The 72,089-nt window shown below is 38.7% G+C and overlaps 1 protein-coding gene across 1 annotated transcript; it reads left to right on the forward strand.

Moving 5' to 3' along the window:
* Nucleotides 1–21,179: 21,179 nt before the first annotated feature.
* LOC121519361 (glutaredoxin domain-containing cysteine-rich protein 2) lies at nucleotides 21,180–39,692 on the forward strand. The gene is made up of 5 exons (XM_041802272.1): nucleotides 21,180–21,239; nucleotides 21,693–21,876; nucleotides 25,503–25,612; nucleotides 33,204–33,431; nucleotides 39,519–39,692. Exons 1-5 carry the CDS (start codon nucleotides 21,183–21,185, stop codon nucleotides 39,690–39,692), a joined length of 753 nt encoding a protein of 250 aa, XP_041658206.1. The 5' UTR covers nucleotides 21,180–21,182.
* The last annotated feature ends 32,397 nt before the right edge of the window (nucleotides 39,693–72,089 follow it).

Below are 72,089 nucleotides of genomic sequence, written 5' to 3' on the forward strand. Positions count from 1 at the left end.
ACCTGGAGACATCAAAGATCCCCTCACACGACAGACCGCACACTCACTCACAAACACACGGGACGAACAGAGGTCTCACTCTCACATGAAACAAGACAAAGATCCACACGACAACAGAGCACTCACTCCCACACAAAAGAACAATATAAAGTACATAACACAGTAATACAATAACTCAACACAATACGGCCACAGCCGTAACAATTGTCTAAACAGGGTGTATGGCACAAAAAACAAAATCATTCTTTCCATATTCTTGCCATTTTTCTTCACCTAATGCTGTACATTCACACTATCAAGAAATAAAAAAAAAATGTCCCCCAGGCAGTCAGGCAGTGGTTCTAGGCAGATAGCCATTGCTGAAGCTTTAGTATTACAATATCCTTTAGTTTGACTTTTCTTAAATAAGTAGGAGAGGTCTATATAACAGAGAGAACAAACACAAGAATTTAGACACCTATTTATATAAAATTGGACATATCAAAATGACAGTTTTATCAACATACAGGTTGTACAAATCTGGACTTCTTTCCCTGGTATTTTAATCTCTGTGTAAGCCTGTTTGGGCTGACATTGTGTTTATACTGGATCGAAGGTCTGTTTACTTGATTTCACTCTACTAAAGTCCCTTACTCGAGTGACATCTGCCACTGCTGTTTCTCTCTTTACAAAGCAGCCAGACCCTCTCAAAAATAAGCCTTCCTCTGAAGCCAAGAAAGCATTAGATAGAGGCTCTGTCTGCCAAATGCTGCCGCTATTTCCTATGCTCTTTTAGTTATTTTTGGAAGCACACAACACTACATAGAACTCTGGTATCTGGCACGTAGAAAGCAAACATGAACACACTAACATTCAAATGGAAAATCTAAAGCAGATATCTTGATTTTATGAGCAGTTCATTGATTTCAGGGGATTAAAATTGCCAGTAAGCAAACAGTTACTGAATAAAACATGCAGAATTGCCCTCAATTATAAGTATTTTGGAAAACTTTCTTGTAGAAGTCTGTTTTCACTTTGAAATTAAAGTTTGTTTGTTTTCAAAAGAGGCTTATTATGGGCCATGACTCATTTATAAAATCAATAAAAGGGTGAAACACTGTATGAAAAGGAAGTTGTTAAATGCTCACTGCTGGCTCCATCAGAACTACAGTGAAATGAGTCTCTGTTTCCAAAGGCTTCTATCATCAGTGTGACAATGAGAGGCAGTGATTGCTGGGTTCTGAGACTGCTGAAAATGTCAGATCATTGCCATTATAGCACACTGTATCCTGAGGTTCTCCATCAGTGCCATGTAATTAACTCTTAGTAGAGACAGCATGTTCCTTACAGAAAAATGATATACCTGAAATAAAGATGATTAAATTCCATCAAAGCTGTGACTAATTAGTCTGGAAAGTTGTTAAAGTAAACTTCAACTTTAATAGTGGTTGGCTTAGGTGAAGGATGGATTTTTTTCTTTAAACTATTAAACAGAATCTGCAGGACAAAGGATCATTCAAAGGACGACCTCTGCACTGATCCTTTATTTAAACAGTTATTAAAATCTTAAATATTTTTTGACTCTGGATAAAATGTACTGCCTGATTGAATTTGAACTAAGTGGTTTAGAGTTCCTGCCAACTCACAGATACTCCACTGCCCATTTACATAGCCTCATAAAAAATTACACAATCCAAGTTATCAGCCTTGAGAAAAGTGACACTTTAATACCTATGCTCTGAAATGATGAATTATGCATTTGTCTGACATCCTTTAAAATGCAGATAAGACTTTTCCCTGTCTCAAGTTTGCACAAGATATTTCTACATGACAACTGAACAGTGGTTTGGAATAAAAGATTAAATTTGATCCATTAATACCGTAAAAATATCTGTCTATCAAGTTCACTTTTTTGTATGGAAATTGAGAGCAAAAATGGATGAATTTTCTCAGTTGTCGTTGAGATGGTCTAGTCATTGTAACTTCACATCAGTCAGATATCATTTCTTGTATAAGGCTCTACAAGAATCACCTGTGTAGTCTGCAAAGTCTGGATGCAGACATCAGGTGAATGTTTTGCAACTTATCCAGAAAGCTGGAGACTTTAGCGCTGTAGCTGGGTGTTCTGACAGCCTGATCATGTAATGGAGATCCACCAGCAGGCTTTCGTTGGGCTTGGATTCTCATGATCTTTTTTGTAACCGCTTCTGCTGAGTCTGTCCCTTTTTGTCTCCGTTCTTCTCGTTGCTAGTCATAGCTGCTTCATCTTCACCCCAGTGCTTTACAGATGTGATTTAGTGGTCAGGATTGAAACAAATTTCCTGCTCCATGCCAGTGGGGATTTTGTTCAGTCATTTTCATCTTGACATGAACACAAAGCATTTCTGACTGCTAGCTGGCATATTCCAGGACATATTCTTAGCCTTTGTTTTAAATTACATATGTGAACGATGTCTATATTTATGATTCCTTCTAGTGTCCAACACAAGGAAGGACACTTCTTCATGGAACCTGATAGAAACTACCTGTAGCCATAGAGAAAGGATGTTTTTTTTTTCAGAATTTTTGCCATTGGATAATCTTGAATATGTGTTTGGATAAATACTAGGCAAAAAACAGGACTAATATTGCATGTCAAGAAATAAGTAAAGAAACTGTCCAGCATGGGTCCTTCTACAGTTGTAAGTAGGTGTCTGCTCCAGGAATCAGCATGCTGTGTGTGACTGATCTGGATAGGGCCTGTGTGATAGGGCAACATAAAGCTGGTGTTCAGCAACAGCGTTATTTGAAGTGAGACGTAGTACCATCTCCAAACTGAAGACCAAGTATATATAACTTGTATATGTAACTTTGACATCCCCCGTATAATGGGGGATGTCAAAGACAGGACGCGCAGTAGGCATCCCAAAAAGACGACACCCCAATAAGAGCGTTTCTTCCCATATCTGCACAGACTGGGACCAAACTCTATCCTCCAAGATGACAATGCTCGCTCCCACAGAGCGGGGTTTATCAGAGACTACCTCCAGAATTTGGGAGTGGAGAGGATGAAATGGACTGCCAGCAGTCCTGACCTCAACTCCATTAAACACTTGTGGGATCAGCTTGGGCGTGCTGCTCATGCCAGAGTGACGAATACAACCAAACTGACTGGCTTGTGACAAATGCTGGTTGAAGAATGGGATGACATCCCACAGCAGTGTGTGATCAGGCTGGTGACCAGCATGAGGAGGTGATGCCAGGCTGTTGTGGTTGTGTATTTTTCTTCCACACACTACTGAGGCTCCTGTTTGTTAAATGAATGAATTGTCAAAATGTCTTATTTCTTCAGATTTTAATCATCCAATCCACCAAACAAGAGTCAATAGCAAAATAAGCTGTTTGGCATTGGCAGAGAAGATCTGGCAAATTTTTAATGAGCATAACCCACATACTCAGCTCTGCTGCTCATCCCACAAATGCATGTTCCTTACAAATGTGGCACCATTTAAAGGGGAAGTTAACATGCTTCCTAGCGGTATAAGACTGATGGCCAAGAAGCATTGTTACTCAAAGAAATAGTCAACCAAACATACATTTCCTCACTTTTTGCGCTAAGTGGTAATTCCCTTGTAATAAGTTGGAATTTTACTAAGTAATAACCCGGAAATATGGTAATATTAAGGAAGTATTTACCTAGTAATAATGTATTAATTATAAAGTAATTCTGGGGTATATAAAGAAAGTGAACGTGGCAAACATGATACCTGCCCCACATTAGGATGTTTACATTTGTCAAACAGTGGCAAAACTGTCATTCAGTTGAGTATTTTTCTATTTTTATTTATTTTATATGTTACTGCATTTGAATTTAAGGCTATGTTTGTTGTAGAGTTTGGTTCCTTAATGAAAAATTAATAATGATGTTTCACATAAAAATATTCTTTACAAAGCTTTTATTGTGTCTTTGACTTTACTCAGTCTTGTAACTTTTTTAACAATGCATATGCACAGTTTCCTCATCCCTTCCTAAGAAATGATAATGCAAAAATCTAAAATCTACATACTTTGACAATGCATCTTAAAAGTATCTGCTGACTCCTGCCTGTTCCCTGATTCCTCTGCTGCTGCCCTGAATCTCATTATGTCTGAGGATCCAGTTGGTAGACACAGTCATGCATGAATTTTTGAAAAGCGTTCTTTCTATAAAGAAATCAGAATGGGGTGGAGAGAAGGTCACATGTTGAGTCTTCTGAAACATCCCATCAGAGAGTTTCTGCCTGGCTTTAAGATTTCATGGGAGCCACCATCATCACATGGCTAATTAAAGTGAGATAGAAAATCGGTCCGTGCAAAGTATTAAATATTAACTTGACTGTGACTTACAACATCAGTCATTTGATCGACATTGTAATTAAGATAATGAAGCATAAATGCATTAGAAGTTCTATTTAAAACATTGCTGCTGTGAAACAGACTTTTTAAATGACAGTCTAATCTAGTTCAGTGAAGGTTTCTGCTTTGTCATCATTTCATTCCCTTTGTAAACTTGGAAAACTTGCAGTCTGCAGGATCTGAGTTTGTTTTTTAGTCTATCTTTAATGCATATTTAAATGAAGTCATTAGTTTAAAATGCAATTCAGCTAAATTATTTTTAAAGGTGCAATGAGATGATATGGACACCTGAGCATGTCATAATATAAGATTTAATGGGGTTACCTAGCCACACCTTGAAAGACAAAGTATTTTTTGCATATAGCATACTAATAGTGAAAGAAAAATTTGCAAATTGGTAGTTTTTTGGGCCAGTAGTACTGCAGGAGTTAAAAAAAAACAAACAATTAAAGCCATTTTTAAATGAAACATTATATGACTGTTTTTTTTACATGTATATGCTTTTGACATAGGGGAGAAAAAATTTTTTAAAAGTGGTGCTGCAAGTGTGTTCCACTCAGTGAGTACATGCTGAAATAATTGAGCATAATTGAGCATATAGTGTTAGTTCAGGCAGGCCACATAGTCAACACTGCTATATCACTGAGATCAGCTGATCTAATGCAAGCCTTGATCAGTTAAACAGCCAGCTTTGCTGCTCTAAGCTTTGCTGCTACTGGTGCATGAAAGTCATGCTGCCTTGTTTAAGGCTAAGTTTAGCCTTGCTACATTTTGCTGCTCCCTCTGCAAGCCACTTTTTGCAACCATCCTCCACCCCAGCTCCTCCTTTATTATTCCTCCGACTTTATCAGTGTCATTCTGTTGTCACTGATGCCTGCTCTGGGTTTTTCCTGCATCTTTCCCTGCCTATGCTTTCCTTGTAGGCACAGGAAAAGCAGGAAATGTGTGGCATTCCTGCTTGTTGCTTTCCACATAGGCTCATGGCAGGGCAGGAGAATCCCAGAACAGCCACACAGCCAAATAAAGATAGAAGCAATAAGTGCAATTCATAACTGCTTAAAATAAAAACATTTATATCCACAAATCCTTTTTAAAGTGGTCCTGACTATGAGTGAGAGAGAGAGTGCAGTGCACAATTATGCACAGGTGGAAGTAAAGATGTATATACTTCAATTGAGTATGTGTTCTAATGCAACTCAGTTTACAATTAAGTTGTGAGGAGCATTGTAGAGTGTAGCAATCTGCATGATTTCCAAAAAGGTCTGTATGCTGAGCGTAGAGTGATGTCTGTGCGTCTGCTCCTCATCCTCACTGCTCTGTTTATCATGAACAATAAAAAGGCCATGTTTTCAAGACATTCTTTTGTCTTATGTAATTAAAACCATTTAAAATTAGAGTTTAACCTTGAATACAAAAGTGAACTTAGCCAGTAATGTAGGTTTTAAATTGTGCTTTGGCTCATATATACAGTCAATGGGCCAGGACAGACTTGGAGAGAATATGCGTAGGCTTGGGTTGGGTTGGGCTAGAATTTTTCAGCTGATCCAAGCTCTAACTGGAAAACACACAAACATTAATTTTAAAAATTGTTAGAATGCTTTAAAAAATGAATTTTGTCCAAATTGTCCATTTCTTTGATGACTAACACAGTGTGGGGAGCTGATTTCTGCATAATCAGAGGTTGTCAGGAGGCTTAAGGCCTACCTCAGCTCCACCTCTTTGTCTGTTACCCTCAAATTCCACATACTCCGACCTCACATGAAGTTACTCAGGAGCAAATCATCCCCCTTAAGCAATTCCCCAGAATGAGTGTGATAAGTGCTAGAAGTGCCACATCACTATACTCTTCCCGAGATAAGTGCTGGGTCTATTTTCCAGCTGAGGCTGCTGCTAAAATGTACCAATCGAGAGCAGATCAACTCTTGATTGAAGATCTCATGACTTTATCAACATTGATTCACAAGTGTCCCAAGCCACAGGTCAACAGTGGGTCAAAGGGATGCAGAGGAAAAATGGCACCATGGACAACAGGAGTTAATTTTTGAGGTTGTTAATCAAAGGATTTTCTTTTTTACCACTCATTCTTTCAAGAAAACATAAACCTCTCTGATGATTGTGTTATTCATTCTTCTGATATTGTGTCAGTCAGGAGAAAGGTCTTCTGGCTTCAGCTGAACATTTATTTAAATTGTTTCTAAGTTATTTATTATGGTGCATAGTCTATTCAGACTATAATCATTAGTATTTTCTGACCAGCGATGACCAGCTTAGTAACCATTGCATGATTAACATATGAACAAAGTTATGTATTTTGAGCTGTTAAAGAGGTGACAAGAATGACAAAGTTTCTGATCCATAGACTTATATCTGAAGTTCATGTATTTTTTTATCTGTAGCCTTCATATAGGAAATGACTTTAAGTTTTTCAGACAGGATTTGAGACAACTATTGTCTTTCACATTCATCTGTAGCTTCGTCGCTCCTCCCTTATCTCTCCTTGGTTTCCTCTTATAGGCTCATCCGTCTCTAATTCCAACCTATCACTTTCCCCCTCATCTCATCTCCATCTCTCCCCTCTCACTCCACTCCTCCCCCCTCTTGCCTGACAACCTCCTGAGGGCAGAGGAAGAGAGTCAAGTAGTGTCATCTAAGTTTGGCGCTGAAATGGGCAGAAAGTAAGCGAGAGAGCAGAAAAGTGGTGATTGTCGTTTAAAATGGTAGAACTATTGTCTCTAATTTTGGCACACAAGTGATCATTACCTCTTAGCTCTAGGGAAAGATCATCATTACACACCTCCTGTATGACATCCTGAGTAATTCCACCTCTTCCTAAAATTTTGCCTCCTTATGCCCTCAGGCAAATGACCGCTGTGGAGAAATTTAAGTCAGAGTCTCTGACTCATCACTGTTCTGTTGTTGCCTTAAAATAGGCGTTGCTGATGTGAGATTCAGTCAATACTATTCCCCTTGAGAGCGCGTCAGAAATAGTACAGGCAATATAATGAGAACATGTCTTTTAAAACTGGCAGTTTCACCTTGCTGTTTGTGGTATACCAGGGCAAACATTCAGAGAGAAAGAAAGAAAGGAGGGGTTATATCAGGGAGAGCATCACAGATATGGATGTATGCAGCCCTCAGGCTTTCATGGTGAGACTTACAGAGTGTGATACACCCCCTAAAGGTTACCCTTGATCCCTGGAGGATGTAACATCAAGTTAACAAATACCTGCTCTCATAAGAAAGCAAAATAGCTGCTATAATAAACTTCTTTCAGGATGTAGACCTGATTTTGGAAACAGCTTTAAGGTGTACCAGCTATGAGGAAATTCAAATGTATTCTTATTAAGAAAAGTGCTTTGTGCAGTTTCAACATAGGAAGTCAATCTGTAGATTCTACAACAACTTTTTTAGTTAAGTTTGATTTGTTCCAACACTTGACCATGCATCTACATGGTGCAAGAAAAATACAGTACCTTTAATATATGATTATAGACTCTGTCTGCCTATCATAGTTAATGTGCTAAATTTGTACCTTTAACGGCCCATCAGCTCATCACACAGGGCAGTGCCCTCAAAGGTATTGCACCCTTTAACAAAAGTACAATTTGGGGTCTGAAAATGTTTCATAGGGTTTGGCTTGCCTTCAAACAGCCTTTTGTTGTGCTGATATAGGCTTGGAATCACAAGGTGAGGCAGACAAAGCCACTCCATCCGTGTAAATTCAAGCCTCATCAATATTCAACTTTTTACATTACCAAGAGTTTTGATCTCTAATTCCAAGATTACGTTAATTTCTATTACAGCTTCTTGCTATGTACCTCACACTGCTACCACAATAAAATCAGCAGCAGAGTTTACTGGTCTTTGGCAGACATCCAGCAGATGAAAGTATTAATGGGCAAAATGTACGGAGGAAAAATGTGCCAGTTACTAAAGCACTAAAGTAAGTAAATTGTGAATAATTACATATTAACATGAATTCAAAGTCATTCTACTACAACCCCCGTGTGCTTAGGAGAGAGGGATTGGAAAGGGTCAGCTGCTTGATATAGCCGAGATTTTAAGGGGCACCTGGTGCACTGTCCCAGGCCTGATCCAGCTCACTGGGTGCCCAGGACCAGGTGGACTGGTCTAGACACCAGGGGCAACCATGTACATCATGGAGGGGGCAGCTGGTGGGATACCTGGAGAGATGAGGCATGGGCCTGGTGTAGGAGGCCAGAGCAGTTGAGAGCAAGGTTGATGAGGCAAGTGCAAAACCAGCATGTACTCCGACACCTGACCTGACTCAAAGATGACTTGGAAACATCTTGGAGGTTCAAAGTCAAAAATCAACCCAGCCTTTCTCTTTACTTTCATTGTCTAGCAGTAGTCTACCTTGCAGAAGCATATAACTAGAAGCTAGTTTAATTTTTTCTAATTATCAGTAACGCTATCGTTGATCTATAATTATCCTGAGCTTTACATTTGTCATTCTTGTTGGAGTAATGTAGTATCTCAGTTTCTCTGTTTTTATTTCTCCCTCTGTGCTTTCTTTATAGCTCCAACTCTACTAAACTTTTCCTTGGCACTGATCCTAAGTACTTGCGTACTATTGATGGATCACTGTGAGGTCCATCTGGAGCAGCTTGACTAATAAAGTGTCATAAGATAAATTTTGTGGTTATGAAAAACAATAAAGAATCAGCTATATTCAATATGCTCACACTTGCCTCATAGATCTGCATAAGATAGCGTTTCAATACTAATTTACACACACTTCGCACCCAGATGCCGCATCATGAGGGAATATTGCATTTGGGCTTAAATTTGTGGCTCAATGAGGCTTGTATTGCACACTCAGGTCCACATGTATCATCACTAGCACAGTGAAACCAAAACTATTACTTCTCTGGGAAAATACATTAGATGAAGATTTATACAGCCAGTGGAGAGCATGTTCATGCACCTGAGCGATGGAGCTCATATTGCACACTGTATTTATGGAGGATAATGGGGATAATAGGATTTACATCAAGTGTTAATGTGGAAACACAGGGAGACGGAATTACAGTGGCAATCATTTAAACTGAAAGCAGCAAATCCTGGCACGTTAAATGATTCCTTAACAGTGATGTACCCAAAACAATTTCCCGCCTGGGTGACCATACTTGCTTGTTCTGCAATCTGATTATGCTGGCCAGGGAGGAGACAAGAGAGAGTCCTCTGGCAGCACCCTCTCTCTCTAAATCGTTCATTCACTCTCTGTTTAATACCAGTCATGTGTAACTATAATTGTAAGATTGATTTTCACATGCATGGGGTTAATGGCAGTCATTTGTTGGATTAAAACTCCCTGTTGAAAATGAAGGAAAAGTTTCTTAGGGCATTCTTAATGCCGACAATAACACTTGTAAAAGGTTGCAAGAATAAATCCAATAATATGTGCTTACATTTATGGAGTGACTACATTCCCATACAATATTTACACATACTGTACTCACCACAAAAAAACTAGTTCACACATGCACACAAAACCATGGAAATGTGAAACGTGACTTTACACTGACACAGGAGAAAGTGATTCAGACTTTATCTTTAGTACAGGCACTCATGTGGTTAAAATCTTAAATTAGACTCTAAACTAGTGATAAAATGTCTCTCAAAAGGATGCTGAAAACTCAAATCATACCTTATTAGCCTTAATGAGAGTTGGACGGGCCAATTCTGGAAATGACAGAGACAAAAATTGAAGATATAAGAGACACTTTTATTCAGTGGGATGATTAAAAGGGAAAAAACCTTGAGTACCATAATTAAAATATGCTCCGTTTGGAGTAAAGATAACAAATTGGCCCACTTCTTGGCACTTGGCCATTTTGTTAAACTCTTTCTTTATTAGCCTTGTCCCAATCACACTGTACAGCACACTTACAAATCTGAGATCTACACAGTCAAATTTGAAGGTCATAAAGAGATAATAGTTGCCAGATTCTACACCCTGTTAGGCAAATAAAGGTTAAGGATAAAGAGCAGTAAATTTTAAATAGATATGAGGACTTTAAAATGTAATTCTACTTAAATGTAGCTCATTAGAAACAGGACAGTAAACAGTCTGGTAGTTGGTTTACACTTGGGGCTTTATTTAACATGTTCAGGGCTCATGATGGGCCTCTTTGAGTGCATGCCCTGGACAACCACCCATACCTAATGGTACACTTGTAAATCTTGCAGATATTTAAGGTCTTTATGTGATATATATTCTGCCAGTATGTACAACCAATGCATCAGCTGTAAACACCTGCTCCAATATTTTTCTTTTTGAGTTGTTATCTGTCAATACCAATATCATACTGCCATAAATACCGTTCCATGGACTTGTCACCATAGTATTATTGTGCCCTGAGATTGTGATAACGTTACATCCCTATCATATGATTGTATTATCATATACTGTATATTATATGATGATATGATGGCATTTTAGATGTCTGACAACAATGTTATCAGTCCTCTCTGGTCATGACGTACTGACACACACTCGCTAGACTGTTCCAAATGTATGTTTAACAGTTGCCAGGGAGGACTCTTGCCCCGCCTCTGTTGGACCCAACTTGAAAGGATCCTTCCTACAGAGGAAGGATCCTGGACTTTGAGAAACAGTATAAATTCATAGGGATGACTTACTTTTTGTTAACCCCCTTCCTAGAACTGCCACTGTCCAATCCTTAATTAACCCTTTCAATCTACAGGATTGCTGGTGCTCCCATTTGCATATCTATTTTCACCAGGGGTAGAATTGTAACCAAATAGAGCAATAATTCTTTTTGCATATAAAACCAAAGGAGTAACACTAACATATCATACAGTCAATGTGTTCCAGAGTACTGTTTCCTTCTAGAAATATCCTTCCTTCTTTGGCAGAGTTCTAGGGGTTGTATTGATGTGTAGCCAATTCAAATACTCCAAAAAATGGCACTACAGCATGTAAAAATGTAAAGATATGCTCTGGCGGACTTGAATAGCAGGTCAAAAAGGGTTAACAACCAGACCAATTCATCTGTAGCCTGTCAAGCAGATTAGACATAGCTTGAACTAACTGCACAATCACAGTGGAGGGAGACACAAGGAAGTAAAAGTAGACATGAGACACAAGGGGCAAGGACTACAAAATAAAACAGGATACGCAGGAAATTAACAAGAGAAACATTTTAGAGACAGCAAGAAAAAGGGTGGACAAAGTAACAGATTAAAGTTAGAATAATTATAAGGACATACAAGGAGGGTTAAATTGGCAAAATAAGACAGGAATCACAAATTAGACTAAGCACTAACAGAAACACAGCTAAACAAAATCAGGACCATCACAATACCCAGTGGTTTGGTACATTTTTGGTACGGTGATTGAAGCGAAAAGATAAATTATAATTTTAATTCTTTAATTAAATTGTATTAAAATAAATAGGCTGAATAAATTACATTTAATTTATAAATAATGCTGCGACCTCCCTCCAAAAGCTCTTCAATGATTAAAAGTATTAATAAATAAATACATTTTTGAATAACTAGGTTATTTTCATTGATATGTTGACATATTTATACCCATTCTCTAAACATTAAAATTTCCCAGCTAACTTGAACGTATCATCACACAACTACAAGTTAGCTTGTTAAGTATGGAAATTACCGTCTTTTTTGCCGATTTCAACACAGACTTCAGCACTGGACTACTTTTTTAACCAGTGGGACCTACTACAAAGTTTGGAAGAACTTTTCACAGCCCATCTTGGAGGATAAAAAGTTAAAAGCTGTGTGAAATCTAAGGATAACTTTACCTATGACACAGCTGCAGAGTCCCTCTCTCACTCCTCCGAGGCTGAGGGTAAAGTTAGTCTGATTCATAGAGCCAGAGCACCATTGCTATACTGGTGATATAAATGAAGCCGGTGGCTCTTCTAACTCCACATGCGGCATCACTCTTCCTCATATGTTTTTGTAACTGCTCCTTCTTCTGTAATGACGGTTGCTGGCAGCTTTTAGGCTCATTGCTGTCACCTGGATTGAAGTGAGAACTCGACTTTTTTTAATACTCACTCAGACGTATTCGTCCTATTACTGTGTGCACCGAACTGTGACAGCCGTACTGTAACGGTACGGGACGAATCCAAATATCGTTACACCCCTATGAACAACAAATTCTCACATTATCTAGATAATCTAAGCTATTATTTTCTTGTCCATAGAGAGTTAAGCTTCATATGATTTAGCTAAAAAAAAAAAAAAAATATAAACTTAAAACAAAAAGTAAGGCAATTTGTGTTTGGTACATTATTTCTTTGTTGTAACAATGCTTCTTGGTAATAAATCTTATACCGTTTGAAAGCCTGTTTATTACCCTTTTAAATGATGCCACATTTCCAAAACCAAGCTGCAGAATTGTTTGGAGTGAGCCCTAACACCACCTCCAAACTGAAGGCCAAGTTCCATATAACAGGGAATGTCAGAGCCAGGCCGCGCAGTGGGCATCCCAAAAAGACCACACCCCAATAAGAACGTTTCTTCCCATATCTCCAAAGACTGGGACCAAACTCTATCCTCCAAGATGACAATGCTCGCTCCCACAGAGCGGGGTTTATCAGAGACTACCTCAGAGTGAGGTGACCAACAAAACCTCATTGGCTGACTTGCGACAAATGCTGGTTGAAGAATGGGATGCCATCCCACAGCAGTGTGTGACCAGGCTGGTGACCAGCATGAGGAGGAGGAGCCAGGCTGTTGTGGCTGTGTATGGTTCTTCCACGCACTACTGAGGCTCCTAACCTGACATACCAGATGGATGTGTTTCACACATCCATCTGGTAAAGCTTCAATAGAAAACGTTTGAGAAAAGGCAGAGACTTTGAAAAAAACTCGGAGTGTGATTAGATGAATGTTCTGGCTGTCACACTCTACGGGCAAATCAGAGCAACAAAACACGTGATGTAGCCACTATCGAGCTGCACATGCGCAGCTACTGAGGAATAACGCGAAACATGGCGACTATAGACATGTAAGGCCTCTACTTTTGTTGTTTTTTAAAAGAAAACAATTCACTGCTGTTCTTTGTTCTTCTTTTAACGAAGAAATGTTGTCAAGTTATGATGAAACTGGCGCTTTAGCAGCATCCACGCTAATTTCTTCCTCCATAACTGCACCAGTTCTTGCTGCTGCTTGTTTAAGTGATGACTCTGCTGCGTCTGAAAGTACTGGCCCTTGTCGCTGATTGGTACTGTCACTTTCTAACCAGGCCCAAACAGTTCAGATGGGAGGTTTGCAAGATGGATTCACCAGTGAGAAACAAGGAAACAGACGTATCCATCTGCTTTGCAAGGTTATGAGGCTCCTGTTTGTCAAATGAATAAATTGTTAAATTGTCAATATGTCTTGTTTCTTCAGATTTCAATAATCCAATCCACCAAACACCAAACAAGAGTCAATGGCAGAATCAGCTGTTTGCCATTGGCAGAGCAGATTTGGCACATTTTCATGGGTGCAACCTACATACTCAGCTTTGCTGAGCATCCCACAAATGCATGATCCTTACAAATGTGGCATCATTTAAAAGGGTTATAAACAGGCTTTCCAACGGTATAAGATTTATTACCAAGAAGCATTGTTACAACAAAGAAATAATGTACCAAACACAAAATGCCTTACTTTTTGTTTTAAGGTTATATAAACGACCCCTTTCATATGCAGCCACTCTTAAAGGAAAAAACCTCCTTTACTTCTTATGCCTCTGTGCCAAATCTAAGAGTCTTTTCTGCGTGTCTAATGAATGGTAACCTCTCCTATTGGTCACACTAAGCAGCAGGTAATTTGGTATTAAATACTGAATTAGAATACGTAATTTACCAAATAATTAGAGCAATTACATGAGATAGAAAACACTTAGCATATGGTAATTTAGTTAAAACACTAATTGTGTGACTCATTACCTCAAGTTAATGCAGTGTGAGATCATGATAGGAATTAAGTTAATTGTGCATTTTCCCTAATTTACTTTGATTCAATAAATAGGCTTTTCCATAAAAATTAATGGAATTTTTACTTAGTAGAACAAAAACATCCTCTTATTGACTCCATATGTCTTCCTGATTTTCTCTTGGCATATCTAACGGATGGATCTGGTCTTGGTATCAGCCTTATGTCTGGAGTGAACTTTATGTTAAGTCAGTGTTATTTAGAGGACGTGGAATATTTTGCACAAATCATTTTTTTTTTTTTTACATAGTTCTTCGATCCATGATGAAGTTCCTGAGTGTTTTTCTGCATGAGAAAACTTTCCAGTCATTCTCAGGTGTCTGTGAAAATCTCAATTTTTATATTTCACACATTTCAGATCTATTCTAACAAATACTCAGTGGAATAAACTTTAAAGGAGAATGACTCATGCTGAACTGAATTATGAACACAAAAACAGTGAAGACGTGCCAAACTAAGAGCTGGATTTCTCACCTTCACTGACGCATACATTAACCATATTCAGACGGCAGCCAGTTTCCTCTGATTTCATCCTTAGGGTGGGAGGCTCAAACGCTCTCACCTCAGCAGTGTTGTTCGCTTATTTGAGAGTCTTTTTCTTTTCATTCCACCTTTTCTGGATTGATTAGCATCTAAAAAGACATTCAAAATAAAAAAGAAAGGGGAAAAACGACAATAAATCAGGTTACAGAATGAACATAAACTTAAATGAGCTACCAAAAAATAGACGTATTAATAATTGATTTCAGCTACTTGGTAGCAAGGACCAATTTGGTTACAAGACATTATCATATGTAATCATGAGCCATATATTGCAGTAGGGTTGCCAGCTGTTTCATTAGCAAACGTTTGTTTGTTTGTTTGTTTTTTTGCTTGAATTGCTGATTGCTTTTTCTGTTTGTTTTTAATCTTCTGTAAAGCACATTGAGTTTACAACTGTATGAAATGTGCTATACAAATAAAGTTGAATTGAAATTGAACTGAATTTTAATCTGGGACCTAATATGGGGCTCAGTGCCACAGGGCTGTGGGCAAAATGTGTAATATTTGTGCTTTAATTTTATTTAAGCAGTATTATCATAAATTATATGATATTGTAAATTCAACTGACAAACGCCACACATATGTTGCTACTTTATTAAAGGCTTTTGATAATTTAAACATTTATTTCTATTAAGCAGACTTTCTAAAGTTGGTGCTGATAAGACTGCAGGGTTTCCGCTACATGTAATTGATCGTTGCGCACCGCCACAGCAAAATATAAGCCGACATGCCTCAGAATTATGATCTTTTTTTTCAGATGTTAAAAATGTAAATTATATTGTATGAATAGATCCATATAAACAAATAGTCTATATTTGTGCACATTTACGTACCATAATAACAGTTTGAAATTGTAATCATGAAATCTGACACTGCTCTCCAAGTAACTTCATTTCTGACATGGTGGATCATGGTATTTTAGTTAATGGGCTAAAGCAGTGGGTGGGTATTTCTGGCTCAGCCATTGACTGGTTTTCCTCATACCTGTCAGACAGAACATTCTCAGTCACTGTTAACAACCACATCTCTTCTAATTCCTCCCTTGTTTGTGGAGTTCCCCAAGGTTTGGTCCTTGGCCCAATATTATTTTCTTTGTACATGCTCCCACTCCGCCACATAATCATCAGCTTTAAAGATATATCCTATCACTGTTATGTGGATGAAATTCAGTTAAATATATCGTTTACACCTCAAAATCACTCTAAAGTGTCAATACTATTCCATTGTTTGAGTGCCAGAGAAGTTTGGATGGCAGAAAATTTTCTTCAGCTCAACACTAACAAACAGAAGTCCTTGTGTCTGCCCCAGATGGCTTAGTGCCAGGTATACTGGAGAAACTTGGTACCCTGTTCACATGTGTAAAACCTGTTCTTCGTGTTTCATTTAGTCACTCCTTGTCTCTAGATCAACATGTCAATAATCTGGTTCGTTCTTGCTTTTTCCGACTCAGAAATATCGCTCAACTAAGACATATTGTTTCTACAGCTCAGATGGAGATGATTATTCACACATTCATTTCCTTCCTTTTACTGTAACTCACTTTTCACCTGTCTCAGTAAAAAAATCTATAAATCATCTACAGTTAGTTCAAAACGCTGCAGCCAGACTACTTACCAAGTCTTCAAAAAGGTCACACCTTACACCAATTCTGTATTCTTTCCACTGGCTTCCAATACATTTCAGAATAAGATTCTTATGTTTACTTTTTAAGCCCTATATGGTCAAGCACCAGCCTACCTTTCAAAACTTTTACAGCCTTACAACCCCAGTGGGACTCTTTGGTCCTCTGATCAGAGTCTGTTAGTTGTTCCACACTCCAGATTTAAAATCAAAGGAGTCTGTGCATTCAAGGTCGTTGCTCCAAATCTTTGGAACTCACTTCCATTGGCTTTATGATCAGTAGAAACAGCTGATTCCCTTAAAAAGCAACTGAAGACCTACTTGTTTGGTCTGGCCTTTACTTAATCTATTTCTGTTTACTGTGTAGTCTTTCATTGTACCTTTTCATCATTGCCTGTGCTTCTTTTATCTCTTTGTAAAGCACTTTGTGACTTTGCTGTTCTTGAAAGGTGCTATATAAATAAACTTGTTGCTATTATTATTATTATTATTATTATTATTATTATTATTTTGAAAAACTAACACTGGTGTCTCAACTTCCTGTCTGGCTCTGCTGCAGCTCGCTCAAGAGTGGTGACAGAGATAACCAAGAGGAGTAAAGGGAGAGAAAAGGGTGAGAGAAAGGTGCCTAAGCAAGGATGAGTTTAATGAATATTTTGTTTGAGCCTGTGAAAATGACCCTAATGCAGGGCTATACAGTGTGACATATATGTCGCAAATGCAACAAGAAAATTGATTGTGCTAAAAGGTTGTCACACTTCATCGCACAGGTGCGATATTAAGGTGAGAGAGGTGTGTGCATGCCGACTTTTTTACTTGTTGCCCCAAAAACTTTACTCCACTTTGATTTGAGATTTGAAATTCATGCCCAGACCCTCTATTTTATATTATTTGCACATTTTAATTTCAAGTGGAATGTTATATCCTCTCATGTGTAATTCTCTGCATCTGGAGAGCAAGCGGCCACGCTCCAGAGCTGATACGATGTGAGAAGGTGACCCGCAGCAGCTCATACAGACGGGGCAGGCTTTGGGCATACGCAGGTGGTCGTTATGTTTAAGAGGAGCGCTGCTTTAATCCCATGTTTTTTCTATTAAAGACAAATCCTTCCCCCACAGTTTCAAAAAAACCTGGAGGAAACCCTGGACTGCATGTCATTGGTTACACAATTATTTGACAAAGAGGACTCAAGCAATCATTGCTGACAATGTGACACCTACCTTTAAAATGAAAAGTAACAGACTACCTCAAGGATCCATTTTTGGCCCACTTGTATTTACATTACATGTCAGTGAAATTGCAGAAAAAATACAGTGCTGAAATTTCATCTTTCATCTTTATGCAGATGATGCAATAAAGAAATTGAATATGTTCACTAACCCTACAATTGAAATATTTGGGATATGCAGGAGCAGGCCAGTCTGCAACATTGGCTTGGATCCTGAAAAAGCAGTGAATGGGCCCTACCCAGTTGTGATTTATTGATGATATCAGTACATGTGTGTTGGATCAGTCGCATTGGGGCTAGCATTGTAGCTAACAGTTACTTAATTTCAAAGCTGAAAGTGTGGCGAGCTACTATTGGGTTCTGATCATAGACTGTAGAAAGAACTGGACAAACCCCGTGTGACGTCAGTTGTCTGCTTACAATAGGCGGACTCAAATGGCTCTTGAAGCCAATCTGTGGTGGCTTCCATATTGAAATTGTGGTCTCAACTGAACTTTGGATCAACCTAACGGCTCGCCCACTGTCAGCTAGCTAGCTAGCATTCTGGTTGACAAAAACGGAGCCCCTGCCTGCTGAGCTATCTGTCAATCAAATGAGATGCGCCAATCACCGTGAAGTGAGGTTTATCCTGAATATAATCCAAACGATCATGGTACAAAGAAATTCACCCCCCCTACAGTGAGAGCACAATAAGACACTAGCTAATGAGACACGTTTAGTTTTTTGAACGTGGCGGTAAAACCAGTTTATTTCTGGTGTAAAAACCAGCTGTATAACATGTGTTCAAATGGGACTTCCGGTGTTCCTGCAGCCAGCCTCAAGTGGACACTTGCAGTATTGCAATTTTTTGCACTTCCGCATTGGCTTTATTATAGTGGTAAAATTTTGTATTCCATTTTTATCTTAGGACAACCTTTAACCCTAATTGACCTCTGATAGTCCCTGGGCTCCACAATGCAGCCCCCTAAAATAAATGCTGTATTAAACAGGACCAACCACAGGTTAAAAATACAAAATGGATATAAAATAAAAGAGAGGCATGACTCACCGAGTCTGCTTTTATGGATATTTCTCACTGGTCTTGACAGCTTCAGCCTTTTGTCACAAAAAAGGAACCAATAGTGCCTGAAGCTTTTGTTCGTGTGGCCTTCCTATGTAGCTCTGTAACAGCATTCTGTGTTAGGTCATGCTCACCTCCACAGTTCATTGTAAATGGTCAAGAGGATAAAGTGCAGAAGGCTTTCCACACCGACTGGCGATTAATCAAATTGACTCACATCTTTTTGATTTTAGCTGGTTCTTGGAGCCATAAAGTCTTTTCTTCATGGCATGGGGGCTTGAGGCTTTGTCTGCTCAAGGTTGTCAAAATTAGACAAGGGCATATTAACTAAAATGAAGGTAAAACACAGATTGGGTGCTGGTTTAGCTCAGTAGGTGGAACAAGTGCCCACATACAGTGGCTATAGTCCTCAATACTCTGGTCACCGGATTGATTCCTGATGTCAGTGCTGTTTGGTGCGTGTCTTCCCCCACTTTCTCTTCCTGGATTTCCAGTCTCTCTTCAGCTATTCTATCTAGATAAAGTCAAAAAAGCCCCAAAAATAATCTTAAAAACCCTCTTATCAAATAATTTAGACCTGGGATTTCTCAAATGGTTTCATCATGGCCAACCTTCACCTCTTTAATGACAAGTCTCAGCTCAAATGTCAAAAAATGTTCGATCATGTCATGATTTTAATGAAAAATGTGGTAGTTTGGACCTGAGATGGAACACAAGATGTAATGGAACAAAGAGATGGAGTTATTTTCTTCACAGTAAAAGCATATACTTACTAGATTGAAGAAACATGGACTTAACCATGGAAAAGGAACTTGTTTTGGATTGAAAATGAAACGAGAGATAATTAAAAATAGCGCAGATGACTTCTGACTTGTCTACAGAGCTGTCTTTGAGTTTTTTTTAAGTGAAATGTGACATCAAGGAGCAGTAGTGGACTTATTTTACATCACTGTGGCTGCAGAAAGGTGCTGCCAAGGCCTTAACCAAACTTTATCGAACGGGACAGTAACACTTTCTATGCCCCCCTCTCTATAAGTATTCTTATAACAGTTGCTGTTCAACTAAGAAGCAGTGAAACCAATGCTTTTTGTTTCCATGTAAATATATTTGTTAACCTGATGGAGCAATGAAGCATAGCGTTAGTTCAGTTGCAGGACACAGTAGTCATATGCCCAGCCATGATCTGCAGACAGCCAGCTGATCCTAATTACTGTCTCCCAGCTCCCACAGCCAATCACAGCTCTTTCTCTTGACACAGTGGTGTGTTAAGATGTGGCATGCCTCTCACTAATCCCTGCTTAAAGTATTGATGCACCATGCGGCTGCTGTTTGCAAAGCTTAATCTCCTCCACCCCAGCCTCCTCTTTTATAGCATAAGACTTGTTGACATAAGATTTGCATCCACATATTCAGATTAATGCTCCAAGGATTCATTGCTTTTGAGCTTATTTTATTGTATTCAACCTGCATGATCATAAAAGTATCTATACATAGAGGGGTTTCTGGCCATGCCCTCTCTGGAAAGTGAAAGCATGCTGCTTGACAAACTCAGGGAGCTTCTTTTGAGCAGAGGCTTCTCTGCCAAGTCAAAAAATGTATACCCATTTTTGCAATAAAATGGTAAAATGTGCGACAAGAGTGGAGGTTCCTGACTGAAGTAGAATATTTTTATGCAGCCCTCATAAATGAATGTCACATAACCCGAAAATGACCGCCAAGTGCACAATACACAGCTATAACCATAATCATGCAAAGAGTCACATCCAAAACACAAGTGATATTTAAGTGCCATGACAATATTTTGATCAGTGCAAAGGTATTCAGCACGAGTAACAGACATAGAATATCATGTTTACTTTTAAACACCAATGCACTGGGCTCCATCCCAACAGCAGGCACATCTACAACTATCTAACAACTCCCACACTCACACAGACTCACTGTTTCTTTCTTTCCCTTACGCACACAAACACACAAAGGACTGCGACCATCTTCTATTCTGGTGATCATAATTATTTGATGACAGAGCCTCTGGTTTCTCAACCACACTTTTGTACACTCGATCTAGCTGTGAATTATTTAGCATGTAGAGCTAAAAAGGTGGTCCCTTAAACAGCAGGTGCAGTCAAACTCAGGAGGCTGGACACACAGAGAGAGCTTCATCTCAACTACTCATCCTCCCACTCCTTACACACAGCTCTTCAATCGTGCTCTCACCCTGTGCTTCCATCTAGCTGTATATCAATATTTTTCTCTGCATCGATCCATCAGAGCTTCCTTTCATCCCGGTGTCCAGCTGATGTTATTTCGCCCCAGGTAAGGACTTTCTCAGATGGACTGACCCTCTTTCTGTGCCCCTGTCCTCCATCAGCCACTATGGAGGAACTCCAGAGAAAACTGAATCAGCGCTATGAAGGCACCAAGCCCAGGAAGGTGAGTTGTTTACACGATCATTTTCTTTCAAATTCATGGGTTTGAAGTATTTTTATAACCGTGGTGTGCTGAGAAAAAGACATATTGAGGTCATAGCCAAGTTCTCCATTAAAAGAGTTGTCTTTATATCAGTGTCAAACTTCTTTACATTACAGCACACAATTACCAGTAGCTGGAAAAAGTAATCACCTTTTTTATACTATGTCTGATGTCCTCTTTCTGCCAGAGGCACTGACACAAAATGTTAGCTTGCCTTTTAAATGCTTGAAGTGTTTGAATTTTCCTGTCTCGTCTGATCTAACAGCGCCTTTTCCACTCATTATTCTTATTTTCACTGCAAGGAAACTGTACTTATTAGTTGCTATACTGAAGTCGACATCAAGTGCATGCTTGGAGAAAGTCAGACCTTGAGTGTGGAGTAAGAACACGCCTCCTTTGACTTAAAACCCCCAGGTGAGGTTCAAGCTGGCGTCATCCTACAGCGGTCGGGTACTGAAACATGTGTATGAGGACGGTCAGGAGCTGGACAGTCCAGAGGAGAAATATCCTCACAGCTTTGTTCATCGCAAGATCCCACCCAGTCACCTGGAGATGGAGCAGCTCTGTGGGTTTGAGGATACTCGTGGAGATCAACAAGGTGAGAGGCTAAATGGTTCTTATATGATGAGACAGATTCCATGAGACAATCTGGACATGTCCCACTCCTCATGTTCATTCTTTTATGGAGTGTATTGACTTTGCAACAGCCCCTGTTTGCCTTGCTCATGTGTTTATTTTGGTACTCTCTTACTGTATGTCTTCTTCATTGAAACATATAAAAAAAAAAGTAATTTCCTCCAAAGTGGTGCCACACATTAAAATGTATCTTACATTAAATATGGCTGTTTCTGTGCAAAATGTCTTTATTGTCAGCTTTTTTGGACAGATATTCAAGAGACTATAGCAGCATGCACCATAGAAGCAGAATCACAACATAAACTTTTCTCCTAGAATAAAGAGAAAACAGAACGTCTAGACTTGCTCTCTCTGTAAAGAGTCTGAAGGCATTGTTGTGAATTGGCATTATCAAAAAAAGATTGATCGCATGATTGATTGAGTTTTAAATCTGTAAGTTAAAAATTATGTATCACAAACAGCCTAAGCTTACCTTGGCATCATGGGGAATTACTACTGTTATGACTAAAACCAACATCATCTACTAGAAACTACTGCAGAATGAACATGGAAGTTTTAAAACCATAATTAGCCATTATAGAGCATAGCCACAAGCTGAAGTCAATCTACAATCAGCAAGTATAGCAACAACAGAAGTGCTATTTGATGCTAGCTTTGTCTTTTTTTTTTGATGGGAATAGAACAAAGCAAACATTTAACAATTCTGGATTGGATAATAGATTATGGATAACATTAATGGACTTGTCCTGATGTATATAGATGAGGATAATATTGACCGGACATCCTTCAGACAGAACTTGATGTATGGGTGTGATAATGTAAAGAAAATTAGCCCAATAAGCCTACCTAATACATACAGTTCCACTGTATGTATTAGTTAGGCATAGGATTCCTGAAGGGAGACAAAGTAGGGACTGGCTCTGGTAAATGATGATGCAAAGTTAAGGATCCAGTGCACTCCTGTTGGTAAATGGTGTCAACATCAAGTCAGGGTGTCAAACTAGGCAGAAGGTTCTGACATGCTAGTCTTGTTGAATCATGGTTGTGGGGCACCTTTGACAGAACATCAGTTATTACATACTACAGGTGTATTTGTTGTTCCCGACGCCCATATTCATGTTATATACTTGACGTTTGACGATGAGCTACGATGATGCAGTCGGACCAAAATCAGAACTCATGTAGTGTGAGTCGGCCTTAAAAAATTAGTGATAGGCCATTCAAAAATGAGCTGGTTCAAAGAGTCGTCTCTTTTACGTGAACGATAAGATCTCAATAGAGTTTGAGAGCTATTTTATATTTTTATTACTAGTGCTGTTATCATTTATACATGTTGTGTGTTATGTGATTGATTCATACGGATGATCTGTTCCCCACAGACACACAATGCAAAGGGATTTCATCTGCCATGCCTGTTATGAGGAGACTGTATGTTTTGAATACTTACATGATATGTTCATCAGTTGAAAAAATTGAAAGAGTTGGTTCTTCTTGCTGAGTCAAGCCAAATGATCCGGATCACTGAAAAGAGTTGGAAATCCCATCACTAATGTTAATCTGGTTTTAAAATGAAGCACTTTGGCTGCTGAAGAACATGGACAGAAAAGTATTTTGTATACTGGGGATTTGTTACAGTAGCTTGCCATGCATGCTGACAATGCTAGCATAGCTGATTACAGATAAATGAAGGGAGGCCTGCATATGAAGTTAATGTGACCTAACTGGATCAACACCAGCGTATCATGTATGTAAAATTAAACACACACAATTACTGCATTTTGAGAAATTTTGAAAAATAGATTGACATATTGGCTGTCATTGTTTTGCAATGCACTCTGGGTAGAGATGACAAATGGCTGCTTCCTCTCACATCCTTATGATTGCACTAACATGGATCTACATTGCAGCAAGTTCTTTCCTATGGTACTCTTCACTAAAATTGTGCTTGGATTATTTTATACAAAGCTTTAATGATGAAAATTCATTGTCCAGGAACAAAGATGACATCATTGCCCAGAATGTACTCTTGTTTCTTTATACAACATACATAAAAAAGACATTACTTATCTTGTCATTTTGTTATAAAACCTTTTTGTTTCAGAGTGTATGATTTCAGACTTCTAAGACATACAGTATATGCTTGTTCGTAAATAAAACCTGTGGCCTCTTAGACCAGCTAAGTTTTTTCTTACCTCCAATTTCCACATACAGTGACCACACCGTGGTATGTTCAATTGTCATATAAAAATGGGAAAATTTAGTTTTTGATGAGAAACTTCAATAAATACAGTTATGAATATGAAGAATGTGTTGGTGTGTGAGGGATATAAAATAGATGTGACAGACTGAATCATAATTATTTAACTCTAGCACTACTCAGCTAAGACCACCTTGAGTGCAAATTTTTTTTCTCCATTTTGTCTTTCCACCAAACTATAGAAAAGTATCGACAGTGGTACTGATAAGGACTCGGCTCAGTAAAGAGTATCGGTAAGGGTATCAGTATCAATAAAGATTAATGATCCCCATCCCTACTGTTGACATACTGCTCATGTGTGAACTCACAGTTATCCCGTGATCTCTGCCTGCTGATTAGGGCTGTGCAGTGCTCTAGACAGTGGGTGGGTTCCAATGGGGGGGCACTTCCTTCGGTGGGAGCAAACCCACAGCCATCGGTGCGCAGTGCAGATGTCCTATGAGGAAATTGTGGGTTACACTTGGGTAGTAAGTTCACACTAAATCCCATGTTGAGAGTAGTTAGCTTGTAACTAAAGTAATATCATTGCTTGATTGAGGCAAGGTTTTTATTACCCACTAGAGTAAAATGGCCATGATGATGCTGGATGTAAAGCTTTTTTTTGTTATGTTTTGTTTTATTAATGCAGTGTTATGATGCTGTCTCTCCTGCCTTGCTGGGTCTTAACAAATTAACGGCTATAAATGGCTTCTGTTGACTGCCACTGATCCACAAAGAGAAATGAAGAGGCATGTAACATGATGAAACAGTATGATACCTAAAGCCTTCATCCTTAATTCACAGCCAGTGTAAAACAACAAAGCAACAACATATTTTAATGTCACACTGTGCTGCTCTGCACAGCGGATCTAAACACTTTAACTGAATGAACTACTTAGTTTTGAATCAGCCAGTTACAAAATGTCTTGAGTCCAAACAAACGACTTAGAGAACTGTTTCGTCACTATGTGTATGATGTGAATCAGCTGTTAACTGGTAGATAATCCTCTCTGCTTGTGTAAAAAACAAAGACTGAAAACAGATCAAAGTCATCTTGCAGTTCAGAATGTAATCTATCACAAAGAGTGTGTTACCAAAGCTAAAACCCCCCTACTCCTCCTCAATCTCCAAGTAATCCCTTCTGTCAGAATGACAACCTCATTTCACTGAGGACTGTACAGCTACATAGAGCTAGGTCTGGGACTATCAAAGTAAATTCAAGTAAACATTAGAACAGGCATTTAAAATAGCCTACATTTGAACATGCATGTCCAGCACTGGTGAAACCCAGTGAAGTCCATTTGTTCTCTGTGGACTACAAGTCCTAACTCTGTGTTTTATGTTGTACCCAGATGTCTGTCCTCCAACCGGGCTCATTGCTCAGAGAATAAACGTCTACAGAGGAGTGGGAGGCTACAAGCCGGCTGCAGACCAGACCGAGGGAGCTGAGGGAGACGGCACGGTAAGCATGTTTTGATTAAGCAAAATTTTCATATTAATCAAAATAATCTTAGATTGGATCTCCCAATAACAGAGCCACTTTTGTCTGTCAGAATATTAAACACTTAGATCTGTCTTAATATGTTAATTCATTCTCCGGTGCAGCTGAAATGAACTGGAATTGAAACTAATAAGACTCTAATGAATGAAAACAAAATGTCCATCTTGGCTTTATTAATTCAGCGTTATTATAAACGTATTAAAATGGCTGGGTAGAAGTTCAGAATATTTATTAGAAAATGACTATTATGTCAGGGCCACAGTTAAAGATGTCATTTAAATAACCAATAGCAGATGATTATGATCATCTGTATGAGTGTGAGTGTGTGTACGGAAACCTTCTGTAAAAGTTGACTATACAGATTAAAGGGTTCATTTGCAAAAACAGTCAACTCTGTTTTTATAAATTGTCATAAAATGTATTTTTTCAATGTAATATCAATCAGACTGAAGTTGATTAAGTATAATTATAATAAGTATAATTGTTTAATCATTTTTTAAGATTTACATCAGAAGACAGCTCAATTGAAAGTGTTATTTTTCTTATTTTTTTCATTATTTACTAGAATGGTGTTTCACTATTTTGGCAAATGAACTCTTCAGATGTAAATATTGAAGGAACACCAGAAAGACAGATTTGCTAAAAGCAAGTCAAAACTAGAAAAGCACTCCGAGAGCACAGACCTCCGCCATCAGCCCTATCTCCTGATAGTGTAGAATCCTTTAAAAACATTCCTGGAGCCAGACGGTGATCCGGATAACTCCCAAAATCTAATTCGTCGATTACTCCTTCCCCAGTGGGGTGGAGACACGGTGAGGCAAAGCAATGGCTTTGCTATGTGTGGACTATCTTTGCGGAAGCACCGATGGTCTCACCGGATGACTGAAAGTCATGGCAGAGGGTGAATATTCCTCTATTCCTCCCAGCATTGTGAGTATTCTCGCTACAATTCGCTATCTTTATCTCTGTTACGCTCCGACTCGTCTCCTTGACCGGGTGTGCATCTTTCAAACTCTACACCCAAAATGCTGCTTGGATTGAAGTTACTCATGTCCGCCATCTCCTGGTGTGAAGTGGTAACAGTGCAGACCTCCACTATAAGCCCTATCTCCCAATAGTAAAGAATCCTTTAAAAAATTCCTGGATCCAGATGGTGATCTGGATCACTCCCAAAATCTAATCAGTTCTTCCTTATGCCATTTCTGACATTTCCTGAAAATTTCATGAAAATCCGTCCATGACTTTTTGAGTTTTGTCGCTAACAAACAAACAAACAAACAAACAAACAAACAAACAAACAAACAAACAAACCCACCCAATCACATAACCTCCTTGGAGGAGGTAATAATAAAGAATGGGATGTTGTGCAAAATGTGAATAAAGAAAGTAAAACACTGAATTTAGCACAAAGACAAGATGAGCAATCTGATAAACTTTAATGTTTCAAATATGCACTCATTGTGAATTTGATGCCTGCAACATGTTTCAAAAAAGTTGGGACAGGACAAAAAATGCCTGGGAAGGTTGTGAATCCTCAGAAACACCTGGACAATACCATGATTGGGTATAAAAGGATCATCTTGAAAACGCCCAGTCTATTACTGTCAATGATGGTGCAAAATTCTTCACTTTGTGAAGGACTGTGTGGGTAAATAGTCCAGCGGTTTATGAATAACATTCCTAAGCAGGAAATTCAGAGACTTTGGCATCTACAGTTAACATTATCATCAAAAGATTAAAGAGTCTTGAGAAATCTCTGCATAATAAACAGCATCATTCAGTGACAGATATTACAATGTTGGCTTGGGAACACTTAAGACAACCTTTTTCAGGAAACACAGGACATTACTCCATCTACAGATGTGGGTTAAGATGCAAAGAGACAGCAAGATGTTAACAACATCCAGAGGTTCTGTTGACTTTTCTGGGCCTGAGCTCATCTGAGATGGACCAACCTGAAGTGAGTGAGAACGTATGCCATAGTCTGACGAGTCCACATTTCAGAATGTTTTTGGAAAAATTGCTGTTGAGTCTTCTGGGCTAAAGAGGAAAAGGACCAACCTAATGTTATCAATGCAAAGTTCAAAAGCCTGCCTCTTTGATGGTATGGTTGTGTATTAGTGCCTGTGGCACAGGTAACTTGCACATCTGAGAATGCAATACTGACCAGGACAAACAAGTTTTGGAGCAAAAAATGCTTTGCAACCAGACGGTGTCCTTTTCAGGGAGGTCCTTGCTTATATCAAGTGGCACAATTCCAAGCCACATTCTGCAAGAGATACAACAGCATGGCTTCACAATTAAAAACACTGTGGGTACTTGATTGGCCTGCATGCAGTCCAGACTTTTCAACCACTGAGTATGTATGATGCATTATGAGATGCATAATACGATAATGAAAACCCTCCACCATGAGCAACCTAGGTTTTACATCAAGCAAAAATAGGAAGAATTCCACTTACTTTACTTCATCAGTTATTGTCTTTAGCTCCAAGATGCTTGCAGTAGCTGTGTTTACATGGACCACTTGTAATCAGAATAAATGCCTGATCTGAATATAAATGCTTCATATACACGCTTCATTTGGAATAAAATTCTTCGATCTGGCTCATTTGGAGAGAAATTTCATTCTGATTGAGACAGGTGGTCTATGCTGATGGTCAGTGCTCATTAAAACACTCAATCTGATTGTTTCTCCCTGTTTCGAGTGATTTTTGTCGTACTGCACATGTCTGGAAGAATAGAAACCTTGTGGGAGAAAAAAACTACTCTGTTGCAGAGACAACTGTTTTGCTGGAAACTTTAAAAGAGCTCAGAACTTTTGGTCAGATTATATAAGGTACACACACAAGACAGTAGAACAATCCAACATTTTTGTGTTGAAAAAAGTTGAAAAGTTGAAATAAATAAAAAAAGCAAGTGATGCTGGTTTCTTTACAACAAAGGCATAGAAGAACAATTCGACCACAAATTTTTGTTAGATTTGACTGCTGGGACGATACTGCTCATGCCAGAGCAGTTTTATTCAGATCAAATGTATGATGCACGAGCACGCACATCTGAATCAGTTTGCACTTTGCAGGGTCCATGTGAACTAACAGAGACATTTAAATATCCAATCAGAATGAATTTTATCAGATTGCTGAAAAAAATGCTCATCTAACTACAGCTAGTGTTGTGACAAGAGGAGGTGCTGTAGCGACGAGATTTACATGCTGCTGTCCCTACCGTTATGAAACAAGTTGCATGTTAATATGTGTGCATATTTCCAACAATAAACTGTTTCTGCTGAACATTTATATTTAGTTTGTTTAACATTAACTATCTTGTCTCTGTGCTGTATTCAATTGAAAGGGAAAAAGAAATCACTGTATTCTTTTTTAATTTACAATTTAAACTCTGCCACAGCTTTTTTCTGGAATTGGTGTTCATGCATAAATACATATTAATGGTTGAGATTTCTAGATTTTTATTTCTGATATTTCACAACACTACTATCTGAAAGACAAACAGGTGTTATTTAAATCTTTGTTCTTTAAAACCCATTGGATGGTTTAGAACAGGGGTCGGCAACCTTTTTGATATGAAGTGCCATTAAAAATGTTTTGATGATGGCAGAATATGTCAAAAGGGGTGAATAAAGTGTGACAAACAAATCTGTGAGCACATCTGTGAAATCCTGCCACCTTTTTGAAAACATTAGCATCTGACATTTGAAAACATAAGCCAGAGAAATAATCTTATTCAAAATGTTTTATGCTGCACGTTTCAACAGAAACCTACCAGTCAATGTGATCCCTGGCACGGCTTTCCTTTGCTGAGCTCCATACTTTAAGTTGCACACATGCTTCTAAGTGGTCGATTGTGAAACAGCTGCTGGGGGGGCTGAGTCACAGAGTTATATTGAGCCATACTTCGTCAGCGAGGCCAGAGCAATGTTCTTAAGGCAGCCAAACTTCTCTGGCAGAGATGTCCAGCAGGTGAAGATGCAGGTCCCGTGATCACGCACCGCTGTGTATTCCAGCTGTTTCCATAGCTCTGTAAACTTTGTCACCCACAGTGTTGAAGTTTTCAGCTCAATCAACTGTAGTGTCATGGCCTGTGTGTCCAATCCAGCACTGATAAATCCATGTCATGCCCATTGAACCAATCTGGTTTGATTCAGAGAGTAAACATGGGTCCATACAGCTGAAATTCCTGGAATCTTGTTATGAAATCCGACTCGAGCCCGCCGATGGAGTTGCGTATTTCAGCGGTGCTAATGCTTTAGGTGTTTGAAGTTGTGGAAAGTGTTAGTTTTGAAGTACAAGACGGGGTAGGGTGGGTCATAACGGAATGCATTTGTTCGTACATTCTATGAACGTAAACTTATGATGTAATCCATAATGCACTTGGGTATTTTATTTATGTTCTCTTTTCTCTGCTGCTATTCTTAAATGTGCATTATAATCTGCCTGACCCTGAGTGTGTCGTTACTAAAAGGGTCACATGAGGGTCGATGTGTCAATGAGCATCTCTGTTATGTACTGACTTTTCTTTATTATTGTCTCTGTTTGCTGTTTGTGATTGTATGTATGGTCTGGGTAGACTGCAAAAATGGATTGCCCTTTGGCATAAATAAAGTTGTCTGAGTCTGAGTACAAAACGGTCAGGAAAATTAATTACCAGAAGGTAAAAAACAAACTGAATTAATTTAAAGGGCATTTTAATATTTCATAAATCAGTTTTCAGACTTATTGCAAGTATGCCCTGTTTTAGAAGAACAACTACTACACTGTATTGATAAATTGACATAATGGTCATTAGAGTAGGAATGTATAACAGCTCGTTGGAGGGGTAAATATACTCCACCGAGCATTACAAGCCCACATGTGCAAATAAAAACAGACACGCCAACATAAACACATGCAGAATTAGTAGCAAATACATTGTAATTCAATAATTTATCCCACATCTTTAGAGCAGAACAAGTGATCAAGACTGAAATTAGAAAATGAACAATCTGTGGGTGTTCATGCTGTTAGGTACAAATTGTACAACAAGCAAAGTGGAACAATAATAGCCACAAAAATAGTTGATCTGACTTTAAAAGGCGATGTTACTGAGCTGCTGTGACGGAGGCTTCATTAGTGCAGCAGGCTGAGAGGGAGGTCAGCTACATCGCCTGCTGGCTAAGTGTCATTTTCATTCTTTTATCCTCGAAAACAAAGGCATGCTTGGCCCTGCTGACCAAGGCCACATTTATCAGGAGAAAACAGCAATTTGGATCTGATTTATCTCTTTTAGAGTATTGATGAAAGGATGAAGTGTTGGTCAAAGAGGAGCAACAAGACTTCTCAGAGTCTAATGAGTCCCCCACAAGACTTGAATACTTTATTTTATGACAAGATAGAGTCCCTGAAAGTGTGGCATGCATCTATTTCTGATTGTTGGATAGTGCAAATCAAGTTATCTAAAAAAAAAAAAAACAACAACAACAAATGCTTGGCAATAGCAAGGTTATTGGTGCAAAATTATTAATTATCAATGATGAAGAAATTAGTCAGACTTGAAAAAATACCAGAAATATTTCATGAAAGCACAAAATATGTTCACTTTTCCAGGAACTAGAGGTCTTGTAGCAGGGTTTTACAGAATGCAGTCTACAGATCACAGATGCATTAAAGCTGATTTCAAAGGCTTCAGCTAAAGCATGTTGGATGTCTTTCCACAAGATTTTGGAGTGTTTCTGTGGAGATTTGTCCATCCCAAAGGTGCTCAATGGGGTTGAGGTCAGGGCCAGTCAAGTTCTTCCACACTTTACTCATCATCATCAAACCATGTCTTCATAGTCCTTGCTTTCTGCACTGGGGCACAGTCTTGTTGGAATAGAAAAGGGCCTTCCCCAAACTGTTGACATAAATTTGGAAGCATAACATTGTCCAAGATATCTTGGTTATGAAGCATTATGATTGCCCTTCAATTGAGATAAGAAAAAAATAGTCCCATATCATTATCTCTACCCCACCAAACTTCACAGCAGGCACAACACAGTCATGCAGGTAATGTTCCAAGACTCGTCCATCTGACTGTCAGAGAAGCGTGATTTGTCACACAGAACATGTTTCCACTGTTCCACAGTCCAGTGTCAGTGTGCTTTACATCACTCCATCCAACACTTGGAATTGGACTTGGTGATGTGTGGCTTGTGATCAGCTGCTCAACCCAATCCATGAAACTCCTGCTGCACAGTTTTTGCACTTACATCAGTGGAAGTCTCAAGCTCTAAAATCAGCAGAGCGTTGTCAACTTTCATTCAGTCATTGACCCCACTCCGTGATTTTTCATGGCCTTCTGCTTCTTGGCTGAATTGCTGTTGTTCCTAAATGCTTCCACTTTCTAATAATATTACTTGTAGTTGACTGTGGAATATCCCGCAGCGATTCAGTTTCAAAACTATCTTATTACAAAGGTGACATCCATCACAGCACCATGCTTGAAGTCACTGGGTTCCTCAGAACAACCCATTTTGCATCACAAATGTTTGCAAATGGAGAGGTGTTTATTTTACTCACCTGTGTCAATGAGTCTAACTTAAACACCTGAATTCAATGATCAACAGGTGTGACTAAATACTTTTTTCCATATGGCGTATATTCCTACTCTGTCAAAGAAAGAAACTGTTAAAAAAAGGCCTCACTGTTTAGACAAGCTCTATTAACACACTACTTGATGGTACTGTGCTATGGTCTTATTATTGTACCAAGAATACTATCTATGGTATTCTCTGTGGTATATTTCTCTGGGTAAATAAATTATGAGAAATGGAATGAAACGCTTAAACGCTCAACTCTTAGCTGGACCAAGCTTGCTATTATTGCATGCATTTAGATGTTCACTGGTTGTAAACACAATCAAAATAAGCCAGATGTCTGATCATCCTGGTAATGACTTCACTTTATCAACCATAACAGAACAACCAGAACAACTATAGATCCCTTCCAATACCACTTAAATGTGAAAAGTTTGCTTTTTTAGACTTGGTTAAAGAGGGCTTTTGTGAAAGGGTTGAATGAAACACATCTAGATGTGTGCGCTTTGCAGTCCAGACCTGCTTCTTGGTCAAAAACTGGAAACTGACAATCTGTGTGAACACCAGACTGAAGAGGATTTCAGCGGCAGAAGCTCAGACATGCTTTATTTCTGCATATTGTCTCTTTAAATTGATCACAGAATCTTGTTTCAGATGTTTATTAGTACTTCTCAGCTACTCTCTCTTAAAGTTAAGATAGAAGACTTGTGGGAAGTGTTAAGCTGGGGGGTTATAAAGGAGGTGTGTAGAGTATTTGTTCTGGTCTGGAAAGATGCTCTGAATACTGCATAACAAGCATTTAACAGGAAACCCCCTTCTCACTAACACATCCACCTCACAAGCAACCAGTGCAGTCTCTCTCAGAGATGCAGGAATGCAACTTGGGAAATGTAGGAAACCTCTAGGCTAATACTTCAAGCGAGGAAATACAAATTATTCATATGAACTGATGTAGAATGTAACATTTTTTATTTCTTTCAGTCATCAGTTTTAGATTTTGGCAAGATAATCATCTACACCAGCAATCTGCGCATCATCAGAGCCCCTCCGAGGAACCCTGAAACATTACGGCACCACACAGTAGCTTCTGTGGATTTAGAAGGATACCCAAAGGCCAGAGAGAGGGGGAGCAGGAGGAGGGCTAAAGCTCTCTGTACAGAGGATGGGGGAGAGAGGGAGGAGAAACAGATCAGCAGCTCAGAGACTAAGGTAATGATCCTTGGCTAAATTATTCTCAGCGGTGTGGTTGGGTTTTATCACCCTGTTTCTTGGTGTTCTCCATCTCACCATGTGTCCCCCCTCTCCATTTCTCTGCATATGTCTCCAGTCCTCCATTCTTTACTTTATCTTTGCAACAGTACAACAGCGGGGTCTTCTGTGCAGCCGTTTTGTTGCAATTTGTTCCCATTCTTTTTCCTCTTATCCCACAATCTCCTCTGTGTTTCCTTGTAACTGCCACCTTCTTTCTGTCCCCTCCCGCTGCAGTCTCCACCATCCCATTGTCCTGGTGTTATCTGTCAACTGTAAAAAGATAGTGATGAGTCCACAGTTTTTACTCTGCCCTTGCAGCGTTTACTTTGCCACTTCCCAGGCTGCAAGGATACCCTGCTCTAGATATTATCCCCTCCTTCACCTCCCTGGCTGATTACTGTTCCCATCAACTCACTCCCTCCATTCTTTTCTCACCTCCTCTTGTTATTTTCTCATTTTCCCTGCTTCTAGAAGAAAAAAAGTTCTTTCTTATCCCCCTTCTTCACCATTTGGCAATCTCACTTCTCTTTTGTAGTTTCTTTTCATTATTACCTTTGCCTTTGTTGCTCTAACTCCAAGGTAGTTAGTTTCTCATTGTCTTAATTTGCAGCAGAGGATAGAAATTATTCTTTTGTATACCATGTGTATCATTTTAAATCTCTTTAGCTGATCTGGGACTGTATTTCTCTATATCTCACTATACATCTTTGAAAGCCAAACAGGACATTGGGCTGTATATAACACCTCCACTTTATGCAATGTAAGCTAATGTGAGTTCAGGTGCACTGACATTGCAAGTCAAAGCCTCAGCTGTATTGACTTACTCTTTATAGTTTCTCTACCTTTAATATTGGTATCTCCAAATACGATTATGTGATACTAACCAAAATGCATTTTTTTGGATCTAAAAACCAACATGAAAGTCCATAGTGCCCTACCTTAGCTGCCTGCATCAGAACCATGGTTGTATCTCTGCTGTCTGCGCAGTTGTGTCTACTAATCTATTCATTTCTAAAGAACTAGATAAGGAATGTGCCATGATTCTAAAGAAAATCTTACCTTCCACATTCAGGAGTGAGATGGTACAAATCTGGCTCAGATCAGAGGACTCCTTCTCCTGAGGAATCAGGAGACCCACTGCTCTACTCTGGGCTGTTGGGTTAGATTGTTTCTCCCAAACTAACCTTGGTAAACACCCCAGAAATTTAAGGACATCAGGCACACTAGTATAAACCCTGTAAGAGACTCTGTTTGGACCTAGGGCTGAAAAAGTCTTTTCACGCCTGACTACATCCACCAGCAGGCAAAGCTCTAAATGTTTGGGAAAACGTTCATGTTGATCGACTCTGAATACAGTCTTTTAGCTTTGTCTCTAACAGATTTAAGTGCTGTCAGCTTTTACATGGCCATCATCAGCTGATATCTGAAGCAGATATATTATTGCAGGGCCTTACTCTCCTCCAGCCAGATAATCAGGAGTTTTAAATTAACTCCTTTGGAAACACATCTGCAGCCATGCTACATTCTTGGTGTGACAGCTCCTGCCATTGCATGTTTCAGCAGTGACACAAGATTGCAACCAAACTGTGCTTTCAGCAATAATCAAATAATGCAAAACCTTAAGAGAGGAGATGGATTTCCAACAGACTGGGCATACATTTATCGTACTTTACATGTCGTTTTCATATGTCATTTTTTAAGCAAGAACATATGGCCTTTGTACCAGAGTAAACTTATTGTATAATGAGCTTAAACCTCCTGGGCCTTTTTATTGTGCAATGCTGCTTTGCTTTCATGAAGTTATGTACTTCTAGAGCTCTGCTAGGCTAGAGTAAATTTGAAATTAATGTAAAAAGTTCCTATCCTTTATAGACTTGAAGCAGTCCCTAGAGCTTTAAAGAGGTTAGGTGTATGGATTCAGGCTGTCACTGGATTTGGATTATGGGGAGCCTCTCTGAATATTATGATCAGGAGGGTACAGGAGGGTTTTGAACTGTAAATAAATACTAGAATCACTGAGGGTCTTTATATACCTTAAATGGGCGGCAGGTAAAAATTCGGCCATTTTTAGAGTGCATTATTTTTTCATGAAGAGCACTAATAAAGAACAATCATTCGACCACAGACAATTGGCAACAGAAACAGAGCTGTCATATCCAGAAATCTTTCAAAGAGTGATTGCTCAGTCCTGAATGTTCCAAACCATCAGCTTTGTCTTTACACAATACATTGAGAATATCCAATGACACTTCACAATAATGGATCTTTTTGCCTTCCAGGTTTAAGGTTAGTCTATGACTTTTGATTAGGTGGTGCAGCAGTAGACAAAAGATGTTTCCATAGCAGCAGAGGGAAATAGATGCTCTTTTCAAGGATAAAATGCACCTGCATTGTAGTCCTAGGTATGAATGTCTGTTCAAAAGTGAAGCAATTCACATTGTCTGAATTACAACAATCAAAAATTCCAAGCACTGTATGGCGTGAGTAATACTAGAACACAGCTGTTTTATAAATAATAGTGATACTGAGGAGCAAGCACACCGACTTTTAACAGCTCGCTAAACAAATAAGTTGTATTCTTAAGCATCTGTTCATGTTGAGCATTATTAACAGATTTACTTTTATCAAAGTTAATGTATTTGTTCTCTTCAAGTGAAAGGGTATTGGTTATTATTGCAATGTAGAACCAATGGTCATTTAAAAGGCCACCCATATGTAGTGATGGGAATAACGGTGTTAAAATAAACGCTGTTACTAACGGTGTTATTTTTTCCAGTAACGGGTAATCTAACTAATTACTATTTCCATCATTACAACGTCGTTACCATTATCGGCAATAAAATGGGGTGCATTATAAACTACTCATTGAAGCTCTTGTCATCCGATTTGGCTCTCAGCCACAGGAGCTGCAAAACTGCTTATTTTTTTCTTTGGTGAGGGAGGAGGGAGGGGCGCGACAACTGCATAAGTCATGATGATTGGCTAAGGTAGAGTAAGCTTCATGCTAAACCAGTCAGAGACAGTGTTCAGTTTACACACGCAGACAGCAGCCACACACACTCAAACTAGCAGAGATAAGCTGCAGCAATGGGAGTCTAGAGGGAAAGTTGACGTTTTCAAAGTGGAAGTACAGACACTACTTTATTCTCCTTGAGGTAAAAGGCAAGAATGTACATGTGAAGTGTACATTATGTCCCGGAGTGAAGTGTTTGTCCACATCTGTTGTAAGCAGCTCTAATCTAATGAAGCATCTCTCAATGGCACACGCTTCTACAAAACTAACTTGGCCAAAAACACTGTTGTTGATGTAACCGAGTGATCTGGGCTGCGCCTAAACCGTATATATATGGAGAAAGCAACACCATACTGTACGGTATACGACCGAAACGGTCCAAACTTTATTCAGTCTAGTCCTCAAGTTACAACAACACACCTTGCATTGCACTTCCTCCTTTTCCTTCAAAATAAGTCTACCACAAACCGTCAGTTTATTAACAGGACACTGAATTTCCTTACAATAACAAAATAGCTTACATTACTGTTGACGATAGCAGGCCAGGTGTGGTTAACGTGAGCTCGGAGCCGTATCGTCCAAGCAGCTAAAGCTGGATTTTTCTGCTCCAGCTTCACAAAAACTTGTGACACAGACTGAAGCAACCGGAATGATAGGCAGGTATATTATGTGTGAGAGTTAAAAGCCCTTAATTGTTATATTGTTATATTGTTACACTGTGTATTTTTGCGATGAAGAAAATACTTGAAGTATAGTATGTCTACCAGTGTGCAATAAATATTAAAAGCTCTGTGTACCTGTCCATGCAGTTCTACTCTATGCAACTGGTTTGTGAAACCTGCTTCGAAAAAAAAATCAAAATTCTGAGACATATTTAAACTTTAAAAAAGTAACGCAGTAGTTACTTCCCTGGTAACTAGTTACTTTTATAGTAGAGTAATTCAGTTACTAACTCAATTACTTTTTGGGAGAAGTAACTAGTAACTATAACTAATTACTTTTTAAAAGTAACGTGCCCAACACTGCTCATAAGGGGGGATAAAGAGTTGACTTTTCTTGGGCCACACCAAATGGGGGGCCCATGGAGGTCAGGAAAAAGTCCATTGTAAAATTAAGATGTGATAACTATTATTGTACTCAAGACCACAATATCCAAGACCATGACTTGTCCAAGACCAAAGTGCCCTGAGACCAAGACAAGATGAAGACTTTTAGGGGTCGAGACAGAGTCAAGACCAAGACCATAAAAATAAATTCTAAAAAACCATGACAAGGCTGAACAAATTTTTTCAACTAGCTTCCTGTAAAGAATAAATCCTTCTGTGTATTTAAAAGTCACTGACAAGCCTGGAGTTACCTTAAATATCTGAAAATGATATGCTTACCTAGTTTTGTCAGGTGAATGAGGCCTAAAGACTAAGACATTTAAAATGTGGTCTTGAGACTGGTCTCAAGACCAAGACCATTCTCGAGTACTACAACACCAGTGATAACCATATTTTATATTTGACTTGAATAATAACCACTTCTACCAAAGAACCAAAGAAACAAAAAATGATTTTATGTATTTATGCTGTTTACAGTAAAGCCTTTTCAAAACGCAAACACTTTTTCTTGAAGCAAAATCGTTTTTTTTTCTTGCTAATGTTAACAATGTGGATGGTCACATTGACTAAAACATTTCGGAAGTAATGTCAAACTTCATAGCTAAGCCATGATGTGCACAAACCTTGGGATAATATAGAATAAAGCAGAAGGCCCTTAAATGACTTCAAGCACTAAATAATTGCAAAAAGAAAAAAGACAAAAATAGGCCAAATGGGTTTAAATTGGCTACATTTGTTAATAAAAAGTGGTATAAAGTGGCTAAAGACAGGCAAAAAAAGGTTTGGAAGTAGCAAATGGGTTAAAATAGGCAACATTTGGATAATAACTGGAGAAATTGGGTAAGAAAAACAAGAAAGTGACAAAAATGGGAAAATGGGCAGAATATGTGATGAAAAGGGATTAAAAGTGGCACAAATAAGTTATTAGAACAGCAGAACTCAATAAAAGCTTCACACACTTTTTTAGATCCAAAATGAAGCAACTGTTGGCCGTGTTGCTATCACCTATGCTACTGATTCAACACACATACGTTGATGTCATAAATAAAAAACCAGGCCAGAACAGTTCTATGAACAGGCTTGGTCATTGAATGTTTGATTCAGAGTGTGACATGTATTTCATGTAAGAAAACTCCTCAGTAACACCCCAATTATTTTAACTTCCAACCAATCTCTACTTTACTTTTTGAAAAGACAATTTATTGTTAAAAGATTACTACTTAGCAGACTGTGTCTCTCTTCAATTTCACTCTTAGATGGAATAAGGCCAAAGGTGACCAACTTTTGGTTTGTGGCACCTTAATTCCTAAAAACACTTGAAATCTTAGAAAACCACTGCCCATTTACTCTTGAAACTCAAACATCACATCCCCATGTACCATAGCTGGTTAATAAAAATTTTAACAGAGCCTCTGTTACTACCCACCCTCTGCTTTATGATAATCTACAACCTGCTGCTGATTATGATACATTTTACAGAAAGCAGCTGCTTTTTAAAATGACCAGCAGGCTGTTCAACATCCAACAGCACAGCTACATGGCAAATGCATTTAATTATAGAGAATATTGAGAAAAAGCCTTTATGTACTTAAGCTTGTTTAGTGTTTCCCAGCAGCCTGGCTGGAGCTGTGTTAATGTTTGCTGTTAATGGACTGGCTTTAGGTGTTGCATTTTAATCAGTTTAAAGACAGTTGCAGAATGTGTAATATATTTATAAGTGAGCCTTTCACATTATACATAATTAGAGCATGTAGAGGTTGAGCTATTACTGCCAAACTTCCCTCTTCAGCTTCATCTCCATGACTATGTTTTTGTATCTCTTTCACCTTTCCTCCCCCTTTTAACCCTTTGATAACCTCTCACTTTTTCTCATCATCTCCCCTCTCTACTCCTCTTCCCTCCTCTAATGGGTTTTTCTGTCTCCAGGAGGCCGACAGCTGCCAGCATTGTGGCGGCTCGGGCTGCGCTCCTTGCTCTCTATGTCACGGCAGCAAGCTGTCCATGCTGGCGAACCGCTTCAATGAATCCATCAGTGATCTACGTTGCCAAGCCTGCTACCCCCTTGGTCTGGAGAAGTGCCAGTCCTGCTCCAGCAAATAGCGCTGTTTGGCTGACACCCATGTCTGGCAGAAAAGGGAGAGAGACACTGGGAGACAGAGAGAGAGAGAGTGAATGAGAGTGTGCGTGCTATCACTTTGTCAGGATTGTCTCAGCAGCAATGCTGCTCTAATCCAAAATGTTCTTGGTGGGGCTTTTTCGAAGCACCTCTAGGAAGCATAAGCCATCATTGGAAAGGGGAATTGTGACTGTGCAGTAGGCGCAAAATCATAAAACACAATTACAGTGTGCAGTGAGCATGGTGTGCGTTAACACAAACACATAATCACTTTTTTTTGTTGTCACATAATTTTGGATCTGAACCATTCTTCCTGATAAAGCCGGGTTCCACGACAGAGTTATCATTTTAATTAAAATGATGCAAATGTTGTGCATTTTATTTCATCCACTTGGCAGACTGCCCTTTTCCTATCTCTGCTTTCTTTCAACACATTGGATGAAACTCTTTACAGCCTGACATGATGTACTGTATGAGGTAAAATGGTAACTTTCTTTTTTCTAAAACAGAGAGCTCGTTTCTTTCCCTGAGGGGAAAAAGATAAAGTGGTTGAGATGAAAATAAAGAAAAAAATCTGACAGCTTAAGATGAGAGTGAAAAACTATAAAGAGATTCATGAAATATTCCATTAGATCTGATCAGGTTCAAACAATTAGAGCCCAACTATGGTTTAACACACAACTGCATTTAATGCCATAAGGGAGAAATAGTTAAGATAATTATTATTTTTTATTGTTTCTGTTTTAACAAGCTCATTATGAGACTGGGATATAAAAAGGGTAACATTTAATAAATAAAGGTAGTGCTGAAGGCTTGCTTTAAACTATTAATACAGATTAGGGGTTGGTTTTATGAATAATCTCATTCTCAGGTTATTGTAAGAGATTATTATAAGATTTATTCTAAGCTCTATTAACAGTTTTAATAAATAAATGAAGTAAAATGGTCATTTTTTTATGGCTATTCTTTTATTTTGTTGAGTACTGGTGAATTACTAGGTGGGATCTGCACATCTTATACAATATATACAGTATTTTAATCAACACAGCCTTTACATCTCAGGCCTTCTGGCTTCTAACTTCTCTGTCAAAAAGTAGAATCCCTTCATAACATTTACACACTATAAAGCATTTATTAAACATTAGCTGAATAGTACTTTCATTTTTTTTTTCTACTGATGGCATACTCTTAAGGAGTGTCTTTTGTTTTTAAGCACTTCAACTACCTGTAAATCAAAATCTGAAACTAATCTCTAAACACATTAGATATGGTGGGAAGCTATGTGACTGGGGTGACCATACGTCCAGATTTACCTGGAACAGTCCCACTTTCAGGCTTTGTGTCCCATGTCCCAACAAAAATCTAATGTCAAAGCTCCTGCCTGATTTGGAGTTCATGTGTTAATCAATCTCAGAGTACTAACTGGACTTGCTGCATAGTGTCAGGTAGACTAGTTGTCATTTAAATGTTACAACTACAGAAAAGTACTGAGCCCCTTATCATCATACAGACTGTTGTTTAGCTGGAAAACTATTCCTTCATCTGAAACTAGCAACCAGCTAAATACTGTGTTTTTGCTCAGTGTCAGGTGAATTTGCCTTACCTACCAGCCATCAGCAGACAGGTTATTAAATGTAACTCTGAGACCACAGTCTCAGGGGGCAGGCTGTTTGCTTGAGTGGTAGTCTCTGTGTCACATAAAACTAGAACAGCAGGAAAAAATACCTTTACCTGCCGAAGATGTGTTTTAACAGATATATCTGTCTCTCTCAAAGCAGCAGTGTTACTCCCTGCTCTTTGCAATGCTAAGGTTCAGTGAAGTATCCAATGATAGACACATTAAATTTCTATAAAATTCTTCACATGAAAGTCTATGATTCTCATCATAAAATACTTTTATGTAGAAGAGAAATGGAATGAATTTAACATCTCAGACATCTCCTATAAGCTCAGCATAGAAAATACTCATAGGAGATACAAACTTAGGAAGTCTAGAGGTTTTAAATGCAGGAATAACTCAATCAAAAAAATCTTCCTGTCATGACATGAAAGGGGTTGAGACTCTGGTGGTTAGAACATATAGCTGACAGGTCCTCAGATGAGGCCTCCATTCAGGTTGTAGCATTATGTGAAAATTTCAGAGGGGACTGTCTTTCTTGTGGGTGGGCGTGGCTATGGCGTATTCATCCAGCACACCCACAGCATCCATCCATCCATTGTCTTCTGCTCATCTGGGGCCAGGTTGCTGTGGCTGCAGGTTAAGCAAATCAACCCAAATATCTCTCCCCAGAGATCTCTGCCAGGGATTCTGAGGTGTTCCAAGGCTAGATGAGATATGTGATCCCTCCACTGAGTCCTGGGTCTATCCAATAAAACACCCCAATCAAATGTCCAAACCACCTCAAGTAGGTCCTTTTGATGCAGAGGAGCAGTGGCTCTACTTTGAGCTTCATCCAGATGTCCGAGCTCCTCATCCTATCTCCAAGACTAAGCCCAGCTACCCTCCTGAGGAATCCCATTTCGATTGCTTGAACTTGTGATCTCCTTCTTTCATTCATTGCCGAAGTTCATGACCTTCGGCCTATTCATCCAACACAACCCCAGCATCCTAGACAAGATGATATCCTGATATGGTACATGTTTTTGAGTTGAATTTCATATATCTAGAGATGTTTGTATCCCTGAAATTTGGCCAGGTGATACAACCCTCTGTTGGTGTGGTGGTATGTTGTATCCGTGCATCCCCACATATTAATTGCAATGCTGTAATCATATAATGATATTGCACAGTACAAGCCCCTTAGAAATTAAAGTGAACAGTAAATGTATTTATTCGCAGCAATTTAGAGTCAGTTTCAACATTCATCATACTTTATCTCTTAACTTGTTTGAGCTGCATATCCAAAATTATCTGCCTCCTCTTTTATCCAGTCGTCAGCTTCATTTTCGGCCAATTAAATTCTGTTCTTATCTTCATTCATGTCAGATGCCCCATCATGTGGAGCTTTGAATTAGAAAGGTGGTGAGTTAAATATTTCTCAATAAATGTATCAAATTGATGACAATAGATTGCATGGATATTTCATCTCACCCCTACACAACATTTATTATTTACAATGCCACAAAAACTCCAATAATGGATATTTTATGATTTAATGTAGCTGATCTAGTCTATAAACACAGAGAGGCTCACAGACAGTCATCTTATGTTTTCTCTCAGCGAGCATAACTCTGAGAGATAAGGATTCATTCTCCCCTGCTCTGAGCCTAAGATAAGTCACAAGTGTCACTTTCATATCAAACATGTTTATGGCTGTAATCTACACAGATCTAAATGCATCCTGCAGTCAGAGTTGCATCATAACTCAAAGGCAACATCTGTGACTGCTATGTGTGAAAGTCATTCCTCACAGGTTCAGTGTGCCTTCACAGCAGGATGGGATGTTTGTGCGTTTCCACTTCCAGCTTTAAAAACCAAATGAAACATAACAATGAAAGCAAATGACACATTCTGCATAATTCCTCGTCATTACATCTTTGTCACTTTGCTAAATTAACAGCAATCAACCACAATGTTTTGTGCCATCAAATTTCAGGAGGAGTTTAAAAAACGAAAACATCAGCTGTGAGTGATCACCTTTACGCAATTATGCATTTAATCTGTGGTGACAACAGCATCCCTTGGGATTGCATTAGCCCATTACAAGCATAAATATTCCCTGTGGGGTATTTACACAACAGAATGTGGGATTTGTTTTTTGGTCCTTTGACTTCTGTTTGCAGATGGGGGAAGTTTTGATTCCAGTTTTCAGTTATGATCTGCCTTGAGCTAAAGGATATGTTGCTGTGGCTGCTGAAAAGGCACTTTTTCACCACTATTCTCATACTGTGGGGCAGAGATGATCAATCAAAATCAGTGTTAGTGGAAAGTACTGACCAAATCACTGAAGGTGTCTGTGGCCCAGAGACTTAAGGAACAAGCAATCCAGACCATTATGAACCTCCACACCCTGCTCCTATGCCTTCCTTTGTGCTGGCGTTTCCATTATTTTGTCCTATTACACCAGATAGCCTCACAAAGAGCAAACTATAGAGTTTATCAGCAGACTGGCCATAAGACCCATCAGCAATCAAATGCCTGCTATTTTTTGGGATGAGAGTAAGAGTTTTTATCTCCAGTCTATACCATTTTTTACTTTCGCTCTCTGACATTTCTGCTTAAAAATCTGCCATCCATACCGCCATACTTGAGGAAAAACTGAGCTTTTTTAACTTTGTCATTTCACCTCACATTCCCACTCAGTGTGACACAAGGGAGACAAAGTGAGGAAAAATTAGGTCGCCAAACTGCAAGACCTGAAGTGATAAGGGAGCAGGTAAGAATACAGTTTTAGAATAAATACTCCGTTTTTGAAGACTTTGGGGGAAGGAGGACTAGGAGAGGAGCATGAAGAAATGATCTATTTGTGCACATTTGGATAATAAGTGGGCTCGAGGTGTTTGGGGGAAGGGGCAAAAACAAAAGTCCACACAATAAAAGAGTGTTAAGCATTTTAAAGTAACACTTCACAGTTCTAGTTGATCTTTGATGGTTTAGTTATTTGATTAAAAATATAAAGTATACATAACAAACATACATTATAAATAAATGCTGGGGGCTTATTAATTTTTTAAAATGGATCTTCCAGCAGAAAGGTCAGCTTTGTTTCTCACTCTTTTTCCATGTACAGGGTACCATTTAGAGGGCATTATACAATAAGTTGCTTCTGCAGATAAATGTATGCTGAACTTAGAGTCTAACATAACTGTATCCAAAAGGACAGCCAAGTGTGCTGTACATTAATGTACTGTACCATGCCATATCATGTCAAATTGTGTGGTATAGTATGGGTATCAAACCATATTATATCGTATTGTATTATATCTTATTGTATTGTGTCATATCGCACCATACCATATTGTATCATATCGTATCATACCATGTTGTACCATATCTTATCACAACGTACCATACTTTGTTGTGTTGTATTGTAACATCATATCACATCATATTGTTTTTTATCATATCATTTTAAATCATACCATAAGGCATTGTAATGTAACATAACAGAACGTAACATAACGTAGCGCAATGTAACATAATGTAACGCAATGTAACATAACGTAACACAATGTAACATTATCTAGTGCAATGTAACAAAACAAAATGCAACTTGGCATAATGTAGTGCATAGCGAAGTAGCATAATCCCCTCCTCCTTCTGGCCCCTGACTTAATAAATAATCAAAATACCAATTGATCTAAGTGCACTTACATGGTAAATTATGTTTTTATAAGGGTGCTTTTTATGCCTCTGCGCCAGTGATAGCCAGGGGCTGGAGGCAATATGTTTTTAGGTTGTCTATCAGTTTAGGCCAGTCTTGTTAACATAATATCTTCAAAGAGTTTTGGGGGATTTCCTTCTTTCTGCACAAATCCTTTTGACTCCAGGATGAACTGATTGGATCCTGATGGTCATAGGTCAAAGTTCAAGGTCCATTAGGCCTCATGTTCCCGTGCTTGTGAAAGTAGTATTTAAAGAATGCTCAAAGGGATTTTTTCAAACTTAGCATAGATGTCCACTCCGACTCAAAGCCTAATTAAAAGGTCAAAGGTCAAGATCTAAAACTACCCCAGCTTTTTTCTTGACCTACAACTATAACTGCACGTCCCAGCATTTGCATAATGTGTGGAGTTATATAACAACCAGGAAGTGGTTCTCATTTCTAAAATGTTACCTGTTTTGTCCGACAAACTTAAGTAGTTTTATTTCAAATTTGCTTTTTAACTTTTTTACAAATTATCTCCCTAATTTTACTAAATCCTCCTTTTCATGATGGGAGGGAACTCCACACATTGGTATACCCCTGAACTCTTTAGATTTATTGGAGAGTTTGAGGTTTGATAACACTAATTGGAGATTTTATAAATCTAATAATGCCCTGTTTGATCACAGTTAGAATCAAACTGAGGCTTATGAATATAGAGGGAAAACATTCGGTAGCAGCCTCATCATTTAAGATGCTTTATAGATATATCCGTGATCTCTTATAGGCCATTTGTAATATCTGACAGAGGAGGCAGACTGTGAGCATACTGCAAACATTAATCATAAACTCTCATGCAGAAATACTTTGCAGTGTGGAGAACTGAGATGCATTAAACCTGCAAGCACTCAGCTTTCTCATTTAGTCAGTCCTGCCTGTGCCTTTATAACTCATTCCCCTCTATATGACTGTACTTTTGTTTCTGTTTATTATAATTGATGGCTCTCTCTTGTGTAAATCACCAGTTGGCCATCTAACGAGTTTATAACTTCTCATTAATAAACAGTATTGTTTTTATATATCTCTGCAGACATTTATATTTGCTATTAGAACAAACAACAACAGCAGACAAATGTAGCTATTCTGCCATGCTAAAGTAGAGCCAAGTCCTCAGAAAAATACCCTTTCTTTAAGGCATCAGGGTGGCACAGTGATTGAAGAGACTGTCCTTCAGTGGAGGTATGAGATTCAAAGCCACCATCGCAGCGAGCCTTGACCCTGCAGAAGCTTCAATTACCCCCCAGCAGTTTGTGTTGGCAGATCCTGACCTCTTTGTGGGGGAAGAAAGGGGATCATTTTTTTAATTAAAGTGAATGTGTCAGCACAAAACCCCAACAGGTTATATGCAGTTGATACAACAGAAAAGCCAAATGTGATGAAATAGAGAAATATGAGTAAGCTGTAAATGTCAAGGACCAGGAATCTGTTGGAAAGACCGGTGTATGATCTTGGATAACTTATCTTATTGGCTGTGCTGTAATACGGCACAAAGGCAAAAACATTCTGACTTCTAGGGTATACAGAGTTTGGTCATTTCCATTTTGTTTTATGCTTAAGGTTTTTCTGCATTTTTTTTTTCATTTACAATCCCCAATTCCAAAAAAGTTGGGAAGTTATGTAAATGTGAATAATTTGATTATCTTCACTTGCAAATCCTGCATATTCAGTTGAACATGGCACAAAGACAAGATACGTATGTAGCAATCAAACTGATAAATTATTGTTTTTTTTTTAAATATACACATTCAGGATTTGCATGCAACATGGTCCAAAAAACTTGCACAAGCAGGAAAAGACTGTGAAAGTTGTACAATGCAATAAAAGAGTGGTCCTCAAGACCAGTGGGTCTCAAAGCTGTTTTCAGGGGGTCGCAAATGTGTGCTTGGAGAAAAAGTGCTCCATGGAGAAAGTTGTGATCTAAGGCTTGCCTTTGTGTGGATCTACAGATGGCTCCTGGTGTTTATATCCCTTTTAGAACATTTTAAATCCAGGGACAACACGGGTGTTTACTGTGGGCTTTGACACTACAGTTCCACATTGCTAAATCAACGATGATATGACTACGTATAACATTTTTGTTTGGAAAAACTAAGCTATCAGTCCTCCATTTTGACACTGGAAGTGAAAGACAACAACTTTCTGTTAACTTGATGGCCAACAACAATGCTCCAATTTTTCTTCAATGTTTCCTTGGAAATAGCAAGTTATACATCTCAAAACGCACCATTGAAACTGAGAGGGACAAACAGGTTTTGGAGCAACATGCTTCAATTCAGACAATGTCCCTGCTTATTTCAGAAAGTCAATGCAAGGCCACATTCTGCGTGAGTTGAAACAGTATGGCTTCACAGTGAAATTTCCATTTCAATACTTCAGCAATTAGTGTCTTCAGTCCCCAGGTGCTTACAGACTGTTGTTGGAAGAAAAAGTAAAGAAAACAGTGGTAAACATGCCCCTCTCCACACTTTTTTGTAAAATGCTGCAGGCATTACACTTAGAATAAGTGTGCATTTAAAAACAATGATAAAGTTTATCAATCTAAGATCTGACTACTTTAAAAGAATTCTAGATTAGTCCAAAAGAATGTTCAGGTGTTTTAAGTTCTCGGCATAAAAGCTGCACCATGCATGTACTGTAAGAGGGTGTGACTTTGGTTTCAGTGTTCTCTTCCTCTGTGATGTTCGGTTCTCTAGCTTGTGGTGTTATTTAATCCATTATGGACGATTCAGCTTCACACCTTGTTTTAGTAAACAAGACTAGACTATCACATAACACTGTTTGCGCAACATTGACACTTTGCCTTTATGTGACACTTTGCAATGTAAGCAAGGCCTACAGGCTCACTGGGTGGATTATTGCTGAATAGAGTCAAATTTTGCTAAGGCCTCAGCCCTAATGAGAAGTCTTTGTGAAAAGCCAGAAACTACTAAGACTGATTGGTCTTACTACCTAATAAAGACTAAGGCTATGACAAATCTTTAAAAAACTGTGTTTAATCGACTGTTGAATATCTTGTTGACATCCTTGGTGAACTTGGTGGGACTGTAGTCACTCTTTCCACCTGGTACAGGAAAGAAAATCTTGTTAGCTTCTAAAGAAAAAAGAGGTGATAGGAAATGAGAAAAAGATTTTTTCAGTCATTAAATGTTGCAATGCTAATTTATTGTATAGTTGTTATGAGTTGTATTTTCATTGGCTGGTGGAAACATAATGCAAAGAAATATTTTTGCCCTCCCTTGTGTGTTGGAAATCAGTCATGTGGTGGTTTCATGAAATGTAGACTCGTCATACATGGCAGTTCTGAAACCTGAGTTGTGGTATTTTTGGAAGGAAATTTCAAAAAAGAAGGGGGTCCAGGATTAGAAAATCTCTCTGACCCCCTCCTACGTGGCCATTTCACCATTTGAAGAGCAGTAGAGCAGCAGCCTTCCGCTGATGCTTTGTGCTCCCAGCTTCAACTAAAAGTTTGGTACAGTCAGCCTACAGTCGGTCAAGTACAAAGAGTTTTCTTTCCTTCCTTTACTCCATGAGGACAGTAGTACTGCAGAAAGCCTGCTGGTATCTGAAGAAGGACAACTCTTCTCCTGCCTCAGAAGGACGATATGAGCCCTGCTCTCATCCCAAAGTTGAATCTTGACACCACAAGACTTTGAACTTGCTGGAACTGGGGAAGCAACATAGATGGAGTGATTTCTGCTCACTCCTGGATCCAGTTTAACATCAGACTATTCACATGATGTGTAAGGGGCTTTGTAAGGGAAGCATTTCAATGTGCAGTCCCTGAAAGCTCCAGTTGTTGTCTTGTTGTCTTTGCTTATGTGTTGTTTTAATTTGCTGTGTCCATTTGTGCCAGGACAGTGACTTCTCCTACACAGACATTAGGGTTACTGCTGTTTAATCGAAGTGTGGCCACTTGGTCTGTGTGTGGTGAAGTTACCATACTGAGTGTTTAGACTCCATAGTCATGCCAGCGAACTTTCTTTGATCTTAGTCCACCGTATTTAAAGACACATGAGTAACCACGTTATCAAGCCATTTAAAGAATGTCAGCCGTTTTGTCATTTGTCTATTCTCTTCGTTCTCTAGCACTCTCACAAGCACACTTTCATCACATTTAGCTATATTTTGTAAATATTGTGTTTATTGTAGTTTAGTCTTACATTAGTCATTTATTTGTCATTAACTGTGATGGTTGCTGCTTTGTTAAATAAATTGTATTGTAGATGTAATAATTTGCTGTTTGACAGGGTCATGTTTGAACTCACACCAGCTATTTATTCAAACACAAATATTAATTAAATAATAACATTATTTTGTATTATTTTTATTTTTTTTTTGTTGTTGTTGTTTTGATCAACAATTTACTTATTCATATGAATAATTAAAATAAAAGTTAATAGTATTTTAACAGCGACCAAAATCTTGCACGACAAAGTTGTTATTCAAAACCACTCAGATGAAGCTCATATTAATGATTCTGTTCTGTCTCTAGAAGCTTGGCAGGGGAGTAATAAATTCATTTGTTCAACAAAGAAATAAGAACCCAACACCAAGAAAGAAAGAAAGAATAAAACTACAATTACACAGTTGTAACAGTTGTGATAGTGTTAAATTGAAATCCAATAGTGTATGCCTAGCTTTAACTGTGGTGCAGTTATCAACTACCAGCAGACGGCAAATTTTCCACTCCAACTTCGAATGACTATTGGCACCTTTATTCATTATTTAAACACTTTTTGCTTGGCTTGTTTACATGGACAGGATCAGATTTTTCCTCAAATAACAGCATAATGTCTCATACCAATGTGTGCAGAAATCAGCAACAAACAGAGATGCTGTTTGCGCTTACCCATTTGGGGTACATTTAACCCTTTGTGGGTTTGGTGAATAAGATGGTGACTCATTTGCAAGGGTTAAGTGGGCACCAAAGCTGCAAAATTCTCTCATTCTTTCACTTAAACCAGTCATATTTTGGCCTCAGTGAGCTGACCATCTTAAAACCGTTCGAAACCATCCCTCTCTATTGCTGTCAGTTGTCATTTCAGTCAAATTGACATGGCCTATACCAGCCCATTACCTCGAGTCCTCATCCCACTCAGCACCCAGGGGTCCTTCGACAGCACTGATCAGAAGTCCTACTCACATTGCATCAGTCCAGATCTTCTGCATTGCTGTGGGGGAATAAGCAGAATAGTAGGCGTGAGTCACCCATGAGATACTAACATAGGAACATAAGCATGGAGTCCAATCAACAGAGACTCCTCATGACTCAGTTTTGTTAAGCATCATATCAATTATTTTTTTTAGTGATCATTTCAAGCCTCATTTCATTGTTGTCTCTTGATGAATCAATTCTCATCTTTACTTTTCTAGAGAAAGCAATGAGCACACATTTCTGTCATTTTTTTTTAGATTGTGTATGTTGCTGTATAGCAGATTTTCTAACTGCAGTGGATCTGACGAGAAAAAAATGAAGGCTGCACTGTTCTCACTTGGAAATTCTTGTTCTGTAGGCAGAAACACATTCGATAAAAATATTTTCATGTGATGCAATAATCCCATTAAAAGAGAGATTTACCTGGCATTGCAGTAATTTAGGTAATCTGCTCATTTTTCTCCAAATCTATCTGAAGTGAGTCGTCATTCTGAATATTTCTGTTTTATTTTGCTGTAAAGCTCACCACTAAAAGGATTACTTTTCCAAAAACAAAATCAAATCCATAAATTCAGCGCAATTGAGTAAATACATGATGCAAATCCTCAGGGCTGCAGCCCAGAACATCAGCATATTCTTATATTAGTATTTGCATGTTTCCTGCTAATTTCACACTTATTTTTTGATTAAATATTCCACTCAGTGGGTGTTTTAAAGAGGAGGGTTGGGCTTTGGGTGGCAGCTAAAACATGCTATATTGTCTTGAATCCAAAGAGTTAGTTTAATGCTTTTTAATCTTGAGAACCTGGATGGCAAAAAATGTCTTGCCCAAGCACACATAAGTATCACAATCTCTGACAGAAGTTGCAGCAGCATGAAGCAAATGTAGAAATTACATCACACCCTAAATATTTAGCAGGCAAAGTGTGTGTCTAAGCAAAATCAAACCCCTAAAAAAGAAAATTCTGCCTCACAAATGGCTGATGGTGTAGAGAAACTTTTTTGCAAGAGTTTGTCGACCAGCATACTGGGATTTATTCTCTCAGTATGTAAACATTGTTAAAGATTACAATACTGCCACTCCACTTAAATGTATGGTGCTTCTGTCTCTGTTGGCTCTCTACTGTGATTTATTGGCCCAGACTGAATAGGAAACAGAAAAAGCTGATCCATATTTTATAATTATCCTTGCCTTCAGTTTAAAAAAAGTTCTTGATGAACTTGTTTCTCTGTGAGAGGAGTCTGAGAAGAAAGAGAGCTACTTATCTTGAAAATGGTTTAAGACTGAACTGGTAAAAGACCCCACTCTTTAAGGGCATTTTCCTGTAATCTAAGCAACTGTGTATGGAAAAAATCATACAGGGGCCTAAAAGACAAGAAACAATGAGATGTGGGACATACAAAATGCATAAAGTAAAATCTGATCACTGAATGTGGCACTGTAGGATGTCATGTAGTAGTTGTGAGGTTTTTTGGTGTGGTTGTCACTGTGTTATGAAACCCTAATCAAATTTCAGTCAAATAAAACAAATGGATTGTGTGGTGTGTCTGTTGGATGAGCTGAAGCCACGCCCACTCAGGAGAAATACAGACAGATCCACAGACCACTGTGGCTGATAGATTTGACAAATGTACCTCACAATAAACAAAAGAACAGCATCTAACTGACTGTTAACTTTTAATAAAGGCACTGACATCAGCTAACAACAGACTGTACTGAGATGAACTGCTCTTACAATGTTACAATGTTACAATGTCATTTAGCAGATGCTTTTCTCCAAAGCGACGTACATTCGAGAGCAAGAACAACACAAGCAATGATCTAGACAAAGACATCAGTAAGTGCCATCAAGTGCTTCAGGTCCAATTGGACGCAAGTGCTGCCATGTAGAGTTTAAGGCAGAGCGCCTAAAATATACGTTGTTGTGATTTTATATTGTGTTAGAGGGGCGGGGCCATTCCCCACTGTGGACTTGTGACATCATGAGCCCACATACTTGCCCCGCCCAAATTAAACCCTGCAGGAAAGAGGTAATTAAACTTCTTAACAGTCTAAATCCAAAATTCAGTCGCATGTAGATCTCAGTGTTTTCACATGTTTCCAGCAACCATATTCCAACATATCTAGTGTGTTAATAAAAAAAAAAAACCTTTGGATTTCACTTACATGGTCTTTAGGACATGTTTATATTGGTCTCAGAGATCCACAAAACATGCCTGTGAAGTTTGTTTATGGATTTAAAAAAAAAAAAAAAAAACAGGTACTGGATTTTTTTCCCATGCCTACAAACCCCTCTGTTTCAGCCCATCTCAGAACAAGCTGTTTCTGTGTGTGTGTCTTTAAATGTTCATGAGCTGTCTGACTCCGCCCCTGACTCCACCCATCTCAGGAAATGGATGTGGCTTAGGGAATGTGGCTCTCTTGATCCTCCTTTCAGCTGGCAGCTGAGAGGAGGATCAGGAGAGGAGGGCAGAACTTTCTCCCAAGAGGAGAGGGCCAACCGAACCTGGGGGTGGGGCTTACTCCTCACATGACATCATGAGGGGATAATCTGAGCAGATTTTCTGAAGGGGGGGATTTCTGATTCTTGGGGGACAGTGTACAGGCTAGGGGGCACATATTTTTGTTAGAAAAACCTGAAAAGGGAATTTTGCATAATATGTTTCCTTGTAGATGGGGATATAAAAGCATGTTATAGGCCAACAGGATATGCCAGCTTAAACCTGAGAGGAGAGTGACTGTGATACATCAGTTTCAGGTATTATTATTGATGTTTGCTGATTATAAGTGCTTGACAGCGACATGCCAGTTTCCACAGAAATAAAATGCTCTCCTCTAAATGTTTATGAAACTCAAAAAGAGATTAAAGAAAGCCTGAAATGTCCTGTAGCCTATAACACAAATGAAGAATTATTAAAATTTCTATTTCTGTCTAGCGAAACGTTCATCAGTTCTTACATTTTAGGGCACTGGATGAGGTCTTGTCCCAGTTTTACAGCCTTCCCTCATGGGTCTACACACATAGTTGTGGATTAGATGGATTATTTAAGTCTTAAGACATGCTAATTGATTATGATCTTATGTAAACTTATTTCTTGTGTTTGTTAATGGTCAGCCCTTAAACACACTCCAGAAGTATACAGTTGAAAATTTTGGAGTAAATCACTCCTGAGATCCCCTCAGAAGTCAAAGGTCATCCCGAGAGACCTCAGCAACCCCGGCATGTAGAGTTTAGACCTCTGTCATCAGGGAGGTTTACTCAGGTTAGGAGAGCCTAATCAAAAACTTATCTGAGGTCATTTGTTCCATCAGCTTTTGGGTGTTTAGATAAGCTGTGGGATTTGTTACCATTACGCAAACTGGATATTATGGGTTATTGGATTTGTGTCTTATATCTCACTGCACATCTATCATGATGAAATCCATGGGAGTTATATAGCCTTTGTGGACTTGTTGCAGACCAAATTGCCTCTCGGGCACAATAAAGACTTTTCAGTCCAATTCAATAAGATTTGTTAGAAATGCAGTGGTAGAGGGAAAGGTCAAAGAATTACGACGATAGAGTCTTATTTAAAGAATTGGCTCTGGTTAGATTACAAAGAAAGGAATATTGCTTTAAGGGACGTGATTATTTAATAGCTGCAGCCTCTTCCCTCACAGTGGAACTTGCTTTATTAATTCTCAGCTGATTATGTGAGCTCCCACCACCATCTGTCATGCACAATGTAAACCTGAAGGATTATTCTTCTGAGCTGATCAAACCGACCAATATTTCTGTTCTTTGTCGTTCATCTGTTTTTCTGTTAGATTTTTTCTAGGTTATTGTTAATTTTTCCATATATTATTCGCTTTTGTCTGTTTTAACAGTGTTATCTTTTCATGTGGTTCTGTGATTTGTATTGGATTTACAGCATTTATTTGTGCCCTAGTGATCTGTTTTAACCTTTTTTTATTTCAGTTCAACAAATAATACTGTGCAGTACTAAACATTAAATAGCCGAACAGGCATGCAACTCTACTCAAGTTGAAGCGTCCATCCAATGTCCATGTTTTGCTCAGATAAACAGGAATGAGGGGTGTTCTCAGTCATCACACACAAGGATCCCAAAAGTTTAAAACATAAAGTCCTGTTGGTAGTACACAGCTAACCTGACACCCCAGATGAACTGTTATATCCATTGCATGAATATCACATCCATCTGGAAAAGCTCCCAGTTTGAGCATTTGAGAGGGCAGAACTTTTCAAAAAATTTTTGGAAGGTGATTGGAGGAACATTCTGTCTGTCACATTCACGGCAGGCCAATCAGAGCAACAAGGCAAAAATAATGTGCTACTTTTGAGCTGTAGGCTACCCTTGCCATAGGTTGTTAATGGCAGAGCTTCTTAGCAAATAAAATTGATGCCATGGCTGGTTAGAGGACGTGAAAAAAACATCTCCTTTACCTGGACAAGCTTTCAGAGTGACTCTGTTCTTTTTGTTAAAAAGAAAAGTGGTCCAGTTCTGATGAAACTTGCCAGTTCCTACAGCTACACCGCGCTCCACATCATTATGCAAATTATATTTTTCTCTGATTTTCCTAAATATTAATGCAAATGACAGTCAGAATATTTTTTAAGTCATCAGCCATTAGAGCATAATTCAAATGTCTTTGAACAAACTTCATAACGACAAAAATTATTTTTTTAAAAATAAAAACCTCAAAATGCACTGTTCCACATTATTAAGCACAACAGCTTTTTAAAACATTTTATAGGTTGTAAAGAACTGAAAATGGTCATTTGTAGAAATTGCAGCATCAGGGGGTCATATTTACTGAAATCAAAGCTATTTCAATCAAAAACATCTTAACAGGACAAGTTCCATGTTAACATAGGAGCCCTTTTTTGATATCACCTTCACAATTATTGCATCCATTGAACTTGTGAGTTTTTGGAGAGTTTCTGCTAGAATTTATTTGCAGGATATCAGAATATCCTCCCAGAGCTGCTGTTTTGATGTGAACTGCCTCCCACCCTCATAGATCTTTAGCTTGAGGATGCTCCAAAGGTTCTCAGTAGGGTTGAAGTCAGGGGAGGATGGGGCCACACCATGAGTTTCTCTCCTTTTATGCCCATAGCAGCCAATGACACAGAGGTATTCTTTGCATTATGAGATGGAGCATTGTCATGCTTGAAGAAACTTTTGCTACAGAAGGCACGATTCTCTTTTTGTACCATAGAAGAAAGTGGTCAGTCAGAAACTCTATATACTGTGCCGTGGTCATTTTCACATCTTCAGGGACGCTAAAGGGGCCTATCAGCTCTCTCCTCATGATTCCGGCCCAAACATGACTCCACCCCCTCCTTGTTGACGTCCCGGCCTCATTGGGACATGGTGGCCATCCACCAATCATCCACTACTCCTCCATCTGGACCATCCAGGGTTGCACAGCACTCATCAGTCAACAAGACTGTTTGAAAATGAGTCTTCATGTATTTCTGGGCCCACTGCAACCATTTCTGCTTGTGAGCACTGGTTAGGGGTGGCTGAATAGTAGGCTTATACACGACTGCAAGCCTCTGGAGGATCCTACACCTTGAGGTTGGTGGGACTGCAGAGGCACCAGTGCTTCAAATACCTGTTTGCTGCTTTGTAATGGCATTTTAGCATCTGCTCTCTTAATCTGATGTATTTGTCCGTCAGAAACCTTCCTCATTATGTCTTTATCTGCACAAACCCGTCTGTGCTCTGAATCAGCCACAAATTTCTTCACAGTACGATGATCATGCTTAATTTTTCATGAAATATCGAATGTTTTCATTCCTTGTCCAAGGCATTACACTATTTGACACTTTTCAGCAGCAGAGGGATCCTTTTTCTTTCCCATATTGCTGAAACCTGTGGCCTGCTTAATAATGTGGAACATGTGGAAAAGTGCATTTTGAGGTTTTTATTAAAAAAAAAAAAAAAATAGTTATCATTATGAAGTTTGTTCAAAAACATTTGAATTATACTCTAACTGTTGATGACTTGAAAAATATTATGACTGTCATTTGCATTGATATTAAGAAAATCAGAGAAAAACGACATTTGCATAATAATGTGGAACGCGGTGTAGGCATAGATCCCCATAAATTATTTATGTGGGACATGAATGAAAACTGCAAGAGACTGTATTGCATCTGGATAACCACTGTGAAGAAAGATGCATTTAATTGCTGCTGTCTGGGTGGAAAAGCCACTACTCTCAAGAGTATCCTATTCATTACATAGAGGCAGCAGTTCAGAACACTTCGTGTTATCCTTACAAATACAATAATACAAATATTATAAGCTTTACGACAATCAGAACTGAAATAATCTTACATAGAATAAACGGCGAAAGGATAGCTTTCTCTCTTCACTAAAACCTACCACTTATATATACCAGACCACTTCAGAAAGGAAGTTTGAGCAAGTGGAAAAGATAATAAGATATATTAAATTATCCCTGAAGGGGTATTTTTCTGGGGTATAGTGATCAGTGAGTCTCCAAAAACAGAATACAATAACTGAAAAAGGATTATTTCATACATCTGTTGGAAGAGGCTAAATGAGTTAGCTTTAAATGATTTGTTCTTGGGTGCCTTAAGGGAATTTCCAAGGTTGCATATTGTTTTTTTTACTGTACATTAATGAAGCAACCAAGAAAGCTTATCTGTATGCAGATGATTCTACTTTATCTATGTTAAATATTGATACAACAGTTACAGAAATACTGCCAAAAAAGACACTGGTCTCTAGGTTAGTTCATCAACAGATCAAGAAAAATAGAAACTAAGTAACACAAAAAGAAAAAAAAGAAACAAACCCTGGCTCTATGACACCCCTGACATATATAAAACATTAGCATTACACTAAGCATGAGTATTTAATGCAAGGTGTCTCTATGGCAGAGTAGTGTGGAGAAAAGATCATCCCCATTTAAGCAATCAAAAAACACACAAAATTAAAAAAGGGAAAAATGGCTCTAAAATGAGATTTAGATGTTACTGTTCACATTAAAGAACTGGCTCTTTGAATTGATACGTTCACGAATGACACATCACTATAATACAGGACAGGAATATACCAGGATAGGTAAATGTAATGGCATCCATGGCTAAAACTGTTAAAAGACAGACTGTTGGATGGCTGAATAGATTACCATGTCTGTCAAACACAACATCTTTGTAGTAACCCCTGTGGCATCACTTACAGAAGCACGAGGTGCTTTTTAGCATCTTTCAGAGACCTATTAGACTTTCATTGAATTACCATGTTAGGCTCTGCAGGAGGGTATTGAAAGCTTGACAGTCAGGTGGCATAATAGGAAGACCTATTGCATCTTTTTCTGCTGATGGCAATGGCCTGCTCTTTCTGGAAGTAGGAGTAGAATTAAACATAAAATCACTGCAAATGTTTTCTTGCATAACATAATAAAAATATCCCATTTCCTTCAAGTTTATATAAGCTTTTGGAAAGATTTCTGCAAGTGCCATAAAGTGAGAGATCTTTGAGCTACAAGAAGAGTTTAAACTTTTAACCTCTAACAAGTAGATGTAAGAGCAAAAAAATTCTGCCTCATCCTATGATCATCAAGCCACTTCACAGAAACAGCAGGCTGAGAGGGTCAGCTAGTGTGTGCACAGCCCTGCAGCCTCATGCCTTTACATGGTCACTATTTTGTGTTTTCTATATTTATCACTAAATTAGTTTTATACTGTTGAGAAAAATGGCACAAGCCTCAAACATATGAAGACATGGATAATCAATTCAAGAATGTGGATGCTTGATAAAACATCATGAATTCCACAAGATTCTTCATAGGAACTTGTCAGTCACATGTTTAAAAAGTGAATCTAGCCCTATATGAGAAGAAGTGTCTGCTAATCTCTGTATTTCAACAGTAAAATGACTGATTATGGGGATGAAATGAAAGGATTTTAAGGGTTAAGGAAGAAAAGCAAACATAAAAACCTTCCCTGGAGGTGACAACATGTCCAGCTGTTCGGCAGTAATGCATCCAGGCTACCGGTTGTCACTAATTGCTAAAATTATCACCCTGATCCCACCAAACTAGCCTCACAGCCTGAGGCAAGCTGCTCTAAAGATGCTCATCTTTGAGGAGCTGGAAGGGGGTGAGTTGTCAGTTTACACCCGCTTGGGCTGCCCACCAACCTGTCAAGGATTGAGAGAGTGAGAAAGAGTGATGGCAGCAGAGAGTGAGAGATGTTATGGTTGTAGAGGCAGCTGCAGCAGTAGATTACATTATGAGAGGAGGGCTGATTGATACAAAGTTGTTAGTTAGGAAGGCAATGGCTGCCATAACAATAGTTTTCAAGAGCTGTGGGGCCATAAGTGTGGGTTTAAATGAGCATGTGGGTCTGTGTTTTTCAGAATATGATCGTTTCTCAACTTGTGCTCATTGAACCAACAAGATTTTGACAATAAGCTATCTTCTGGGCACTATAACTGAACTTAAGGACAATAAGGCCAAAGCCATATGACCCCATTTTACTATTAATGTTTATTTCTTTCCTGTCCCCTTTTGTGTCATCATTTTTGACACAAAGCATTATAGTCGACCTTCCCTCCATTTTTATCAAATGCATTAAAATCAAGTTCTTTCTCATTTTAACATGCTGATAATGTTATTCAACAGTTCCAGCAGTGGTTTGCAGGCAAATATTTAACTCCACCTGCAGTGTGTTTGTTGACAATCTGGTGTGTGCTATCTAAAACTGATGATCTATGACGGTGAACAATAGGTCTGGAGACAGATAGTCTAGACAGAGCGTTGCTCCACAGCATCATCAGTGACTCACAGATGAGAAAACAGGGGATTGATTTCATTCGTTTTTTCATTTCATTCATTTAGTCTTTAGCTTAAGGAATGTGGAAGTGCCAGCTGTGCTTTTGATCCCCCAGCTCACTTCTTTCTTCTGCTGGCTCCATTTGTACCACCTGTAAGTGATTTATTTGCAGCCGCTTTGTTACCTCATTACGAGAACTACAACCACCACCTGGTGGTTACACGTCTCTGCAAGTTATACAACTGCTGGGCAGAGAGAGTACAGTGGTGGTTCAAGAAGAGGAGCTGTGGGGATTTTATTTTGTAAATTGGTAGAACATGAAGCTCGATTACCTTGACCTTTGACCTCCAGAATCTAATGCTTTCATCCTTGTGTCAGGATGGACCCTGAAGAAAATCCCTGCAAACATTCTTGAGATATGGCGTTCACAAGACGGGCCTGACAAAAACACAATGCCTCTGCTCTCATCTGTTGCCAGCATGAAGGCATATAAAGAGAGCTGTCTTTTCAATCAGAGCTGCCTTCTGATTTTCCAACAATGAACTGAAACTGCACAATATTCTAATGAATGCAGATTCTTTACTTCTGTCTATCTCCCATTTCTACAAGGTTTGTTATCCTGTCTTACTGATTGCCTATAAAATCGAAACCACCTTCAGATGTTGAACTTCTTTCATCTAAAATAATTAAAAGTTTATTGTACTCCAATTCTCTAGCTCTGTCTGCAAATGTAAGTTCCTTTTGTTGAGTATGGCTATTCTCACTCCTCTCTTTGTGTTTATTTTCTCCTCTTTCAAATGGCCCAATTGAGTTGAAGTGAAGCGAATTTTTAAGCTGTTCTAGTCTGCCAACTTTAAAGCCTCCAGCCTACTTTAGAAAACATCTTTGATAGGATAAAGTGAATTTTAAAGCAGAAGAGACAGTGACTTGTTTAGACTGAAAAACCACTAGTTATCCTTGAGACTGCTGACTTCATTATCTGTCTAACAACTCTTTCTGGAGGTAATAGAACAGGGTGTGAATTATGGTGCGAGAGAGACAAAGAGAGAAGAGAGCACTTCTATATCTTTTAAGGCCCAAAACTCCCTGGAAGGATTTTAAGATGGAAGAAAGAAAAATTTAGAGAAAGAGCACAAATGTGTTAATTGCATCTACTTTTTGTGTTAAAGCAACATTATACAGGATTTTACTTTTGGTGTCAACTGGTGGTCTGTATGAGGGCAATCTGCCCTTTGCAAAAATACATTTAATACCGTTCCATTTATCCCTCTAAGACTACATGCAATTTATTATAGGATAGTTGAGAGAGATTTCTAAGTTAACATGAAAACTGACAAGGTCAAGTGACAGCTTTTAGGTGAAAGATGAATCGACTTCAAGCACCCATAAAGCTGCTAAACATGAGACACGTTGAGAATGACGATACTATTATGTTGTAAATAATATCTGCACTGCTATACACTTGATTGTACTCTGTTACAAACATTGTTGCTTTCTTGTTGCATCTATCTTGGCATTAACAAACAGCAACATAGCAAGCAGACTTGCAGCCGACTGTTTCTGCAGCTCTTGTCAACACGTAGAGGACTGTCCTAGCTAACTGGCTTCTTTCCTGCAAAAGGCGGATGTGTGAACTTGTGTCACAAAGCCGTACATTATTCTCATTAGAGAACCACAGCCCACTTTCAGAGTTAGAGGAAAAAAGCAGGTGGCCCAGGTGCTCTGTAGGAATGGGACTGTGTTCTTGCTGTCCAAAGTGATTCTACATTTGGATCAACTTTAAAACAACCGTTTTAGGTGGAAAAAATTATATATTAATTCTTTAAGGATCAAGGATATCTTTATTATCCCAGAGGGGCGATTTGCCTCACAGCCAGCAGTACCATACTAACAATTTCTCACACTACAGGACTAAAATAAAAGTTCAGACACATAGGAAATGATAGCAATGGCATTAAAATAAATCCGTCATGGACAATTTTTTACCTTGAACTATTCTAAAGGCTACTGGCAGATGGGATAAAGTCATTTTTCAGTCTGTTTGTCTTACATGATTGAAGGATATATCTGCATCCAGAAGGGAGCAGCATGAACTCCTTAAAGAGTGGATGGTCTGGAGATTTTCATGTGTTGAAAGTATTTCTAGTATTTACAATGCTTACGTTTACCTTTTTGTTCACAAACTTTCTCTGTCTGAACTAATTCTGCAGCTAAAAACATTTCATTACCCACCTTTTTCTCCTCCCCTTTTAAAGTAAACACATGCTATTGAATGGAAGCTTTACTTTGACTTCATTTAGCCCTGAATGTACATATGACATTACATTTTGGCTTCCCTGCATATTAATGATTTCTGCTACTGGGATTTTAAGAGAATTGTCAGGAATGTCTATTTAAGTTTAAGTAATTGATTTAAAATGTTAGGAGAAATTGCTATGAAATTTTCAGGAATTTCATTGAAATTTGGGAGAATTTGTTTCAGTGTGTTGGGGAATGTGCTTCTTTTATGGAAATTTCATTTTTTGGTCCCTGCTCAGAACGAGCGGTTTCTATGTCTGTGGCTTTACTTGTTTATTAGCCGTCTGACTCCGCCCCACTCAGGAAACAAATGTGGCGCTCCTGATCGTCCTCTCAGCTGCGAGGAGGATTAGGAGAGGAGGGCGGAACTTTCTTTCAAGCAGGGATGGCCAACTAAACCTGGAGACGGTGCGAACTCCCCACATGACATCATGAGGGAAAATCTGAGCACGGCTTGTTTCAGCACACATTTTCTGAAAGGTAGAAAAGGGGGGGAGCTCTGATTCTTGGGGGGGATTGTGGACAGGCCAGGGGCACATGTTTTTGCTAGAAAGGCCTGAAAAGGTGTAATTTGCATAATATGTCCAATCCAATCCAAATTTATTTATAAAGCACATTTACAAACAACAAAAATCTGACCAAAGGGCTGTACAGTAAAAATTAAAAACAGTAAAACAAACAATGAAACACAGATGCAGGACAAAAGTAAAAAATTGAGGACATAAATGAATCAGCCAAAAGCCAGGGAGTAAAAGTGCGTTTTTAAGTTTGATTTAAAGACAGGCAGAGAGGGGGACAGTCTAAGAAGAAGAGGAAGAAGAAGAGCGTTCCAGAGCTTTGGCGCAGCTACTGAGAAGGCTCGGTCACCCCTGAGCTTCAACCTTGACCTTGGAACGGTCAGAAGACACTGATCAGAGGATCTGAGAGTCTGAGATAAAATATGGGGTTTTAAAAGGTCAGAAAGATAGGGAGGAGCCAGCCCGTTTAGAGACTTAAAAGTTAACAACAAAATTTTAAAATCAATCCTATAATGCACAGGAAGCCAGTGAGGAGATGCTAAAATGGTGGGATATTTGACCTTTAACTCATCCCAAATAAGTGGAATAAACAAAAAAAACAAAAAACAACCAAACAAACAAATGAAAAAAAAAACATTCCAAACAAAAGATCTCAAAGCTTAAGAAGTTATGTTAAGTTAAAATCATTTACAGGAATGAACACAACCCTAAATGTTACTTCTGACTTAATGTTGAACAGTTGGCTGGAGAAGATGGCACATCAATGAAAACAAAATGTGGCAAAGAGCAAAAGAAATAAGAATTAGCAAAAAAAAATCCAATAAATGTGGTAACTTCTGCTTTCTAACTCTTTTGTAATGCTGGAGTCAACACTTCCTGACTCTTGTCAGGAACTTAATGAACAGGTTTATCTGTAAACTGAAAGATTCTCAGCTCCATTACAAAGCTGCTGACCACTTTCAGTCATTGATCTGAGTAAAACCGGTCATTTCAGTGGACACACTGGTAAATCTGTCTTTTGTAATATTTAGAACATTTATGGTGTTTAAATTTCTTATTAACCTTGTGGAACAAACACAAATGTTGCTCTCAACGATGACTTTAGGAGTTTTGTCTAAGCAGTGGTTTCTCTTGATGAATCATTAAAGAGTTGAAAATTTGCATAATGGAAGGAAGAAATGTTTAATAATTTGTGTCTTCTTAAGAAATTCTTTAAAATGTATTCAAAGCATCATAGTTTAAAGCAATGCTGTACGATAAAAAAATAGCCCTCAAATATCAGAAATTAGTTAGAAATATGTAGGTAGAAAGAAAACTATACTGACGTTTGTTGGGTGAACACAAGCTTGACAAACATATGTCAGAGATTTCCTAAAGCCTTATTATTTTTCTTGTTTAATTATAATGGCATTTATATTGTTTGGGTTGTGTCATCATCAGAAGTCCCAGAAATTAAGTCATTTGTTATGGTTTGTTCTGGTTTGTTCATTTTTGAATGCATCCTAATAGTGGAGATATATTAAAGAAGATGAATGTTAGTCTTTGCGAGGGCTTTGACTGTCTGTTTACTTTCACCAGGCTCCATGAAGCAAAGCGACAGATTGGGTTAACCACAACCCTCTGCTCATTAGCAGCTCTGCTCTGGGTCGACCGTGTCAAAAGTTTACATTTCTTCCAGACCTCTGACATCCCCAGGCTGCATCAATTCAACTGCTGGCATGTGGCATACATAACTGCTTCAATTATAACAGTTAATGATACTAATGTCAATAAAATGCCTTGAGTAGGCTTTAAAAATATACAGTTCTTTACCCAAATAGACAGATATTTAACATAAATATTTGTGGTTAATACAGCAGAAATTATGTAACTTTTCAAACAGCTTATTGGGATTTTTGAAGGCTTATCTGGAGTTTCAAGAGTGAAATAGTGCATTATGAAAATTAGCCATAGCTCAAGGCTCAGTTTATAATAAAATTGAGAAAATTAAGTTGCCATGATGATAAGCTGTTTTGTATACTTCAAAGGAAAGAGACAGGGAGGGATAGCATGAAGACGAGGGAATGAAATAGAGAGTGAGAGGTCTATCCAGTACTGCTTCAGAGTTTGCAGTTTAAAAGTGGTCTTTTTCTTTCCTGGTGCCAGGTTGTCTCTGATAGCAGTGAAGCAGCTAGGTGAGCTGAAGTGAAAGCAGAAGAGACTTCGGAGGGTGGAGGTGTGACAGGAACTAGAGGACTGGGGAGGAATTCAACTAAAGAGTCAGCTGGCGACAGAATATTTCAGCATTTTAACATGAATGCACATTCTGCTGCTTGGAGTGAGGGGATTTTTTTTTTTTTTTAGTTTGTGTGAAATGGCTGTGAAATAAATAAAATTCAGTGAAACTGAACTCTTCTCAGTAAAAGTAGAGGTCTTACTCTGACAAGAGTTTGTTTGCCAGTTGTGAATGGGCAGATCTGGAGAGAAAAACATGAGGAAAAACTGGGGTCAAAACAAACAGAAACAAATGAAGTAAGTCTTTCTTGACTGAACAGCAAAGAAGAAGAAAATTAAGCAAAGGGAAGGGCACAGTAAGCAGAATTTCTGATCAAGTTTTTTCTTAATTATTCCAGTCACAAATATACAAAACTCCTGAAAATTTCTCAAGATTTTCAGGATGAGCTTCATATGTGAATACAAATATTTAAGTAAACTGATATGAGACAACGGCAATAAAAATGACCAATTTAAGAGCAGGAAACAGTGATGACATTCATATTATAATCTACAACCAACATGGGACTTGAACAGTGTCTGTAAAGGAATTGAAACTGAACTTTATGATTTCTGTCAACCCTCTGCTGTTTTTGTGATTCACATGCTGTATGTGGAACTATATAGCGCTGATTTAAGGTAAATTGTCATCAAAGCACTGGACTGTGTTGCGTTAACCCTGGCACTAAACAACTTTTTAAAACTGTAACAGATTTTTTTTATGTGAGATACCTCACACATATTCTGACATATAATGACAAGTTTAGCAGTTTTGTTCTTATGTGCAGTGTATGATGAGATGACCAACACAGCAAGAAGGGGATACATTTCTGATAGCCACACTCACAGATCGTTCATCTGAGACACCGTATATCTTGAACAGGAAGTGCCGTGATTGGCTGGGAAAATGTACTTGCGGTTTTAGAATTTTTTTAAATTCAACTTCATTCATAAACTCAGTTAGATGGTTTCATTCATGAAATAACCACACAGCAAACATTACAGACCAAGCAACATTCCATAAATGAAACACAGAAAAGGGTCAGAGGTCTAATCAGGCATTCAATTATGTGTAGACCTGTTGTAGAAGAAGTTACACGAAGCTTTAACAATGTGAGCTTTCGCAAATGTAGCTAAAGCTAACTTAACTTAACTATGGATAACATGGATATGTTGCTGCTTTTTGAGCTTAGCTTGAGCTCCTTTAGCTACATTAGCTCCATTAGCTATATAGCTCTGTTATCTTCATAGCTCTTTTATCTTTGTAGTTTACCCAGATAATGGCGCTATGGAGCTCTGTTATTTAGCTAAGTTAGCTTTAGCAACGTGAGGTTAAAAGAACAAAGCTAAGGCTTACTTGGCGTAGATATGTAGCTGCTTTGTGTGCTTGGCTTAAGCTCCTCTAGCTACATTAGCTCCATTTGCTATATAACACTGTTATCTACATAGCTCCTTTATCCATGTAGTTAGAGTTAGGGTTAGATAACAGAGCTTCATAGCTCTGTTATTTATATCTAAGTTAGCTTTAGCAATTAGAGCTCTGGCAAACATAGCTAAAGCTTACTTAGTGGAGATATGTAGCTGTTTTGTGAGCTTAGCTTTTACTCCATTAGCCAAGTAGCTCCATTAGTTACGTAGTTCTGTTACCTATGTAGATCTGTTATCCATGTAGATCAGTAATCTACATAGCTTACCCAACTAACGGAGCTACGTAAGCTACTTTTGCAGTGTTAAAGCATTCTCATGGAGGGCGACCTTTTTACCTGCAACCAGACTGTCGGCTTTATGAGTTATTTTGTAATTAGATTTTTAATTTATGGTATCCTAACCGTTACCTTAACCCTTACCCTGATCCTAAACAGAATCTGATTTTATTTTGAAACTTTAAGCATGTATTTTCATTCTGCGATGGTGCCTCAGATGAACAGCTCCTCTCATTATCAATTAGTGTTGTGTTTTACGGTACACACTGTATAAACACTTGTGTTGTTGCCACATAAATAACTTGATCTTCCATTTCTGACATCCATCTAACTTCATCTTCACATTTACTATCATTGCCATGGCTGTGTTTGGTGTGCTTCTTCGTTCGATCAGCTTGCTTCCTGATTGGCTATTGCTCTGTTCCACACCACGGATTCTGCTGGTGCTTGCTTTGCTGTCCTTGGTGTTCCGTCCACACAACAAGATGTCTGATTGCATACATTGAACAAGTTTAATACTGACAATCTCAAGTGGCTCCAATCGTCTTCCAAGCAGATTGGAGATGGAAAAAACCCTCTTAACACACCTCCCACCAAAGGTTAATCTATCAAGATCATCTTTAGAACCATTATCAGGCCTTTCAGACTTTGGTCAGAAGGGAGAAATCAAGCCAAAAGTCGACCTGATTATCCTGATTGTGCCAGGCTTTATGTACAGTAAGACCTCTGCATCCTTTTAACACCATGTTCTTGCCTGAAAGTTTCTAGAAATTTCCTGAGTCCCCACCTGAAAACAACTAATGTAACCACTTGGTCTTGAAGGTCAAGTTGCCAAGCTCTAACTGTGGACAACTTTGTGGTTGGCAGGGCAAAAACAGCCATAATTTCTGGACTCTGCTCTTCATATCAAAGTGCCTGAATAGCTGCATAAACTAATTTGCAGCATGGCTTTTAATCAGGAAACTGGGCTCAGGTGTGTCTGATTCAATGTGTCAATTGGATAGCACCCTCACCTCACTCTCAGTGATTGTCCCAGGTGCCGTGAGCAGCACTGAACTCAGTAACTCTTCATCTGGATTTTCTTTTAGGGCAATTTCCTCAGTTGAGAGTGATGTTGTTCCCTATGGGGCTCACATATTACCCCACATTACCATTTAACTGTCAGGAAACGGGTTAGGTAAAAGTCCTGCATTAGACCAAGATACAAGGCTTTTGTGCACACATGAATATCTGCAGTCTGCAGCGAAACAAGCAGTCGGTTTGTACCTTTTCTTTTTCTCTTTCGATTGAAATGTGGTCTTTGAAACTGGAGTCCTAAATATAGGAGTTTGTCAGCTGCTATGAAAGAACATCTTCACTGAGGCTAGAATAAGGTGCTCCTGCTTCATGACTTCTATTTTACAGCCAATCTCTGCTGTAGAAATCTATATAAATTCAAGAATAGATTGGGGATTTATTTTAACAGGTGACAGGCTTAAAATATGAGATTCAGAAGGTGGAATATTGAAGATGTGAAGGGATTTATTTTCTGTGTGACTGCTGGTATCTTTGAAATGTTCCAGTGCATATTGTGTCAAATTTTCCATTTAAAGTCACGCAATCTGTATTCTATCAGCAGTGAGGGCCCTTAGGTCCCTGGCTATCACACATTTTTGGGCCCTGAGCAATAGAACTACTACAGTATGAAATGCCACCTTTGAGCCCTGTATTTCAGAGGGAGGTATAAATCTCAGTAGAAATGTCTGTCTTGGCTTTATGGCTAGATTTGAGATTTATATGTCTCAGTGGGTTCTATCTTTTCTAGTTTAATGACCTAATAAGAAGAGAGGATTCCCCTCGTAAACTTTTGTGGTGGAGCCTGTTTCTTTTTGCTTAAATTACTTTTCCTTTTTATTTAATGAGACAGGCTGGGATGGCTTTGACGCCAACACTGTATGATGAATAAGAATGGCTATTCTCTCTTTGGATAGAAGTTATTCATTGTGCCAGGGAGCTTACCAGTGATGCTGACTGACTAACAAATCTAAATGGGGAGAAGAATCTAGCCATGAAATCTGCAATGAAGAAAATAATACAACACATTCTATACGTGGAGTGGTATGCAATCATCACTTAACTTTCAATTTCCCTTCCTCCTTTTGTGGAACGAATCAGGTGCAAATGAAAGCCAATAGATGAAGCGGATCTTTTGATGTCGCTGTATTTTCTGCTACCAGAATCCTCGACTTCATATCCGTCTTTCAGTTACGTCCTTATTTCCAGTAATACAATCGTTAAGTAGTGTCAGCAGAGAAGCAAGAGACTATATGCCAGTATGCCTTGGTTGAACAGATTCCCATTTCCATTCTTTTCTCTTTACTTCAGGCCTCTGCATGAAGCAAGTGACAGTGCAGAGGATTGAAACATCTCTGCACATGAGGAGCACAGGCGATAATTGAGCATCCGTGGAATCGTGCAAAGAATATAGTTGGAGGTTGTTCATGTGTGTGAATATTTTCTCCCAGAGTGTGTTTATGTGCTGGTGCTGTTTTATATGACAGTCAACAGCAGGGTTTCTACTTCTCCTGTAAGACTCAAAAGGGTGAAATCTGTTTGCTGTGTAGGTTAATGGTATGCTGTGCAGATGGGGGAGATCGAGGCATGAGGAGCCCAAATGGTACTCAGCCTGTACGCCATGCCACAGTAAAGCCCCTAACTGTAATTAATTATGTGCTTGTTTTAAGGAATTAATGAATAGTGGCACTTAGAAGTAAGAAACTGTGGAAGAGGGACAACTTATAAAAGCTTTGGCAAATAAGTAGGCTAATTAATCGGAATTAATCTAATTAATAGGAAACCTTGGACTATATTTTTATGTAGAATATGTTAATAGAGATTATATCCAGGTAAGGCAGGCCTACCCAGACAAATTGGCTTGGCCCTTGACAAACTCCCAGAAGCCTCCTGTCTGTCTTTATTAGAACTTATTGACAATATCAATGCATGTATGTTGGATCAGTAGCATCAGTGCTAGCGTGCATCCTAGGTAACAGTTACCTCAGTTTGGAGCTGAAAACTATGTCAAACTGTTCCTTGGTCGTGATGTTACAATCATTTATTTGTGCCTCTTTTGAACCTCTCAACATCATTAAAAATTGAAGAATGCCCTCAATGATTTCTGGAGATTAGATAATGATTGTATGAATGAACTAACCCTTATTGACCCCTTTTCTGCCCATTTTTTGCCACTAAAAATTGACAACTTTTAATCAATTTTTTTGGCATTTTTCTTTACTTTTTCCACCAAGTTTTGCTATTTTAAACACATTTTTGCTCTGTTTAACCCCTTATTGCCATTTTAAAAATTCCATTTCATCACCTTTTCTGTCCAATTTGGCACTTTTGACCCATTTTTGCAGCTTTTAACCCCTTTTTGTTGGCCGAGTGTAGTACTTTTTATATTTAGATCAAATGAAAGTAGCATTCACTTGTACCCTTCGTCATATTTTGGTGACGTTTTTTCATATGCATTGCAGCTTTGTGCAGTGTTCTCTTTAACTTACAGCTATAATATTTAAATGATGTTTGGTGTCTTCTTACGAGGAATAATGAACTCCTTGGATCCTCCTTGGAGTATACATCCTACAGAAACAGATGACTGCTCATGGAGGCTTGCCATGTTAAAACTGCTAGAACAGGAAACTGTCAAACAAAGAATAAAATATTGCTAGAAAAGCCAGCACAGCACACTGTGTACTTCTTGAGTCTGTAAAAAAAAAAAGAAAAAAAAAAGAAGTACTCTTAAAAGTTTGAGAAGAAACTTCACAGCACCTTGGTTTCTATAAATCAGTTTCTCAACTTTGGATTTGAAAGAATGTGTATCACTGTACTTTATATGTCAGCTCTGCACTCTCCACTCTCATTGCTCGATCTATGGACAGCGTACTCCTGTCTCCCTCTTATTCTGTCAAGTTTCCAGGAGAAAAAGCCACAATCGATCAGCTTCCCATCCTTCCTGTCTTCCCCACCCCTCTCTGGCCTATACTGCTTGAGTACACTGGAGAATACACTCAGCTGCTGTCTGTATTTGTCTCTACATCACTCCCAGCCTCCCTCCCTCCATCTCTCTCTCTTTCTTTCTTTCTTTTCCTCCCACAAACTCTTTAATGCATCATTTATTAGTACCATTACCCAGCAGACACGGAGCAGAGATGGATATTGTAAGATCAGACCTCAGAGATCAGCTCAGAACAGAGCGCTGATCTCTCTGATGCTTGCACATTTAGAATCAAGCACAGAAGATTCACTCAATAACAGGACGCTCTGATTGCAGAAGCTGCTGAATAACTTCATCTTCTGAGTTGAGCTTGCTGTGGAGCATTGTAAATACATGTCAAATATGTTGACTGCTTACATGCTGTGACCGACTGTGGCTGTATAAACCCATTTTAACTTCTGATGTGCGCTTTGATTGCTGAGCTCACATTCTTCTTAGACTTGACAAGTGGTCTTACATTCACAAGTATAAGAGTGTACGTAAATGTGCATATCTGCATTCATAAATGTGTTTCCTCTTGCTTAAACAGAAATGATTATGACTCCATCCAACTTTTAGTCTTGGCCCGGACATGGAGCGAAGCAATGAAAGATAAATCCTCTCCAGAAAGACAGCTTCAAGAAGTTATTAATTCAAGCTGCTGCATAGAGCAGCATTTTGTCTGATACAAATCAATACATTGTATCTTTTGGTGTCTTGTGGGAGTGTGAGAAAAAAAATACTCATCATATTCTGAAGAGAAAGCATCATTTTTAAGATGAAGCAAGGTTATTTCTCAAATTTTTTTTATCTCAGTGAAAGCAAATCCTGTGAATACACTACAACTTCGCTAAAAACTCTGTCTTGGTTATAAATTCTACATTTTAAGAGGAGAGAGAATTTTCATGAAGATGATAAAGCAGATTTAAAAACCTCTTTATCTACTCAATTAAACTGTAAACCAGACATAGAAATCCATCTGCCCTGAATATTTTCTCAAACATGCTAATACTTGTTATATCATGACAAAAAGGGACAATTTCTGACATGAACTGGTTTCCAGTGTTTTGTCTAACAAGCCTTTAAGAAAGATTGCATGTGAGATAAAATGCTAAGGAAAAGCTTCATTTAATTTAAGGCTCAGAGAGGATTTAGAAAAGTTTATGAAAAGATCATTGAGTGGAGTTTATTGTTAGTTCAAGATCTTTGTGTTTGCAATAATAAACAAGTAATTTAGGTCATGTAAGGTTTATGGCAAAAGAAACCAATATTGTCTGTCTTTTGAGTGATGCTATTCAGTTCAGGCTGGTGGAGAAGTTAATCTAGCACAAAAAGTAAGGAGATTTGTGGTAGATTATTTCTTTGTTGTAGCAATGCTTCTTGGAAATAAATCTTATAATGTAGCAAAGCCTCTTTAATTCACCTTTGAAGGTTGCTACATTTGTAAAGAACATGTATTTGTGAGATGAGTAGCAGAGCTGAATCTGGGGGTTGCGCCCATGAAAAGTGTGCCAAATCTTTTCTGCCAAACAGCTTATTCTGCAGTTGCTACTGACTCTTGTTTTGAGCCTCTGGTACCCCCCAGTGCCGGATGCCTGATTGTCAGCGCCTGTGAACATGGGCCCCTGCAACTGGCCCTGCGATGGGTCTGCTCCAAGAATCTGCTTGTTTGACTTATCTGAATCGGTCTCGTGTGATAGGGCAATGTCGAGCCGGTGTTTAGCAAAACCAAGTTTTGTCATTATTAAAGGGGACATATTTTACCCTTTTAAGACAAGTTTATACTGGTCTCAGAGGTCCCCAAAACATGCCTGTGAAGTCTGTTGCTGAAAAAACACTCCATTATTGGATTATATTGTACTTGTTCAACCTCCTCTGTTTCAGCCCTGCTCAGAACAAGCCGTCTCTGTGTCTGTGGCTTTAAATGCTAGTAATCTGTCTGACTCCGCCCCTGACCACACCCCTCTCAGAAAATGGATGTGGCACTCCTAATCTTACAATGTGACAATGCCATTTGGCAGACGCTTTTTTTCAAAGTTAAAGACTTTGCCCAAGGGCCCAAACTGAATTTGGCTTATGCACTGACTGGGATTTGAACCATCAATCTCCAAAACCAAAGTCAGCAGGGTAACCCACTGAGGAATCCAGCAACTCAGCTGGCAGCTGAGAGGAAGATCACGAGAGGAGGGTGGAACTTTCTTTCAAGCGGGGAAGACCAACCAAACCTGGGGGCAGGGCTAACTCCTCACATGACTTC

The sequence above is a fragment of the Cheilinus undulatus genome, linkage group 12, assembly GCF_018320785.1.
Source record: "Cheilinus undulatus linkage group 12, ASM1832078v1, whole genome shotgun sequence".
NCBI lineage: Eukaryota > Metazoa > Chordata > Actinopteri > Labriformes > Labridae > Cheilinus > Cheilinus undulatus.

Excerpts from the sequence above, each read along its gene's own strand:
- LOC121519361 (XM_041802272.1), top strand. The coding sequence starts at position 21,183 with ATGGAGGAACTCCAGAGAAAACTGAATCAGCGCTATGAAGGCACCAAG. Across the intron at positions 21,240-21,692 it reads AAGGCACCAAGCCCAGGAAG|GTGAGGTTCAAGCTGGCGTC; the intron begins GTGAGTTGTTTA and ends TAAAACCCCCAG. Across the intron at positions 21,877-25,502 it reads TACTCGTGGAGATCAACAAG|ATGTCTGTCCTCCAACCGGG; the intron begins GTGAGAGGCTAA and ends TGTTGTACCCAG.